At 45.9% G+C, this 70,785-nt stretch overlaps 2 protein-coding genes across 12 annotated transcripts in view; one reads left to right on the top strand and one right to left on the bottom strand.

Annotated features, from left to right (window-relative positions):
• Positions 1-17,528: 17,528 nt before the first annotated feature.
• On the top strand, positions 17,529-38,417 carry LOC127382987 (uncharacterized). The gene is made up of 14 exons (XM_051615223.1): positions 17,529-18,131; positions 21,061-21,180; positions 22,113-22,232; positions 22,870-22,989; positions 25,614-25,736; positions 26,749-26,831; positions 27,889-28,014; positions 29,571-29,616; positions 30,539-30,672; positions 33,835-33,963; positions 35,088-35,202; positions 36,050-36,184; positions 37,239-37,364; positions 38,200-38,417. The coding sequence occupies exons 1-14, from the start codon at positions 17,906-17,908 to the stop codon at positions 38,319-38,321; spliced, it is 1,725 nt and encodes a 574-aa protein (XP_051471183.1). The 5' UTR covers positions 17,529-17,905; the 3' UTR covers positions 38,322-38,417.
• A 3,329-nt stretch (positions 38,418-41,746) lies between these two features.
• The window catches only part of MAP7 (microtubule associated protein 7), a 106,878-nt gene continuing 77,839 nt past the window's right edge, over positions 41,747-70,785 (bottom strand). For 5 of the 11 annotated variants that reach the window (XM_051614350.1, XM_051614360.1, XM_051614356.1 and 2 more), the window contains 11 exons: positions 66,840-66,953; positions 61,920-62,065; positions 58,229-58,344; positions 57,541-57,821; positions 55,747-55,924; positions 53,719-53,911; positions 52,161-52,262; positions 51,336-51,386; positions 51,188-51,245; positions 48,637-48,775; positions 41,747-43,194 (listed from right to left, as the gene is read on the bottom strand). In XM_051614350.1, the coding sequence (XP_051470310.1) occupies positions 42,945-43,194; positions 48,637-48,775; positions 51,188-51,245; positions 51,336-51,386; positions 52,161-52,262; positions 53,719-53,911; positions 55,747-55,924; positions 57,541-57,821; positions 58,229-58,344; positions 61,920-62,065; positions 66,840-66,953 (1,628 nt within the window). In that variant the 3' untranslated portion in view covers positions 41,747-42,944. The remainder of the gene's footprint in view (positions 43,195-48,636; positions 48,776-51,187; positions 51,246-51,335; positions 51,387-52,160; positions 52,263-53,718; positions 53,912-55,746; positions 55,925-57,540; positions 57,822-58,228; positions 58,345-61,919; positions 62,066-66,839; positions 66,954-70,785) is intronic. The other 6 variants (XM_051614361.1, XM_051614357.1, XM_051614354.1 and 3 more) reach the window with 4 other exon arrangements.

Below are 70,785 nucleotides of genomic sequence, written 5' to 3' on the forward strand. Positions count from 1 at the left end.
AGCAGGAAAGGCAGAGCCTTCCTCCCAGTGTCACAGCTCCCAGGTTTCAGGTGTTATCAGTGCCATGGTTTGGGAACCTCTGGTCTCCAGACGTGCATGTCTGTCTGCACCTCCGTATGCGTTAAGTCCCGGAGACACTCAGCTCACTGGGACTGCTGGGCCCTCTGGGGCTGGTGCAGGAGTCCATCCCCACCACCACCGTGTTCTTGCAGTCCCCAGGCATGAGGTGGCAAGTTTATGGAGAAGAAAACAGGAGCAGCCTGTGTAGAGGTAGTGCTTGCAGCCTGTAGTGCTGGGGACGTGAGGTCTAGCAGAGGCTGGGGTTGTGCTGCCCATTGTCTGGGGCAGCCCCTTGCCTGTAGCTGTTGGCACAGATCAGCTCTGGGCTTCAGGCAGCTTCTGCAGAGGTACCTGCTGTGCCTGGCTTGGTGCCTGACCCCAGGGCTGCCCCTGCCAGCACCTGCCTGCCCGGTGACAGGCAGGGGTGCAGCTCAGCCACAGCCCCCCTGCACCCCCTGCCACACCACAGGCACCAGCCCCAGCGCTGCCCTGCAGCACTTTGCATCGTTACAAAGATTATGTTTTATATCATTCCATGTGCTTCCCAGTACTCAATCATGTTTCTTGGCAATGGCTGACGTTTATATTCTGGCGCATACGTGTACATTTGTGTATACCAGGCCTTGCCATGCTGCTGGGGAGTCTCTTCTCCATCTCTGCAGATCCTCTGCCCCCCCAGCTGTGGTTCCTGGTGAAGGCAGATGGCAGTGTGACAGACTGCTTGTGCTCCTGCTGCTGGGAGGGGTTCTTCTGGCCTTGGAATCCATTCCCAACAGGCCCCAGGCCCTCAGGGAGGGCAGTGTTGCTCAGGCTGGAGGTGGCACCCAGCAGCATCAGACACATCTGGAGTGACTCTGCCTCATACCAAGGTAGACTGTGCTCACCTCATTTGGAGATGGGCTGACATGCTGTGGCCTCTGCAGTAGTTGGTGATGACATTTGGTGGCTTGAGGAAATCCCTCCACTTGTGTATTCCCATGTTAATGTAGAATCTGACTAATCCATAATTATTTACTAGCTTAGGAAGTCCTCTGCCCAACCCTCATAAGAAGGACATCAGAAACCTTGCTGGTTAAGGGCATCTTCATAGCAATTCAATCAAGCACCTCCAACACCATTTCTGAGCAATACACTGTTTTTTTGGGCAGACTTAACAGATCTGAGAAGAGAGAAGAAAACCCTACCATTTTACTGCTGTCTCTGCCCTCTGCCTGCTGAAATACCTCATGTGCAAGAGGTCATTCCCCAGCACTGTATATTTAGTCCTTCCTGGAATGACCCTCATCCAAACAGGATTTAAATAAGCCCTCTGTCTTTGTAGCAAGGTCACATTGGTGGGGCTTTGCCATCTCTGACAAATTCAGCAGCTGCTGGAAGAGCCCTGGTTGGAAAGCCCTGCAAACCTTGGGCAGCGGGGCAGCCTCTGCTCTGCAGAAGAGAGAGGCATGAGAGACAGCATTTGCTGCAGTTTTGACCTACAGTTTTCACTCAGTCTCATGGAGACTCAGATGTTCAGGCTCAGCTTCATCCTCCCTGGTTGCAGATGCTAAGCCCGGGTACCTCAGTGAGGAGCACAGACACCTCTGGTGCCTCCGTGGTCAGTGGAAGGAGGTGGGTGCCTGGGGACAGCGCAGGTCTCAGTGACTTGAGTCTGCTGGTGCTGCTGGCCCCTCTGCCCATGGTGAGGAAGTCCCTGCAGGGACAGCTAGCCCAGCAAGGGGACAGGAGCGTGTGGTGAGGAGCACTGAGTGCTGATAACCCTACTTGTCTGCTCCTGCCAGAGGTCGTGTCAACATCCTGCTGGCACAGCTTGTGGAATAACCCTGAGTTCCTCATGGAGAAGGGTATTATGATAAGGAGCATTACAGAGCTCGTGTGACAGGTGTGTGTGGAGAGGCAAGGTGAGTCAGGCTGGGTTTGCAGACCGTGAAAGAGGGGCTGAACTCCTGCTGTGCCGTCAATCTTGTTGATTCTCCCTTGCTGAGTCCCTCCTGGAGGCCATGCAAACCCCAGTGGAAGCTCTCGGGGAGGACAGAAAATGGGCAAGTGCCAGACAATAAATATTTTAAGCTCCTGTTTCTGACCCAGTGCCAGGACAATATCCCCATGTGAACGTGGCCACCACTGGAGCTGGGGGCTGGGTATCAGTGCAGCTGCCACAGTCCATCCCAGTGGAGAGTCATGAAGTGGAAACATGGAAAGTGTTAAAAGCCACAAATCAGGCTGTTGTTGTTGCCATGATGATTCAAAAGCATCACAGTAAAAATCAGGACCTTTCCCATCTGGGAAGAGAATCTTTATTTTTGTGAATATATTAAGTTCTGGGTACTGGTTATTGGATGTGGAAGGGAAACATCTCCAAGGAATAACCATGGGGAGCAGTTCTTCAGGAGGAGAGTGGCTGACAACCCCCACCAATATTGTTTTCTCCCTTTTAAGACAAGCACTTGGTCAAAAAATTATGACCATTAGGAGGAGAAACAGCTGATGGAGCCTAGTGCTTCTTTTCATCTCAGGAGCTCACGTGTGATCTCCTTTTCTGCAGGCGCAGCGGGACCACGTGGCCACTGCCCGCTCCTCCTGATGGCCCTTCAGGCCCCTCAGGGCTGGCTCTGGAAAACACACCAGGATTTTTCTCAGCAGCTTTCTCCCCAGCAGCCCCTGTTTAGGCCTGGAGCAGCTTTGCTGTCTCCTCTGGTCTGTCCTGCCTGTCCCACCCCAGCACGTGTCCATCCCAAATCCAGCCCCATGCCTGCTCAGCCGGAGCTGCTGGAGTTCAACTGTTCTTGCAGGCTCTGGGAGAGAGGAGCGTGGGCACAGCACTTGCAGTCAGCCAGAAACAGCACACAGCACGTCAGCAGAGGGCCAGGAGGAGCTGTGCACAGCAAATGAACTGCAAAGCTTGGGCAGGGGAAGGAGGAGATCCCTCTGAGACTCCATTCACTTCTCTCTCCTCCAGGCTGTGGTACACGAACAAGTGCTGCCACTGACCCCTGAGGCTCAGGACTCAGAGGTGTGCCAGCAGCACGGGGCTTCACTGTTACAAGAGCAGGGTCAGACTCACTGTGCGGGTCCATTAGGAACAGGAGAAGGATTATATAAACCTTGGTTTGCTCTAGCAATGAATCCTGTGTTTCTATCATACTCTACATTTTTCTCTTACTCCCGTGGAATTGGTGTTGACAAGCACACAAGCCAGAATGTCACCCTGTGCTTCCCACCTCTCACACAGCTGTTTTTTAGCCAGCTAAGGCAGTGATCTCAGGAAATTTCAGTGTTCATTGAAAAACATCGAATCTACAGATAAGAAGGGATTTTTCTCAGAGAGTAAACAAGTCTGCTGCATTTATAACTGGGTTTTTTTAGCAGATAACTTGGAAAAATGTTTCCAGCCAGTGTGAGGATCAGTCACTTTCATCAGCCTGACCTTGCTGCATGCCAGAATGAAGGGTTAGGAGACCCACTGTTTTGGGGTACCCCAAACAGCATCAGGGTGTTCCAGCTACTGCTGAGAAACAGCCCTGGAAGGGGGTGCCCCAACAGCAGAGACAACCTTTTCCCACAGGGATTTATGTCACTTCTTTGCACATCACACAGATAGAGGTGTCATTAACCATCCAGGGATGCCTGGTAAAAATAGTAAATGTGAAAGTGCACCTTTTAGAAGGTGAATTGAAATCTCGGCATAAAGCACTTTAAAAGTGCCATTGTTGGTTGGGTTTCTTCTAAATTCCAGCATACCTGCTGGTTTTCAAAAACAGCTTTCCTGTGTTTATTGGTTAATAACTGTCATTCTTTATAGCTTTTATTGGACTGGCAGCATTGAGCTGAAACCCCTGCTATAAGTCACAGAACCACTTCCCTGACTTTATCCATCAGGATGCTTGTTGACAGCATAAATCTGGGGGACAATGCCTCAGATTCTAAACATTTTCCACTACATTTTGTGGGGATGCTATAACACCCTGGAAACATTTCATACAAATTTATTGGAACAAAAAAAAGCAGCAGTGGTTTGGAAAGTGTGTTTGCACTGTTTAGGGAGGCTTCAAATAAAGCCAATTTCACTGGTTGTAGCCTTTGCATAGGTTCTGTCCCCCCTTTTTGTGATCCTTGCTCCTGTCATGAGGATCTTCCAGTATCTCCTGGAGGCCACATGCTGAGGTCATGAAGCCTTGGAGCATCTCAGGTAGCTGGTGCCTACTCTGACTGCACCAGCTCGGTGTCTTGCTACAAAACAGAGCTGGAAGACCTCTTGACAGCATCAAATCTACGTGACAGGAGGAAGAGCTACCCCCAAATCCCTGCTGACAGACACTAGTCCTATGTTTCTTAAGCTCCAGTGAGGGGACACCACAGTCCCCCTGGCCAAACCCCCAGGAAGTTTTTCCTAGTGTTTAGCCTGTGTCTCCCTTTAAGAAGAATTTACAAGCAAATGGAAATAATCTCATACTTTATCCTCTAGAGGAGATAGCAATAAATTATTGGAAGCATGTTCAGGGTTTCCTGTTGTATATACATGATCCCAGCCCCTGAGAGAATTAGGTTTTAAGAGGCAGTGGGACAGGGAGCCCAAAAGGGCAACTAGTAGGCAGTGTGCCCCCAAGAGCATTCCTGCTGCTGTGAGTTACACCCAGAGTGTCCCAAGCTTTAGTAATTTCCCTTTTCACTTCCATGTATAAAACTAAAGTAAAGCCACAGCCATGGGCAGCCCTTGTTCCTCCTTTCTGGCCAATCCTACAGAACACAGGCACCATCTCTGATCCCCAGCAGAAGCAGTGGCCAAGACTGTAACCAGCAGAGGTGGAAAAGCCATCATCACTTTTTGCAATATAAGTTAAGCAACTCTAGAAATCCTGTTCATAATTAGGGCAAGGACTAAGACTGCTGCCAAGCAGGAACAAGCCTCAGTCCCTCTGTTTAGGAGGCACGTCTGGGGTCAGGCTTTTGTTTGCAGGCAGCCTGGCTTGGTTTCCTCACTTGAATCACTCAGGTGCTGAGTGTTTTCTCCAAGGTTTAGGACACCTTAAAGGTACTAGATGTAAAGCAGCTCTAAAAAGATATATGGGAGGGGTTTTTTTCCATGGGCAGAAGTGGCTGAATGTCAGATGTAGTGGGATGTACTGCTTTTCCCTGATCTTTTCTGTTTTGAAAAACAAGATTAACTTGGAGGTTCTTTGTCAACTTGCAGGACTCTAAGTAGCCAAAGGTGCTTCCTACAGGCTAAGTTGAATGTGCTTCTCTTTCTCCAGTATTTCACAGACCTGGAGTTCATTTTACATCTGAATCTAGAGCTTTAAGTACAGTCCTGAGGTGTGATTCTGGGTGCAGCTGGGGTCATGGTTCATCCTCCTGCTGAGCTGCTACCACATGGAAATTTGGCAGATGAGCAGGGCCATTTTCCAGGCAGACAAGGGGGATGAGGTCTCAGGGCAAACAAGGCCTCCTCAGAATTGCACTGAGCCTGACGTGCAGGTCATGGCATTTCTAGCAGACCAACATCAGCCCAGCACAACTATCCAACATCTGTCTGTCCTCATCATGGAGAAAAAGTGCTCCATCAGTTCAGAACTCAGACATCCAGTAAGTCCAAACCAGCAAGAAGAAGAAATTAGTTTGGCTGTTGTTTATGATGTAGCAAAAGCTCCTCAAACTGTCTCATCTGCCTGTCCAGATTGTAAAAAATTGCATTAATTTTAGCTCTACCACTACATGGCATTTATTGAGGATCCGAGACTTGTGGAATACTTTTTGTCCTGTTTATTCCCATTTTCTCATTAAAAATTGAAGCCAGGCTGTACACTAGAATTAAGTATGCTGCTCTGAAAGGCCAAAACCTTCTCTCTTTTCTGGCAGTGACAAAATTCCCATCAGTTTTATTGGCACAGTACTGAGCCCTAAAGCTAAAAGTAGCTCCATGAGTGACAGAACCATTGCATTCAAAATGAAATGCTCCTCCTGATGCAGAGCTGGGTTTCTTTCTTCGCTGTGATTTGTGAAAAATACTGATGATCTCTGCAGATGCCATCCCTGCAGGTCTCTGCTTTTCCCTCAAACCCTTCTGCCACTTGCCTTGCTTGGCCACCACGACAGAAGTGCTGAGAAGGTGCCAGAGGCAGAGTCAAGCCACGGGCAGTCGCAGTTCCGTGGGGAAGGAGGTGGGCACAAGGTCAGGGCCAAGTCTGGGTGTGCAGGGAGAAGACACAGAAAGGACTCCTCTCATGAGCAGTCCTAGGATATGGAGGATCCTTCTTTCAAATTGCAAGACAGGAAGATTTACAGTGCATTGTCTGGTTATTTCATGCTATTTTTCTTTAAAAATCATCTTCACCTTCCTAGCTAAATCTTGAGGAAAGAAACATGCTGTTTTCCTTTCAGATTAACTGTTTGATCCGTTTGGGAAGAAAAGTAATCTCTCCGTGACAACTCTTTTGAGTCTATGTACCTTGTGATTTAGTGTCTCTCAGAGGGACAAAGACTGCATAGGAGGGTCAGCTTGCACTTTGAAAGAAAATTGTGGGGAAAAAAACCTTTTAAAATACAAATAACATTTGAGCTTAAAGGTGGAAACCTAAAAGCTAATGAAACAAATAGCAGCAGACTATGTGAAAAGGATCTCATGCTTTTTAAAATAAAAACTCTTTGATTTTGGAGCCGCAGCTGTGATTTTTGATGCTTGTAACTCGTGGTCATGCAAACACAACCCTCATGGCATCTCCTTGTCAGCAGCACCAGCTTGTTAAACGTTCACAGCTTCACGTGGTTCCCTCCTGGCCAAGGCGCAGCTGGGACAACCGGGGCTGACAGGGATCCAAGGGCTGGTGTTATGGGCTGCATTTAGCTGTGGCAGGACAGATGACTGGACAGTCCTGGACAACAAAGTCTGCTGCCTTTGAAGCTGACACCTTAGCACAGCTATTTTCATCTCTTTCCTGCTGAGTCTTTTGGTGGCTGCAGCTCTTGGACCAGACGAGGGAGTGCACAGTCACCCCCTCTCCAGCACAAACCACCGTACCATGGTGCTCCTCCACAGAGCCCTCATGCAAAGCTATGCCTGGAGAAAACAAATCTCCCCCTCTTCCCTCTCCCAGGGCATTGCTTGGACTCCAGATTAACCTGCAGACCAAGACCAGGCAGGCAAAACCTGCCCCCAGCCTCTTCCCCCTCTTTGCAGATGCGTTTACACCACAGCGCCATGGAAAGAACTGCTTGAAACCTACTGATAAAGTCTAGCCCCAGAGCAGGCTTTTAAATACCTGTTTATCTCATTTAAACCTGCTTCTAAAATACTTTATTCCTAAATTAAAAAGTTGTTCAATAACAGCTTTCAGCTTCATTAGCTGGTTTATATACCTGGAATGAAGAAAAAGCACAAAGCCCTTGATTCCCTGCAGCGCAGCTTTGTCTGACCCAGTGTGGGGCTCCCACTGGTGCTGGAGGATTTCTGAGACACTGGATTCTTAAACTGCAACATAGGGCTTACATGAAGTCAGTGTCCAGTTTGTGAAAATACAGAAAACAGATCCCGTGTTGGGTTCCTCCTCTGGCTCATTTCTAAAGAAATTCACAGAGCAGCAGTTTGGCTGAAGAGTCCAGTGATGCCTTGAGCTAAAAAAAACCCGCCACCTTTATAACCTATGCAAAACCTGCAGCTTGGCAGTGTTTCACACGTATCTCCCCAAGGTCAGAATTTAACCTAATACCTTATTTTGTTAACAAACAGCTGTTCTTCTGATGTGGAAATCATTAGATGAGTTTGCATAGTGTTTTAGAACACAGCAGCAAAAGTGATTGACACAGGGGTGACTTCTGAAGCTTCTGTGACTGCCCACAGCCTCTGTGTTTGGAGATGTGCAGAGCAATTTGGATTCGTTCTCAGGTGGTCTGCTTCATGGGCAGGAATCTGAACTTTTCATATTGCAAAGACTCACTCCAGTCACTGTGTGTTTGGGATGCTGAGGAATGGAAAATGGGCAGATAATATGCTGCCAGTTGCCATTTACTGCAATTGACCGATCCATTTAAAAACAGGGGTGACTTTGAAGGACACCCAGCACAGTATTAATGTGGAGATTTTAAGACATTTTCTTTGACAAAAAAATGAAGATAAAAGTAGCAAGATGTCAAAATGCATGAATTGTGAATTGCTGTTTAATATTCCAGTGAGGTGAGATATGAATAAAGACAAGGGCGCCTCACTACTAAAAATAACCTCTTGTTTTTAATGTTGATCTACAGTTGTGTTAATGAGGCATTTTTCAAGTCTGTCAATTTTGAAATCTAGCAGGTTGTGTCAGTCTGAGAGAGGGAAAAAATCTCACCCTGACTTTAAGACAAAATGTGTTTTTTTCTAACCTCCCTCTGGTTTTGGAAGCAAAGCAGATCCCGAAGCCAAGGCAGACAGAGGGAAGCCATCACCTTAGTGTTCAGTGCTGAGGGCAGCCCCTGGGTTCAGAAGCATTTAGTGTCAGGGCCACTTCAAGCAGTGCAGGATCCTCATCCTGCTGTGCTGTACAACTGGGCTCACGTGGAAAGCGGCCACCATCAATGAATATCCCTAAGCTTACCTCTGATCCTTTCCCCTTCGGTCAGTGAAGGACTAACTGCCCTGAAGCCAAAGGAGTGACAGGGCTGAGCCCAGAATCAGGCTCCCTAGGTGCTTTGGGTGCATTTTAGCTTTTGGAGGGTGTTTGACCCTGCCCTGCCGAAGCTCCCCCTTCTTCCACAGAAGCCAAGGGGACTTAAAGTGAATTTATCAATGGGAAAAGGTGCATGGGCTCTGCAGGAGAAAGAGCCTGGTCACTCAGCAGCAAATAATATAGTGAAAGTCACCTTTCTAACAGGACATGGCTGTTTCCTGAGTTTTTGGCACAAGTTGGAATAGTGTCCACATGCCTTTGTCACTGATAAGCAGCCTGTTTCAGAAGGTTTAACAAGAAAGAAGGGTGCTAGGCAATAAAAGAACGAGAGAGGAATACAACTCCAAACAAAGGAAAAGTGAAAAGAAGGGACCTGTGAGACCTTCTTTGAATGACAGGTAAACTTTCTGTGTCTTCACTGCAAGAGAATAAAAGGGGTTTGTGACTAAGAGGCATTTTGAAGGACCTGTCACAGCACAAAATCCTGGCAGAGACAAGGCACAGGTCTCTGGTATCACTAGTCAAGGCAAGATTTATCTCAGGAGTTACAGTGAGATAAGAACCACAGGGCCTTGTTCCTGCACAGGCCACATGTTGACACAAGTGTCTTGATGTCAAAGAAATCTCAGTTCCCATAAGAACAGATATGAGGTCAAACCCTTCTAAGCATTCAAGTAGAATATCCAGCTACATTCTTTTTATGTGCTCAGGATTTACCAAGCAGATACTTCAGGAGTTAAACTTGGCCTGCAGGGTGGGGACGAAGGGAGAGTTTTGTGGAGAGTTTGTCTTTACACAGTTCTTGTCCCATCTTATCCAGCATGCAACAACTTTCTTCAGTTCTATGCAAATTGCTATTATTGACAACTCCACATCTGAGTGACTTACATTTCTAGCCTTGATATGCAAATAAAAAGCTACTGTTGAGGGTTTTTAAAGGAAACAATCAAATTTAGCTTAGTTTCAGCTCTTTCACCTCTGCTTTTGGATCAAATGAGGAGCTTCAGAAAATTGAATTGCAATGGCATGTCTTCTAGGTGAAAGTTTGGAGTGGACAGGGCTGTAGCTTAGGTAGTGATTAACTTAGGTTATCCCCTGGCATGAGCTGCTAATTACTGAGGGTGGACTTGCCTGCAGCATCCATATGCTCTGCAGTCCTCCTACTAATCCCAGTCAGGATCCTGAGCAGCGTTCCCTGGGCCAGGCATTTCAATGGAAAATGCTCCTGCACCCAGTTTTTGATTGGATTTAAACCCACCCCTCTCACAGCAGGATCAGCCTTGGTGGACCCAGCATTATGGCCCGTGATGGCACCTGGCAAGACACTGCCCCTGCCGTGCTGGGATGTGCTCTGCAGGCTGGGAGGCTTTGCAGGGGGACTCTACACCTGCTGAAATGGGGGCAGTTGCTGAGCAGAAGTGGAAGATTTGTGGATGTTTCTGGAGAAATGGGGGTGCAGAGCTCTCAGCTGTGGTTGCAGGAGGGCTGGGAAGGTGAGCACCACAGCACTGCAGGATGGGGGGGCTGGGACAATGTGGTGCCCCAGAAATTCCCCCTGCTGCTCAGCACAAGGCACTGGGGCCAGCAGCCAGCTTGCCCACCCAGTGCCTGACACTGTCACCCAAACCATGGCAGAGAAGGTCCCACACACCCATCCTGTACCAGCCCTCTCTGTCTGAGGGCAGCTGGGGCTCAGCACCAGCTCTGGCTGCTGTGCAGGGGCAGGACAGGAGCCCTCGGGGGGTGATGCTCCACTCCTCATCCCACCCTCAGAAATTTCACCCACTTAAACATTTGAGCAAAGTTTGGCCTCACTAATAACCTGGTGCCTTCAGTGTTTACTTCTTGCCACTGCCCAATGGTTTTAAAACGATTTTTCTGGTTTAAGTGACCTAAGGAGCTTATTTAGCCCTAATAAATTAACCACATATTTCCCACACACAGAAAAGTTAGAAGTCGGTAGTTTCAGGCCAGCTATAGAAATACAAAATCTGCATTTCTATTATTGAAATTATTTATTTTATCTGAATGTCACTTTCATGCATGTTAATTTTTATCTGGTTGGGAAAGTGAGCAGCTATTGAGGCTATTAAGCAAACATTCTCTGAATCAGAACAATAGGCTAATTACTTCCATAAGCATATTGCTTGTATTATGCATGAGTTAGTCACTAATTCACCCACCCTGCATTTTAATATTCAGCTACCAAGCTCAGATTTGTTTTACAGAAACTTTTGTGTTTTTCCAAATTGAGACCTTTGCTACTTACGATAGAGTTCTAAACGGTTTATAAATATTTCATGAGATCTTGGAAGAAGCATCCTATTTTACACTTTAAAAGAAACCTGTTTATTGAGCAGCAGAATAAAATTGGGAACTGAACCATATTCTCCTCAAACCCAGCCTGGAACCTGGGGAAAAAAGTGTTGCTTTAACACACAGTGTAATCTGCTGGTGTCAGAAGTTGAAGGGCTGCAAGAGCCTCCAGCCACATAATCCTCATTGGAATCATGGAATGGTTTGGGTTGGAAAGATCTTAAAGATCATCCAGTTCTCCCCCCCTGCACAGGCAGGGACACCTCCCACCAGCCCAGGCTGCTCCAAGCCCCATCCAACCTGCCCTTCAACACTGCCAGGGATGGGGCAGCCACAGCTTCCCTGGGCAACCTGGGCCAGGGTCTCACCACCCTCACAGCAAAGAATTTCTTCCTAACACCTAATCTAAATCTCCTCTCTTTCAGTCTGAAACCGTTTCCCCCCCTTGTCCTCTCACACAAGCCCTTGTCCCAAGCCCCTCCCCAGCTTTCCTGGAGCCCCTCCAGGCACTGGAAGCTGCTCTAAGGTCTCCCTGGAGCCTTCTCTTCTCCAGGCTGAACACCCCAACTCTCCCAGCCTGTCTCCAGAGCAGAGCTTCTCCAGCCCTCCCATCATCTCCAGGGCCTCCTCTGGCCTCTCTCCAACAGCTCCATGTCCTTCCAGTGCTGGGGACCCCAGAGCTGGACCCAGCCCTGCAGGGGGGGGGGTCTTGTGAGAGAGGAGAAGACAGGCAGAATCACCTCCCTCGACCTGCTGGACGTGCTTCTTTTGATGCAGGAGACTCCAGGACACTGTTGGCTTTCACATGGCCAGCCTATGTTGAGCTTCTCATCAACCAACACTCCCAAGTCCTTTTCCTCAAGGCTGTTCTCAATCCATTCTCCACCCAACCTGCAATTTCCCCTTTGGAGGGCATGGAACCCTGGGTGACTCGAAGGCTCATGTGAAAGAAATGAGCCATGTCTGTAACCAGGAGGAAGAGCAGGAGGAAGGGGCAGTAGGACAAGGGAAGAGCTGTCTCTCCATGTCTGTGGGAGGAAGCTGGAGCTACAGGGCTGTGAAAATCCGAAGCAGCAGCTGGGTCTGGTGAAGCAGATGAGTGGATGGCTAGGGGTAACAATCCCTGTTTGCTGTTTTGTGAAAATATTGTGTTTGGTGTTAGAGAGAGGCAGCCTTACATTTTCTTACCATTGTCACATAAAAGGATGATTACAGTGGTAAAGGGCAAGTTGTTCCACATCAGAACAAGGGACAGTTTTTCAAAATTTCCCAAGAAAAGGAGGTTGCATTTGGGATTGGTGGAAAAAACTATACCCCTTCAAATGTAATGTTGCAGGGAAAATGCTACGGACTAAATAGGGAATATGAGTATAGCTGTGAGAATGAACGTGTCAGTCTAGTAGTCTAGCTGGTCGTCTAGTATCCTTATGCATTAATAAAGTTGCAATGAAGAGTTTTGGCTTATAAAACATTACTGAAATTTATCTGTTCACATGTAGCACGTTTTCATTGGTTTTAAGCAGTGTTTTTCTTTGCTAGCTGGTTCTTCAGGAATGTTCAGGCAGCTCTAAGACAAAAAGGATGGAGGAATTACAGCTGCTGCTGGTCTGAATTTGTCACAGATTTCCTGTACCCCTCTGCATTTGCAGATAAATCCTTCTTCCCAATATGAGAGAAAAAAATTCAGATTAATAAAAAGTTATTTTAATGTCAGAACTGTTAGAACATAGATTGATGTGTTGTCAGAGTGAAACAGAGACCCAGAGAGTGAAAGCTAGGGCTGAAAATGTCAGACTTAAAATAAATCTAGCCAGGCAAGTTGAATTTCAAATTGTTCCATAATGCTACAGTGACACTCTGAGCAATAGTTAAGTTCTCTATTGTTTGCATTCAGTGAAGATTCTTTTAATATCCTGTAATTTATCATTCTAAAACTGAACAGAAATGTAATTCTCTTTGTTCTAAATAGAGCTGTAATTGTTAAAGAAATAGTAAAATATATTAGTAATTCACTCCGAACTGCTGGCCTCGCTATTCTTGGGACATGGTTTGCTAATTTGTTAATGAGATAGTGAGATTGCTTCATTAGGTGCAATTAAAGTTCCCTTTCATGGTCACATTGATGTTCACCTGAGCAGTCTCAGGCCTTTTGCATGTAAATAGAGAACAAGCTCCAGGAACTGGGAGCCTTTGCAGTTAAGAATTAGCTGAGACCAGCAAGACAGAAAGAAGGAGAAAGAAGCTACAGTCAAGTTGCTAGAGGGTTCTTTCTGCAACTAGATGTTGTGGTAACAGTTAGAATAAATCCATTAAATCCACAGATAACGAGCAGATAACAAAAGTGATCAGCACTCAGCAGAGCAGTGCCTACTGGTTTCCTAATGAAGGTCATCTTGAATCAAACCAGACTTTACTGGAAACCTCAGGAATATTACAAATGTCACTTCGTGCTACATCGATTATGTTACCGTAAAATCAGGCTGAAGAAAACTGTCTGAGACTGGTGCTGGAGCTCCAGAGAGCAGGCATCCGTGACGGCAGCGCAGGATGCAGGAGGAACAGCCCCCACAGCTGTGCATAATCCTGCCAGTGCTCAGCTTCTACAGACCCGCTTGTGGTTCTCAGGAAAACGTAAAAAGATGTTAGAATTTATTACAATGTTTGTACTTTTACCTCGCTGTGCAGTAGGTGGCTGAAATTCGTCCCGCAGAAACTGGATGGTCTCTGGTTCCCCTTTGTGGCTGTTGGAAGAACGTTTTTCTAGCGACCTTCAGTTGACCCTGCACCCTCTGCTCCCGACATGGGCAGGTGGTGCCGCTGGGCGTCACGGGCTTTGCCAGAATCTCTGTCCCACGAGCTGGGCAGACTGGGACAGGGTAAATATCAACACCTGCTGGAAACTTTGGTGCCTCTTCTCACAATGAATCTGGGGTCAGTGGCTCTCCTAGAAACAAGTTCTCCCCAAACACAGGAACAAGATACCACACAAGAGCAGAATCTCACAAAACAGAGCTTCGACCTGGTAATGTTCTATAAACAAGACAGATTCACCCCAGCCCTAGTGAGTTTCCATAAGGCCTAATTCTACTGTAGTATTTCTATTAAACTTAACAGAACAGTTCTATAGGTATCAAATCCTCCCTTTCACTTGCAAGATGCTTTCCTTCCAGCACAGACCTTTCTTTTATTATACCTTCTAATACGTCACACAGTTACAACAGCTGCAACACTGAACCGTGCTGCAAGCAGGAACGCACACTTGAGCAGCGACCATGAGGATAACACACAACATCTGAAGCCACATCCACCTCGCAGCCACATCCCACTCACCAACCTACCGACACGGGTAAGCCTGGGCCGTAAATCTTCAGATCCCCACCTTGTGGCATCTTCTGTCACCTGCCAAAATAAGGAGGCTCCTGTGCACGCTCGGCAGAAGACAGAATGGTGTGAGAAGCTGGACACAGAAAAAGGAACCCGTAGGAAATCTGTCACAGTAGTAAGTGCTGCTGAAGGCTGTCCTGAGGTCTGAAAGTTTTACAACTTCACAATGAAAGATGTATTTACTATCAAAGTCGGCTAGTAAAGAGGGACCTGCTGCCGAGCCCTGCCGGCTGGAAAAGAAGCCGCATCCCAGGAGCCACACGCCACGGAAGGGTAAATGCACACAGACACACCTCGGCCCCTCAGCTTCTGTTAACCCTTAACAAACCGGTTGATTTGTAAACTAAACATCGGTCTCAGGAACAATGTGTGAGCGCGGTGAGGAGGGGTGTTCTGCAATATTCCCACATACGGTTCCTCTGTGAGAGGGAAGGGCACGTCTGAGCCCCCGGCCCATCCCCAGTCCCTCCCCCCGGGCAGTGGCAGCAGCATCCTGACAGCCGGGAGCCCCGGCATCGCTCACTGCCCACATGGTGAAACAAAACATGCAATATTCAAAATATTCAGCCTGTATTGTTCGATACACAATGTACTTAACTAGTAACTACTGCAGGCAATAACTATTATTATCTAAACAAATCAACAAAAGGGTACAGTTCACAAACTCAATCCTGGGAGCTTAATCCCGGGTCAGAGTCAATTCTTCTTCACAGTTATTTACAGTCCGGACAGATCAGCAGAAAGGCAAATGACAAACCCTCCCCTGTGAGGTCCGTGGCTGACAAAGGACCTCGCGGGGCACAAACCCCTCTACGGAGAAACAGAAACCGTAATCCAGTTAACGAAGCCCAAGAAACCGAGTTACCAAACCAAACGGACAGGGCTTCAACCCCCAAACCGAACCGAGAGGAGCCTCGAGCCCCTCGGGTACCCTGACACATCCCAGCCCCGAAGAGGGGGATCCAGCCCCGCTGATACGAGGATGCCTTGGGATTCGGCAGGGATCCAGCTCCGAGCTCTCCCGTCCGGGGGTCGGAGGATCTCCCCGGGAATGCCCTCGGTGCCGGCCGCAGGTCCTGCCGTCCCGGGACCCGCCGAGGGGCACGAGCGGTGCCCCCTCCGGGTCTCTAAAATGTTACCCTAAAATCCGGCCGAAGAAAACTCTCCAAGCCCGGTGCCGGAGTTCCAGAAAGCAGGCATGCTGTGCGGCAGGGCAGGGTGCGCGAGGAACCGCCTGCAGAGTCGTGCATAAACCGCGTTATACAACGCCAGGCTCGTCACAGCTCATCCTTCTCACCACAGTCCTCAGAAGAAAAGCAAAGCATTTTAAAATTGATGGTGATAGTTGTACTTTCTCCACGCGTGCGCAATAGGTGTTAGAACGTCTCTAGGAAGGATGTGGTGGTCTCTGGTGCCCCTTTGTGGTTCTCAGAGGAGAGGTTTTCCGGTGACCTGCAGCTGGAGCTGCGCACTTCACCCCCAAACACGGGCCTTGCTCAGCGAAGGGCGCACACCTTGCAGCTGGGCTTCAGCAGGTTCTCTGTCCCATGAGCTGGGCAGACTGGGGGAGACTAAATATCGGTACCTGCCGGTGCTCTTGGTGCCTCTTCTCATAACAAGTCGCTTTCCCAGGAGCACATGAACAGGATTTCACAGAACGTAACTGCAAAGCCAGAAATCTTTCATGAACACTGGTCTGTTCTCATGAGAGAGACTCACTCCAGGAAATTTCCAAAAGGCCTAATTCTACCTTAACACTTCTATTAAATCTAACACAAAGAGTTCCATCGGTATCGATGCCACACACACTACAAACTGGATAAATACCTGTTGCTGCAGGTATGGAGATCAAAGCCACAGCATCTCCACAGATTTGGCAGAAACTCGGGAACAAACAGTCTTACCTGGGATTACAAGGGACCACACATCCTGGGGCAGGGCAGACACATGGCATAAACCTGCCTCATGGCTACCCAACTGAGCTTGGTTGGAAAATCTGTTCGTTATAATATGTGCTTGCCTCTTAGCTTGTGTCATGATTCCGTGTTGTAAATGCGGCAGTCAAGTGCCCCTAAAAACAAGATAGGGGTGTTGGGACCTTGGATGTTTGAGTCCGAAGTCTTAAGAGAAGGGGGGAGTTGATACCTTAAATAATAGGCTGATAGCTTAAACAATAGGCCTCATTAGTGTTGATTGGCACCCACCTGAGCAGCCTCCGCGGGTTTGCGTGTCAATGGAGAATAAGCTGAAGCAACTGGGGGCCTGGAGTTAAGAATTAGCTGAGACCAGCGAAACAGAAGATGAGAACCAGCCGGGTCTCGGGGAAGGGTTCAACCAGGGGACGCTGCCGAGCGACTCCCGAAGACCTCCCCAAAGACCCTAAGAGGCTTAAAGCGCACGTGTGCTGAGAATGCAACTATTAGAACGAGTTGTAGGAAATCTGGTGCCTCCGGCTCCGGCGGGAGGGTGCGAGCCTGGCCCGGTGGCAGCGGCACCTCAGCGCCTGGTGAGGCTCATCTGGACCCAGCCAGTGCCACGGAAAACCTCGGGAATGCTACAAACGGCCCTTCACGCTGCGTTAATTACACCAAGGGCATTTGTAAAACTGCGCAGCCAGGGGTGGGCACAGGCACTAGACCGGAGAATTAAGCAAAAAGGAGAATTGCCCTTTTTCCTTTTGCTACCTTCTTCTGCATGAAAAGCTGCAGATAATTTTTGCATTCTCCCATTGCTAACTTATCCTGCCCTATCTGCAGGAGCTGTTCGACAGGAGGAAAAGATAGTTCTACGGGTTTGTTTGTGTTGTTTGTTGTTGGGTGCTTTGGTTTTTTGTTTGTTTGTTTGTTTGGGTTTTTGTTTTGGTTTGTTGGGGTGTTTTTTTCTTCAGGTTCCTTTCCGATTTGCAGTCTCAGTTGACTATGTCATCGGCCGTTTGCCCAGCAGGGCCTTTGTTCTGGTCTGTGCTTCTGCAAAAACTGGAAAAACCTGTTCGGGTGCTCCCGCTTTCCAGTTTGGGGTTTTTTTTCCCCAGCCTTCCTCTCCTATTGGCAGCTGCGGTTGGCACACCCGCAGACCAGGTGGTGCCTCCCTTCCGAGTGGAGAGCTGCCTTACAAAAGCTGAGGCTGCTTTTCCGGTGTCCCCGAGCTTCTCTGGCTTTCTGAAGGCTTTGATGGATGCTCCAGGAGTTAAACTCTGCTCTTCACGAAATGTGTTTAGGTCACCGTTTTATTTTTCTTCAAGCAAAAGGAAGGTGTTAGAACGTGGCTCCAGCCCTTTGAACAGTGTTTTGTAGGCTCTGGGAGATCTGCATAAACCAGCCTTGTTGTGCAAGGTAGATTTTCGGACACAGAAACTTGTCTGCTTTACAGCGCCTGCACGTGGTGTAGCGAGAACATCTGCAAGACAGGACAAGCACCGAGGTTAGTGCGAAACGCGGACGAGTTGAGAAGGAACTTTTCTTTCTGTCTTCCTTCTGCTCCTGCTTTGCGCTCCTGCTGGAAGGAGGATGGGGCAGCTGTGCGGCCGGTGCATGCAGCTGCTGCGGGACTTCGTGGCCGCTGTGCAGAGGATGTGCTCCGAGCTGGTGCGCAGCATCAAGGAATGCCTGACTCTGATCAGCAACTGCTCCTGCTTGAAGCAGGGCAGCTCGAAGGCCAGGCAGCTGTACCAGCCCATCCTGCAGCCGCACGAGAGGGTGACAGCGCAGGAGTTTCTGCAGCACATCGAAGCAGGTAAGACGGCTTGGGTTTTTTCTAAAGGGTTATGAAAGAGCGAGGGGACTTGTTTTGTGGGTTGAGAACAGCTTGCTGGGAGAGCCGCTCGGGCATGGCGTGCAGCAGCCCGGGGCTGTAGGAGAGGCTGGAGCTACAGAGCTTTTCCTCGGCAGCCGTGATGCCAAGTGCTCGAGCAGCCAGCGGTGGGATCCAGGCAGAAGTGGTCGGTCCCTTTCTTGCTCTGCCGCTGTTAATACATAACCCACGTCAGTGTGTTTCATAAAAATGAGTCCTTCTTCCAACTGCAGTTAATGTTTGGAAGTGGGCCGCTGGGAGGAGGCGGCGGGCAGGGAGGTTTCCCGGTGCTGAGCAGTGTCCGTGTTGGGGGGCTGGGGATGTCTGTGCCGTGGTGGGGGTGCTCAGAGTCACCCTGGGACAGGAACCGCTGGGCTCCCAGGCCTTCCTCGGAGTCCAAGCAGCTGATCCGCCTAAATGCTTTTGTGCAAGCTTTTTAGACATAAAGCTTGAACACAATAATGGGATTCTGCTTGAATCAAAGTAGATCCACAACTCTTCCTGTATCTCCTCTGCTTTACAGTCTACCTCCCTAATTCCCCTGTTTACCTACATGTGATGTCCTCTTCATCCAAAAATACCAACAGGAAAACTTGTTTTATTTTACCTGTCTATCACAGAATATGTTCTTGGATGAGTGTGTTTTGTCAGTTGTCCAATTTAAAAACATTTCTTGTCTCAAGTTTGGGCTGAGCCCATTGTTTGCTTGCCTTTGCTTTGTCTCACAGCTAATTGGACGTATCCCTTCAAGTTAAACAACTTTGGGCTAAAGCTACTGCAAAATCCTGCATCGCCTTCTGCTTTCACTGGTGTGCAGGGTGTGGAGCACAGACTAGTGTTCCTTTATTTGCCTTGTTAGGGACATAAAACCATCTTGTGAGGGGGAGCAGGAGAGGCATTTTTCTATGGTGTGACACAGTTCATGCTGTTTGGAATGGTCTGTCATGGAACAGCCTTTGGAATAATGGCTGTGACGTGGGCTGTTGGGAACATGCGTGAATTGGCCTCAGCGGGTGTTGTTATCCCATCGATGTGGGGGGTCCCAGGCTGCTGATTAGCAGCTGAAGCAGTTCACTAGTTGTTGCACTTGAAGCACTGGCTAAATCCTGGAGTCCATATTCAGAATAGGATCAGGTCTTTCGGCCTGATGCAGAGTGGGGATCTTCCTGACTGGAGAAGAGTGTTGGTTAATGGATCAGGTGCCATGAAGGGGTGGTCAGGAAAAAATGGTGAGGCCAGAGTGGCCCTTTACAGCACCCACTAGTGCTTCCTGAAAAGAATGTGTATGATTTCTTGAGAAATCCTCTCCTCTCTGAGCGGGGTCTCCCAAAGGCTGATCTGAACCCCAGTACAGCAGCAGGGAGCCTAGAGCTGCTGTGGCAGCTCAGGGTGACCCCAGGGCCCATCACAGGAGGCACAGCACCCAGGAAGAACCAAGGGGAATTCTCCGAGTGGCCAAATCCTGCTTGCAAGACAGATGGAGGCAGGGAAGTCTCATGAAGAGAACCAAGAGAAACCCCTCCCACCTCAGGGCTTTCCTGCATATTTTATTCTGAGATGGAACAAGTCCATCCTCAGTTCTGGACACAATAAGCAGGGAGCCAACATTTGAACAGTTTGAGTGCAAAGGAGAGACTTCACAGCTCATCATCATACTCAGCTGTTAGCTAGGACAGCAAATGCTGGTTATTATGAGCAGAAAAAGGTTCTGAGAGGCTGCTGCTTTATCATTCTCCCAGACAGAACCACACAGCTATGTGGGAGGTTCAGGTAGTCAGTGTGTAAGGAACAGAATTAAACCACAGGAAGAGATTCTGATTTTTCTGTATAACTGTCACACATTGGCTAATGTGTATTGTTAATTATTAAACAAAACCTTTACATGAAGCAGTTCTGTGAAGCCCACTTACCTAACCTTGAAGGCTGGAGTTTGCTACTCTTGACATGTCAGCAGCTTCTAATGCCTTGAGCTGCTGCCTGAGTTTTGCACTGAGGCATGAAAGCTCACATTCTCATCTCTTTCTCCCGTGGGAGGCAAAGTAAATCTTGTGCATAGATGTATTTCAATCATTAATGCACTGCTTCAATCTATTGTCTGAAAATACATCTTCTAATTGAGTGTTCCATCAGTCAATTGGGTGTACATGAGCTTTTCAGCATTTTATAGTATTGAGCAGTTGTTCAATGGCCTTTTTTTAACTCTGCTGCTCCATTCTACACATCATAAGAACACTTCAGTCACTTCAGAAGTCATGCATGACTGCTATTACTTGATAGTTCTTGCTGAACATCTAGTTTATTCCTAGGGGAACTATCATACTGGAGAACAGGTAGACACTCATGCTAGGAATTTGAGCCTAAGGCAAGCCCACTTCCAATTTGTGCTGCTGTTCCCTGAAATCCTGTGTTGTAATACCCAGGACAAGAAACACAATGAACTTAAACTTTAGTAAATTAAAAACGAATACTCCTTCTCTAGCTCATAGCTAAGAACACCATATGCAGTGGATATATCTTAACAAAAATCTTCTGTAATTCAGGAAATAAATACAGATTTTTATGGAGAACAACAACACCTGCATTTATATTGGATAGCATAAAAGTGACTAAAGGTTATAATTTATCTTGCTTCCAATCACTAGGTTTGTGAGCTTCACCAGAGGCATTGCCAAGGACAGGTTATTCCAGATTCATTTGTTGCAGAATGAATTCTGCAGCTCATGAAAACATGAATAAGGATAGATGGGCTCTATGGAGTCGTTGCAGTACAAAAAATCCTTATGTGTTTGTTTGGCTGTAAGTTTTCATTTCTTTTTGTAAACTGACCCTTTTCAGGTATGATTGAGTGTGTGCTGTCATTGTACATCTTCAGGTTTTGAAATGTCGCCGCTTGGGAAGGACCCTCTGGAAGCCTTGAGGACTTTGGCCTTTTCAGAAAACCCAGGTTTGCAGCAGTCTGCTGCCCTCTACTACTTGCACGTGAGTCAGCACAGTAAGTTACCTCAGTGCTTTAGAAATTTTTCACATAATTATAAATAAAAAGGGGGTGTTTTTTTCCAACTATGAAAATCCCTTTGACCCCTTTGAATCAAAGTTCTATTTCTTCCATGCTGTGTTGTTTGCTAAGGAAGGTGGAAATGCTGTCATTGCCATGTGGGCAGTTCTTTTGGGTTTTGCCATGAGGAGGTATCTCTCATTTATGTAACTGTCATACTTCTGGAAAAGCTCAGCAGAACCCAAAGGAGTTAGAGTCAATGTACCTTGAATCTCCTAAAAGCAACACAGTCAAAACTATGGAGGAAGGAAATGGACATAGTGATAGATTAAGGTTTTATCTTATATAATTTTTGGAAGAGGACAACACTCTAGAGGCCAGATTGTAGTGGAAATTTATGAAGGAAATGTTCTTCTTTGTCCCAACTATTCCATGCAGGCACTTGGCTCCTGGGGTAGCCTGTAAATGCTAAGAAACCAGCCTAGATTTGCCAAAGAAGAATCCACCAAGAGTTGGGGTTCTGCAAAAAGGCAGAAATACCTTCAACAAACAGGCTTTGATTTGTTTTTTTTGTTTGTTTGTTCTACATTTACTTCAAGGAGAACATTCTGGCACTTGGCTAGATAGCTCTATCCCATATATTTTTTGCTGGATAAAAAGTGCAGATGGCCACGTGAGGCCCTGCTCTGAGGCAGAATGACTGGTTTGGTAGCCAGGCATATTGCTTCCCTTCACATGATGGTTTTGAACCACTTGATTATTCAAAACCTTTTGAGAAAACTTGCCCTGTTTGCTAGTGGCAATGGAATTTAAATGAAGGGAAATACCACTCAGTGTGTATGGTAGCATCTGAGGATTAAGACCAACAAGAGACAAATGTGAGTGCAGTGAACGATGAGACTCCTGAATGTTTCCTCTCGACCCTGCAGTCAATGTTCCCCTGCCTGTGGAGCACCTGGAACCCTTCTACGCTTTGCTACGGTCTGCTGACCTGGAGGTGCAGCAGATGTCTTCCTTGTCCCTTGTCAACTTCTTGCTGGAAGGAAACAGTGAGTAATTAACAACACATTCACATAAAAGAGTATCTCTTCAGCCAAACTCAGAAGTGGGGCATGTCTGCACACCCAGGGCTACACAAATCCAAATCCCATTTCTTGTGCTCCTGATAGGACGGGTGTGGCTCTGTTTCTCTCTGCAAGCCACACAGACTCTGCTGGCACTAGGATATATCAGATCCCTCTATCTAGATCATGTGGCAAGAGATCTTGGATCTGTGTGCAAAGGCTGATACGTGATTCCCAGAGTGGTGGTGTGGGAAGAGTTTCACTGCTCTCATTCTTGGATCAAGAGCCCACCACTTACCCTTTCAAGCAACAGATACATCTTTTAGAAATAAACTTGTTGCACTTTCTAACATTAAGATTAAGTTTGGAAACAGAATTGCTAGCAGAAGTATTTGACAACTTCTGAATTAGAAGGTCTGAACATCTTTTACTTTCATGAGCCTGAAGAGGAACCAAGCAAACCCAGGCAGGGGCTGAGAGTGCCTTTCGGGTGTTTCCATCCTAGCTCTATTTGGTATAATCATAATACAGACACCCAAAGCAGAGGAAGATACTTTATTTTCACAAAGGCACCAACTGTTTACTTTTCTGTTTGTCCATTTTTAATTGAATTTATGAATAGTTGACAAAGAATTGGTTGTCGAGATGGGTTTACTTGAGCCAATTCTGGACCTACTGGAGTCAGAGGATCCCACTGTCCAGTGTAACTCCTGTGCCTGCATCATGACTTTGGCTGTTTCAGGTGAGTCTGCTGTTCTTTCCCTGTATCCTTTCTAGCTAATTCGTTCAACTCTTATGTCATATTTAAAGGTGGAAGAACAATTTGCAGTGGGTTTGGGTGTTAAGATGCAGCAGCAAATTCTGGTCTTCCCACCTCGTACCTTCTGCCTCTGGAGATTTCAGTGAAGATCTTTTTCTCTGTGTTTCTGCCCTTCATTCCCTTATGATTACAAACCTTTTTCCAATTTCAAACCTAAATATATTTGACTCAGTAGGTGTCTACACTGGGTTTTACCTCAGTAGTTCTCCCTCTCTGAGGTCTGTGCAGATGAGGCTCCTTATTTTACTGGACTGAAGAAGCCAAGCTCGTTTCAGCCTCCTGTTGTGAGCCAGTCCCTCCATCCATCTTCACAGCCCTTCTCAGGCTGAGGGATGAGATCCAGGAATGAGACACAGCAATTGCATCTGCTGTTTTGCAGGCACTGTTACAGTCCCAAGATGTACATAAATGCTGCAGGAGTTCCACTTTGAATTAATTTCTCCTGAAAGAGAGGTCACCAGCAATGTACAATATTCCAGCTGGGGTCTCACCTGTGTCTTCTGTGGGGGCATCTGTGGAAATGCCTTTTGTGGTACATTTTGCTTTCTTTGTAATTGCATCATGGTGCAATTGGAACCTGCAGCTGACTTAAACACTTCATCTTTATCCTCCTCTTTTGCTATTTCCAGTAGGCACCAATTAAGGGCCTGCAACAAAAGTTTCCAGGTGCACATCCATGTATTTTGCCTTTCCCATCAAGCCAGTTGTTCTCCTTTAAGGAAGAAAAAACTTCTGAAGCACCCAATGGCTCGTATGCCATCATATTTTCCCCAGGTTTTGTCTGAATCCTTTTGCCCAAATTTGAGGCTCTATTCTACATTCATAAACATTCATGGAGTGTACTGTGAAAGAGAATGAAGAAAGCAGCAATATCTGAATTCTCAATCTTTTTACTGCTCTCCTTTGCTCAACTAATGAGTTTCCATCACACCAAACTGGTTTCCATTATTTGGAGCAGCACAAAATAATTTCTGCTTCTGCAGAGGGAAATAAAAGAACAATATGCAGGCAGATGACATTGGAGAAAGGCTTGTCTTCAAAATTGGCCTAAAAATTTCACCACAATGAAGCTTCCCACGTGGAAAAGCTATTTTTAAATACATGACTATTCCCAGAGCAGTTATTTTGCTCAAAACTTAGTGCATTTCTTTTTCCCCAGAATAAAAGGCATTTTCTTGAATATAAAATATTCGTATGGAGGCAGAAAGGGACTTGTCCTGGAATACTGAACTGGTACTGGGTGAACTACACTTGAGCAGATATGCTGGACTGTCTGTGTGTGTCAGTTCCCCAGTGTAGATAGGTTCCAGGTACAGAAATAGCACCTTTGTTCTCTTAACTATAACTAACTAAGTTATTTGGCACCTGAAGAGTTGATCTCATCCAAATACCTTCACATTTCTTGCTTTCTATTCCTTCATTTTTCTCTCAGCAAAATCCCAGAGACTGGCCATGGTTTGAACTGTCTAGAAAAGTATGTAAATTAAACAATACTCAACTACAAGTCTTCTGGTCTTCAGTGACAGTTTAGGTTATATAAACAATGAAAGATGTAGACTGTGGACTTCGTTTTCTCATAGAGTGGTTTGGGTTGGAAAGGACCTTAAAGACCATCTAGATGCAACCCCCTGCATGGGCAGGGACACCTCCCACCAGCCCAGGCTGCTCCAAGCCCCATCCAACCTGCCCTTCAACACTGCCAGGGATGGGGCAGCCACAGCTGCTCCAGCCCTCTGAGCATCTTTATGGCCTCCTCTGGACTAGTTCCAACAGCTCCATGTCCTTCTTATATTGGGGGTTCCAGAGCTGGACACAGCACTGCAGGTGGGGTCTCACCAGAGCAGAGCAGAGGGGCAGGATCCCTTCCTGGCCCTGCTGGCCACACTTCTTGTGATGCAGCCCAGGATGGGGTTGGTTTCTGGACTGTAAGTGCACATTGGCAGCTGCTGTTGAGCTTTTCATCAACCAGCACCCCTAGGTCCTTTTCCTCTGGGCTGTTTTCCATTCATTCTCCCCTCAGCCTGTATTTGTACTTGGGATTGCCCTGACCCAGGACCTTGCACTTGGCCTGGTTGAACTCCATGAAGTTGCATGGGCCCACCTCTCTTTTTCTTTCATGAACTAATGACACAGGCCCTGAATATACCCTGCTAAATCAATTCAGTCTCACCTGCAGTTATTACACAGGGTTTTGTTGATGCTCTGTGAATAGCTTGATCAGCCGTACCAGGGGTACAAGGCAAGTATGACAGCTTGCTAACCTGGCTATGGGGTGTTCTGCTCCCTTTATTTGAATCATCCTAGTCACAAAACAAAAGCACTGACCCAGCTGTGACCTGTGGGTCAGAAGTCATGAAGCAGTTTTCCCTTTGAGCCACTGGAGTTTTAACAGGTTCCTTCAAACATGCAGGGAAATTTTGGTATATACCGAAGAACCAGAGAAGCAAACACCTAAGAAATCTAGTCCTGCTGGTGTCCTGCTCCCTGCTCACAGCGAGATGACAATGTCCTCTTCCTTTCTTGCTTTCCCTGATCCTTTTTTCCAGAGTCCAACCGGGAAGCCATTGGTGCTGCTCGAGGAGTGACACCCCTGCTGTCTCTTGCCAATTCCTACGATCCCAGGGTCCAGCAAAATGCAGTTGGGGCTATCCTCAACCTCACAAGATCAGGTACTTTCTTGACTAATGGCTTATCTAAAATTGCGGAAATTTCTCACTGATAAAAAAAATAATTCCAAAGGGCTGGGGCAAGAATAAAAGTGTGTCTGAGTAACAAGTTCTTCCTTTTGTAGGTGGCATTTCTGTAGATGCCATCGGCCAGTGACATAAATGTGGCCTCTCTTTAGCTAATACACACCCTTTGTTGCATACTACTGAAACAGGAAGGCTTAATTCTCAACCCCGAGGTGCTACTGTACAAGCCCTTAAATAATCAGAAAAAGAAATAGAAAAAAAAAATAGTTGTTAAGGAAATAACTAGGTCTAAAAAGCTGGCACCACATTCAGTGGTACTTTGAAGCCATCTCAGAAGCTCATCCAACAAGGTCAAGCTCTAGCAAGGTTTGACATGTATCCCCAGCTTGAAGTTGGAAGAGGCAAAATGTAACTATTATGGGCCAGATGTTAAAGGGTCCTGGGGTATCTGGCAGCAGCTGTAGCAAAAGCACTATTTGCACCTCAGCAGCAGCATGTGCACTGCCCTGCATCAACTCTGAAACAAACCAGCACCGAGTCTCACCTCTAGGTAATACCATTGCCCCACGCAGCTGCTGATGCACTGGTGAATAATGTGCTACTTCTGTATGGTGTAGGGGGGTGGTTGGCAAGAACTTTTACAGTTGGCTATTATACACCAAGAATTTTAAACATAATTTGTTGGTTTTTAACACAGAACTCAGGGTGAATGTTGTACCTGAGGGTTTCCAGCTTCTCAGACTCTTAGAACAGCCTTTTTCTTAAAAGCAGCAAAGGCTTAATGGATCAGACAGCCTGCTTTTCACTTTGCTGCTCTAATGCACCCGCTCAAAATGATGTGCTCTCCGGTCAGGCTGATTGGCACGTATTTGGGCAACTTCACCACTCTCCAGAATCCAATGATTGTGCATATCCCCTGCAGAAAAGAGGGAAGGAAGGGGAAAGACGCCCTAACAGCACCTTTCTTTTTTTTCTTTTTTAATGGCAGAGAAAATCCAACAGGTCCTATGCAAGGAAGGAGCCCTGCCAGTTCTTGCATTGCTGCTGGAATCTCCTGACTCAGAAGTGCAGGTATGGCTCAAACAGGTCAGGTTTTTGCAGAGAGCAGTCTGACTGTAAGGAGAGCACAAACCACAGCATGTGGAATGAAAAGGTGCAGAGGAGGGAAGGTTTCTTTAGGGAGGACAGGAAACACAGGAGAGCATCTTGGTGCAACTCAGCTCAGGCAGATGATGTCTGTTCAAAACACAGTTTTTCTAGCTCCACAGGAGGAAGTTTATGATACAGAAGTGCATCTGCCAGCACACACTAACCCATGGACACACAGTGGTACCTTCCTGTGTCTTTCGGCTCAGACACGTTGCAGATAAGCCTCTTCCTCTGTTTTGTTGGAGGATTTTTTTGCATCCTGACTTTGATCTTGCACTCTAAGCAATTGTACTAACTGCTCTGAGAAAGAATAACTTACAAAGACTTTTTCTTCTTATTGTAAATGTCTGGGAAATCTTCCTGTTTTATGCCTAGCACGGACACCTCTGAGATTCTGCACACGTAACAGAAAGCTGGTCTTGGACCAAAAGTGTGCTGATGAAAACCTGAGTCAGGAGTTGTGAACCCTAAAATCCACTAGTTTCTCCATTCAGTCCCCTGAGTAGAACAGGGCTGTTTCCACTGGTGTTCGTTGTCTCTATTCAGTTCTCTCTTTAAAAGTCTGAAGTGATGGAGTCTCTGGAATTGCTTTCTGCAAACCATCTGAGATTCATCTTGAAATTTCCTCCACTGCAGTTCAACCTGTTTCTTCTAATTATACTTCCCTGGTAATACATACTCTTATATACATAATCCTCCCTAGCTTTATTGTTTAAATCTTTTGGAAATGATCCCTTGGCATGAGGGCAATGACCACATCCTGCTTGAGTAAATCAAGGTGTGTGTTTAGGGGTTGTTTGTTTGTTTGGGGGGGTTTTGTTTGGGTTTTTTGTTGCTTTGTTTGGTGTTGGTTTTTTTATGATGCTTGGACTGGGTCATCTCGGAGGTTCTTCCCAACCATGACTATTCTGTGATTCTGTGACTCCCTTCACCATGCTCCAGTGTGACCTCCTCTCTCTCTGCTCTTGGCTTTCTGCAGTATTACAGCTGTGCTGCCCTGAGCAATGTGGCAGCCAATGCTCAGCATCATGAAGCCATGCTGAGCCCTGCCAACAGGTTCCTGCTGCGGACGCTCATCTCTCTCCTGTCCTCTGCTGTGGACAAGGTAAAGACATGGCTTTCTCTTTGTCTAAAGGCTTAGCAGCAGAGCAGAGCTTTCAGGCTCAGTCTTGCACAACTCTGCAAGGCACCTTTCCCATGAGAAAAGACATATGAGTTGGCCTTCCAGTACTTGAAGGGTCTCCAGGAGAGCTGGGGAGGGGCTTTTCATCAGAGAAGACAGTGATAGGTCAAGGGGTGATGGTTTTAAACTGAGAGAGGGGAGATTCAGGTGAAATATGAGGAGGAAATTCTTCATTAAAAGGGTGGTGAGGAACTGGGATGGGTTGCCCAGGGAAGTTGTTGATGCCCCATCCCTGGACATATTTAAGGCCAGGTTGGATGAGGTTTTGTGCAGCCTGGTCTAGTGGTTCCCTGCTCATGGCAGGGGGGTTGGAACTGGATGATCTTTAAGGTCCCCTCCAACCTTAATGATTCTATGATTCTATGTTACATACCTAGGCTCTACAAGGTCAATGTATGGAGAAAGAAAAAGGAAATCATTAAAGTTGTTCCATAGCCCCAGACACTTTCTGTAGACTGGGATGGCCTGTATTCTTTAAACTTGAAATGATGTGTGTGAAGTGCTCTGTCCAGGCTCTCAACTGTCTTTGATCATTGTGTCTGGGACAGGAGGTATCTGGAAAATCTGTTGTGCTGCTTGTTGTTGTTGTTTTTTTTCTTTTTGGTATCCATAACTCTGACTATATGGCTTCAAAGAGTAACACCTTGAAAATTTTACTTAGTTGAGCCACCCCAAAGAAACTTCAATAAGCCACAATTCAGGACTTAAAGGTTGGAACCTTAAATTCTGTGTAGAAGGGAGGTGAAAAAAGGTGTAAAGCAAATGACACCAATTAACTCCATTTTCCTATAAGTTATCTGACATTCCTAAAATAAACCAACATCTGAACTCCATTGTCTTTTCCTAATCAACAACAGGATGACTGATACTAGAGGAGGTTGAAAATTATCCAAGGGCTGGAGCAGCTCTGCTATGAGGACAGGCTGAGGGACTTGAGGCTCTTCAGGCTGGAGAAAAGAAGACTCCAGAAGGACCTTGTAGCAGCTTCCAATACCTGGAAGGGGCCTAAAAGAAGGCTGGGGAAGAGCTGTTCACAAGGGCATGTAAAGACAGGACAAGGGGTGATGGTTTTAAGCTAGAAAAGGGTAGATTTAGGTTGGACATTAGGAAAAAGTTCTTTAATATGAGGGTGGTGGATCATTGGAACAGGTTGCCCAGAGAGGTGGAGGAGGCCACATGCCTGGAGACACTCAGGGTCAGGCTTGATGGGGCTCTGAGCAACCTGGTCTAGTGTGAAATGTCCCTGCTTATTGTAGGGGGGTGGGACTGGATGAGCTTTAGAGGTCCCTTCCAGCCCAAGGCATTCTATGATTCTTTGAAAAAAAAATAATAGAAACTTTGAAAAAAAAAGTTGTGTCCCAAATGTTGTTCTCCAGAGATAATGTCATATCTTGCTAGTGTTGTCACGTTTATCTTGTGTACAATAGGCAAGAACATGCATTACTGAAACCACTCTTTTTCCCCTTTGGCACAAGCAGGTTTCCAGCCAGGCATGTGTTTGCCTCAGAAATTTGGCTGCCAGTGGTAAGCAATTTATTGGAGATAAACAAAACACACTATTTCTTTTTCTTTCTCTCTCTGCCTTTTGGAGTGAGCTCAGTGGGCTGGGAACCTTTCATATTAAAAGTAAGGAGATACCCTCTTTTCTGTGTTTTAATTGGATGTTAAGGGAAAAGGGAAGTACAGGTTTACTAACTAAACCAGCCTCAGAACTCCCAGATAGCAAGGGGAAGTATCTGGATGAAATGAGAGAGACAGCAGAGGTCTTCTCATGCACAGAGCCTTTGCAGCTGTATTAAATATTTCTCCCTTCCAGGGGTCCAGGACAGGGTTGTTCATCTAGAACACGTGGAGGTGCCTCATTTCCAATCAATCCCAGTGACAGTGGAGCTGGAAATGAAGGATCTGCTGCCCTGCTTCTTGGCGTGGCTGAACGCCCCTGGTCTGCTTGGCCTTTGGGGCTGGCACTCCATCTGCTGGCTGCTCTGCCTTTGCCTTTAGTGCCCAGAAGCAGCTGATGAGGCTCAGGGATGAGTGGGGCACAAGGATTCAGGCAGGATGGGTGACCTCTCCCCTGGCTAACCACAGCTCCAAGAGATAAGTGGTGCCTGGGGGAGATCTTTGTGCAGCAGGAGCTGCCACCTTCTCACCTGGTCCTGGGCCAGTGAAGCACTCAGAAAGTTCCTCCCATTTATTCTCACTGAGGCTCAGACAGAAACTGAAGGGTGTCCAAAGCCACAGGCAGCTCTCAAGCTTGGGCAAAAGGAGCCAGAACAAAGGAGGATTTATTTTCATAACCAAACATCCAGCCCTGTCCCATCCCTTCGAGGTGGATAGGTGCCCTCTAATTTCATCACTGAAGCAGTCAAATGCTTGTGAGTCAGGGCCTGACCATCTCCTTGCGGTGCTCTGAAGCTCCCTGACCTTGCTTGTTTTCCCAAACCAGCAGATATCCAGGCAGAGATGGTTGCTGAGGACGTGCTGCCCCAGCTGTGCTCCCTCCTGGCGTCGCGCGGCCAGGACGTGCGTCGCGCCTCCGTCGCGCTGCTCTGGAGACTGTCCCAGCACCCGCACAACCAGGTGGGAGGGCATTTCTCCAGGGCAGAGGGCAGTTCTGGCCCCGCTGGGGCTGGCACGCAGCTGTGGCACAGCTGAGGGTGAGATGCACCTCGAGAAGGAGCGAGGGCTGCCCAGCCCCTCTCCCTCCCACACAAGGGCGGGAGGGTCTCCCCGCGCTGCCACGTCTGCTGCAGGACCCAAAACCTCCTGTAGCTAATCAGGTTGCCTGCAGTGGGACCCAGGAGAGGGCAGAGTGGGAGGTGGTGGGTGTCTGATTCCTTAAATGCACGGACACCACCCTGCACTCCCTGCAGCTCCCTGTGGTCCCTCAGTCCCCAGCCCCAGGTCTCCAGGTGGGTGCACCAAGGGGCTGGGCACCTGTAGCACCACGAGAAGCTGCAGCCAAAGAGGCAGCTGAGGAAGATGTCCCTTGGCTGCAGAGCTTCCCCACACATTGGAAAAGCTACTCAGTGTGCACCTCAAGTGCATCAGTGGCAAGTAAAGGGCTAAACCACTTCACTTCCCTATATGGACAGGGATTCAAGAGTGCATTTACACAAATTCAACACCTTTTGAATTAGAATCTAGACAGCAAGGGGGGCTAATCACATTTGAAACCCCATCCATCTTTAGCTAATTCCCAGGACTTCCCTGTGTCTCCTCAGGTCCTTAGTTCCAGCGTGGTTGTTTTGCTCAGGGCAAACACCACCCTTAGCAGTGCATCCCTGGGCAAGTACATGAAGAAGTCTGGCTAGAAACTACAGCAGGAGGCTGTACAGCAAAGCCTCACCCTCGGGGGTTTATTCTCCAGTGAGAAGTATCTGCAGCTCAGCATTTGTTTTAGAGAGGAAACAGGGCTGTCCCTGCCTGCTGCGTGCAGAGCCCTGGGCTCTAAGAAGACCCTGACCTCTCCTGGCTCATCTCCTGCCTCCCCAGCTCCATGCCTCTCCTGGCCTGTTTTTCAAATTGTTTCAAGGCTTCTTTCCCTAACCCAGGCTGAGTTCTCAGTGAATGCAAGAGGGACTTCTCCATGGGAACAGCTGTTGGGAAACAAGCCTCTGAACAAAGCTAACCCTTACAACCCAGTCAAGTGATGCTTGAATTATTACTAATACTACCCAGGACACAATAGGGCAGACTTCATCTGCCCTTTTGTTACCATAAGCAAAGCCCTGGGATTGCTTCACAGGAGCTGCTCTCCCTGCTTAAACCCCTCCTGCAATCCCCTAGCCAGGTTGTTGACAGCAATTCCCAGCAAGTGCTGGAAAACTTCCCTTGTGCAGGGGGAATTTTATTCAGTTCTCCCAAGGACATCACGACCCTGAAACACTAAAGAAAGAGTCAGGCTTTGTGAGAAAACAGCCTTTTAAATCACATGCTTTTGAGCAAGGACCTGGAAGTCAGGGTGGCAGGGGTCTGGCTGCTCCAGATGCTGCTGCTGACTTTCCACTCCAGATACAAAACAATTTTGCCTTCCCACCCTGCCTGGGAACGGGATAAACCTGATCTTGTCAAGAAACCCCTGAATAAGGGGTGGGAGTGCAGCATTGACATTGCAAGCACAGTTGCTGCTGGAATGCTTTGCCTTTGTTTGTTTGTCTGTTTTTTTTTAATCCTGTGAGAAGTTAGATCAGTGTCCATCTGAACCACCCAGGCCATTCTTACGCAGAAATTTCTCGTGATTCTCTCATGCTGTGCAGGATTGAGCCAGGAAACAAAATCTGGATCCCAGCCACATGCCAGCCAAAAAAAAGAGGCTCAGCAGAATTAGAGGACTGTCACTTGCTACTGGAGGTCCTAAATAAACAGAAGAGCTTGGCAGGGAAGTCGTTATGTATGAGAAAGTTTATTTACAGTCTGTGGACAATTTCCTCCTCTCAGGCTGCAGCAAATCAAATTTGGGTTCTGTAGCTGATGTGATTACATAGACAAGAGGATGGTCAGGACAAAAGCACAGACAACAGTCATTAATTACAATATAATAGGATTATCTAAAATTACATTACTTCAGTCTTTGAAGAGGAGAAAAACTAAAATTAGAAAATTTACAGCCGTACCTGCATGTAAGATTCTGTAAATGCTCCAAGTTCAGCCATAGCACTGCCCTGTCCATCTATTATCTTGTTTTATTTTAGGATTGCTGGTTGTCACAGTGCTTAAAAATGAACTTAAGTGAAGAATGCCAGCTAAGATAAAAAGAAAACAAAATATACTTTTGTAATTTAAGTGAGAGGAAGATGCAAGTTAAACTAATTTTTAAAGACATCTGCCTTTCATGCTGCTTCAGTGATCCTGACCTTGCAGGGTTCAGAACTATAGGATTTTTTTCAACTGTGTATAGGGCTGATTTTTGGTTTAGGTTGAACACTAACTAATGTGTCTCAGTTTCTAAGTAACACAAATAATATAGTTCATTACTTACAAACATAAGAACTGCGTTAGGAACTTGAATTCCTAAGGGAAAGAGACTGAAGTAAAAAGTTTCCCAAGAGGAAACTCTATGTTGCTTTTAATTGTAGACCTAACCCAAAGTGTGCTGAGATCAGGTTTCTCTTACAAACAGCTGTGTCCCCTTAATCCCTCCTGGTATTGAGGATACCTGGGCACTTAACCAAATGCAAGTAAGAGCCAATTAATATCAACAGTAGTTGGAGAAACCAGACATTACAGGCAGGGAGAGAGGGACTTGCTGAAGTCCCTCTAAAATACCCCTCAGATGGCAGGGAAATGTATGTATAAACTGAGAGGATGCTGTTCAGAAGGTGCTACTGATGAGATGCCTGTTCACAAACTGATCTACCCACACATTACTGCAGGTGAGGTGAATTGCTGAGGTACTCGAGGACCAGCTGCTGCAGCTTCACCACTTACTTCTGCCTTTCCCACCCGTCCTGGCCACTTCTCCTTCCAGCCACGTCCTTCCCCTGAGGATCAACCTCTGGGAAGCATTTGATGCAAACAGAAACAAGCTATGAGCCCTTAAGGCCTCCAGCTTTCCATAGCAAGTGCTCTAGATCAGTAGAGCAGATACAGAGAGAAGGAGCAGGTGGAGGCAGCCACTTCAGCACTGGTTCCGTGAGCTGAGCAATGCTTTGCTCCCAGAGCTCAGATCCCTGCCCTTGGCTGCACAGCTGCCCCGTGCTGTCCCTGCTGGATGTAACTGGTGCTGGTTGCTCTTCCCAGGAGGCTCTGGCGTGTGTGGAGCTCCTGCAGAGCCTGGGGAGGCTGCTGGCAGAACACAGAGGAGACCCTGTGATTGTTGGCCACGCTGCTTGTATCATCACAAACCTGAGCCTGGCCACACACACACAGGTAGGTACCCACTGGTTTTCACTGAACTGTACCCTGGGAGGTTGATGTTATGTTGATACCAAATTCCCTACAGAAAGGTGTTTAAATGAAACGTACACCAAGGACACTGTGAACAAAACTGAATGAATCAAAGCACCTGAACTGCCACAATGAAAGGGGGCTTTGTTCATATTTTTCAAAAAATGCTAATGAAGAAATGTCTAATTTTCCCTATGAGTGATGTGGTTACCTAACTTGAATGACTGACTGCATCATAGGTATAAAATGTACTTCTAACAAAGACATTTCATACTAATTAATGGAACCAGTCAGGAAAATCTAAGGTTAGTTAAAAGCTGAATCCTTATTCCCTAAGTCTTACTCTTTGGCTGCCCTTACTCATCCCCCTACGGTGTTCAGCACTGACCTAATTTCACTCCCAGTTGTTAAATAGGGCCCCAGCTATTGATACACAATGTATGTTGCCTGTTTGGCAAGATACTAGTTGTGCCACGATGCTATAAAGATCCCTGTTGCTGACTTTGCTTCTAATGAAACTTGGTTTCTAAGATGTGTCCCGATACAGAGACCTGCTGTTCAACACCACTCCTGGCATAGCAGATTCAACCTAAAAGACAAGGGATACACAGAAATGTTTCTCCAGAAACAGAACTCACCTTTGCTAGTGAGAGGCCATCTCATATCTCTGCAGATCAGAGCACTTTAACAGCAGAAAGTTTTCAAAGCCCTGGAGGCCAGTAAGAGAAACTGGGAAACTTCCACGTTTCCCAGGGGTTTGCCCTGGAGCACTCAGCTTAATCACCTCTGCAGCAGGACTGGAGCAGTGACAGCTGAACACGAACATACAGCCTGATGCACAGCAGCAGGTCAGGATACTGTGAGCTCAGTGATCTGTGATCAGGAGAACATCTCACAGACAGAGCAGGCCCTGGGAAAATGCCTAAAAATCAGGTGATCTCTGAACAATCCAAGGTGTTTGCTTTGTGGTGGATGTGGGAGGAGACGTTTCCACTATTTGGGTGTTAGCCCTTGTTATTGTCAAGAGTTACTCAGTACTTCCAAAGTCCTCCGACACCACTAAAACACAACGGAAGTGCTAAATAGGACCCTTTTTCTTGTTGCAGGGTATCATTGAGAGCCCATGTGTTGAAGGTCTCCTCCAGACCATGCTTTCTACTGACCTTCAAGAAGACTCTCTTCATTATGTGATATCTTGCCTTGCTGAGCTGGCCAAGCAAGGTAGGGAATCAACCCCACCACAACCCTGTCATCTGACAGGTGTGGGTATCCCTTGCTACTCCTAATGGGGATGGAGCACAGCTGGGCACACAGCCCAGGGCTTCCCTTTAAATTCATTGGCAGTTTTGCCATAAGCATCAGGAAATCAAGATCCATCATTTGCACTTTTTTTCAGTTGAAAAGTTTAAAATTTTTTAACTCAAAATTCTTTGCACTGAACTTCACTGCTGTACATGGTCTGTCTTTATTTGTAGTGTCACCCCATTTCTCCAGCTGAGTTCATTCTGCAATAGTAGAAACTAATATAACTAATATGTACTAAATTACCAAGTGCCTCTTTAAATTTTTAGCACATAGACTTCATGAGAGCTCCCAAATTACCACCAGTGGAAGGTCCAGCACTACGAATGGCAGAGAGAATCAGTGTGAGTTTTCCCAGCCTGCCCAGCACTGGGTGTTGCCCATCACACATTTAATCTCTTGTATCTGGATAACTGCCATGGCAACTTGTCACATTTACCTTTTGCAGGAGGTGCCCAGCAGCTGCTGGACAGACTGAGCCCACTGGGCAGGAGTGGATCTTGTACAAAATATGATTCATTCTTTCAGAAAACAAAACCAGCAAAATAAAAGTCCACAAGCCTTTCTACGAATCCAGTCCATGGCAGCATAGCCTCAGAAGATGACCCTTCTTTATAACCTAACCTTATACCACAAGTTCAGCACTGACCTTTGCTTCTCCAGCTGTGTAAAGGATTTCCTGTTCAGGCAGTCTGGTTTCTGGCAGACTTCTCACCACTTCTTCAGCGCTGGACTTGCTGTTTACAGACTCTTCTCTGTCTTCCAGAAGGAGCCACGTTATGTATGGTCCAGTGGATGGATGAACCCTTGACAAAGTGCTTGGTGAGCCTGGCTGGCCAACTGGAACATGCTGAGCCATCCTTTCAAGCTGCCTCCATCATCCACCACATGATAGGTCACGGTAAGTGTCACACAGCATTAACTGCTTCCAAAGGTAGCTACAGCTGGCTGGAGTTAAAGGAGCCTTTTCCCAAAGTAGTTAACTGCCAGGCACCAAACAACCCTTAACATTCCTGTAGCATCCCCCATCTGGTCTCCACAGACTTATTAGCATAAACATGCCTACAGTCACCCTTAAATTATACATGAAAAGTGCTTGAGTGTGTGAGAAAGCCAAGGGATGAAAATCATGTGACAGACTGATTCCAACTCCCCTGTCACAGGCCTTGAATGCTTCCAGGAAGGGGGCATTCATGACTTCTCTGAGCATCCTGTTCCAATGTCTCAGTACCCTCTTAGAGAAGAATTTCTTCCTAATGTCTAACCTAAATCTCCCCTCTTCCAGTTTAAAGCCATCCACCCCTCATCCCATCCCTCCCTGCCCTTGTCCCACGCACCTCCCCAGCTTTCCTGGAGCCCCTTCAGGCACTGGAAGGTGCTCTAAGGTCTCCCTGGAGCCTCCTCTTCTCCAGGCTGAACACCCCAGCTCTCCCAGCCTGTCTTCATAGGAGTTCTGATTCAGGTAGTTGTTGTCTTCTTCAAGCACTACTATTCTGCAGGGCTAGACAGTCCTAAGGTTCTTAAATACAACTTAAGTAGAAAGGTGGGATACCAAAATACTCACTGCCCAGGGGAAGAGGAGAGCACTTTCCAGGCAAGAAATATTGCTGCATCTTTGTTTGATCCTCCCTATCATTGTGTCCTGGTTTGAAAGGACCAGGAGAAAAATTGCCTCTGGTTTCTACTGACCTGCTGTTATGGGCTAAACCTGTGACACAGAGTGGAGGTGATGGCATTTCCCAGAGGCAGGACAGGCCTTGGTGAGACAGTTACAACGGGGTGGTTGTGTTGCAAAAGTTTAGACCAACTCTGCTCCCTGAGCAGCAACAGGAAAGCCTCTGATTGAGCCACACACGAATGTCATTCTAGACTAGAGTAAAACCAAAACCAAACACCAGTATTCATAGAGTTTTCAAGGCTCCTACTCATCTCCAGTGGTTCTCCCATTTCTGCAGAAAAGATGCTGCTGCTGTTGAGGGGTCACAGGGCAGAGATTCAGGCCTATCTCAAGAACTTCCTTACCCACCAAGAGATCCGCTTCCAGCAGCTCGGCATCTCCACCCTCTGCAGGCTGCGGGCAGGTGGGTCCCTCCTCTGGGAGGGGCTGGGTTTGCTGGTTGGGAGGTTGGGGGCTGTAAAACTAAAGGCTTTTTGTTCAGCAGGGAAACAGGACTTGGGCTACAGATCTTTTTATCTAATATAAGAAAGTCTGACACTAGATGCAACCTGAATTTATTTTGATCAAGCAAACGAGCAAATTGCATGATCAGCTGGTATTACAGCTGGGAAGGCTCACAGTTTGTTCATACTTCAAATTCTGCTCCTTTATGCTTTTTTTTTTCCCCATTTTTCATCAGTTTTTGTTGTTTGGGGTAGAAGTTGAGTACAGATGACAGAATGTGTATCTTGACACCTGTACAGCCAGAGCCATGACCCTGCTGCCTCTTGCCAGGCACCTGCTGCATTTGGCAACTGACCTGTAGACACTGGATCAGAAGTCAGCAGCAAACTATCCTGACTGGTCACAGGGATGAAAACCGTTTGTATCTACTATGTGTGGTAGAAGAACATTGTTCATAGAATCACAGAGTGTGTTGGGTTGGAAGGGATGCTTAAAAGTCATCTAGTTCACCCCCCCTGCAAGGCACAGGGACCTTTTTAACTAGACCAGGTTGCTCAGAGCCTGGTCAAGCCTGACCTGGAATGTCTGCAGGGATGGGGCCTCCACCACCTCCCTGGGCAACCTGTTCCAGTGCTTCACCCCCCTCACGTAGAGACCTTGTTCTGCCTTCTCTACGCATTACACAGTAGCAAGAACTATCAACTGTATCTAACCTGAAATACAAGCTTTTAAGTATCAGCACTAAAATAGAGGTGAAAACAGCAGTTGGCCTAACACTTGTTTTTACCCTTCAGACCCAGAATTTTCATTAGCATTCAGAAAAAGCCAAATGGCCACACTCCTTGAGCAAGTCAGACAACAAACAGAAGAAACTCAAGAGCTTCTCAGGGCAGCGATTTGCCAGGATGAGAGTTAATGTTGAAGCTGGACAGCTTATGAAAACTTGCAAGATCCAAGAGCCTGAACTTCCAGGGAAGACAATTCCTCTAATTGGTTCCTGCAGTTAAAATTTTCCTGCTGCTTGCAGTTTCAGATGTTCTGATAACAAGAAGCAGAGCAGGTCAAGAGACACTCCCTTGAACCCTTTGGCTGCTTCAGGGGGCTTGAGGGCTAGAGCTGCACTCCTGCCAACAGTTTGGAAAACACCTTTTATGCTTGGGTAATCATCCCTGGTTTGTTTTTGGCTTCCTCATCACCCCCCCAAAAAAACCAAAACAACAACAAAGTGTTGTGTTTGTGTAACAGGCTGATTCTCCTGAAGAGGCACCTCTCAAGTTTGCAGGTTTCTCTGCATTCACTTGCATTTTGTCTCCCTTCTGTGTTCCTGATTTCAGAGCATGTTCCAGGGGCTTGCCTTAAGAACCAGGAATTGAATTAACACATAGTATAAAGGAAGCAAACTACTAACAGGACACTACAGGAAGAAACTGCTGAGGGACAACTCAGAGAAGCTGCAAGAAATTAGTAAGAAACAAGAATAGGGCTGACACTGCAGGCTCTGCTCTGCAGCAGAAGAGCAAAGGCACATGGAGGCAGGTAAATGCTGCACAGACCATGCTCAGAACAGAGCAGCTGCCATGGCAGAGCTGGGGGAGATGTGTTTGAATACAGAAATCTCTGCTCTGCAAATGGTCATTTTAAAGGTACTTGCAACAGGGAAACATCAACGAATCTGGCAAAATTAGGACTTGATCTTCTATATTGATATTTCATTTTCAAAGGAGTTTAAGACCAAAAAACAGTCATAGTATGTTTAAATTCAACTGATTTTCTTATGTGTATACAGGTTACTGAACAAGCTCCCCCTCCTTCTTCTCCAGAGGAAAAGAGTCTGTCTCACAGATCTTTTAGCCAATCAAAACAGTATTTTTCGGGGGGGGGTGGCAGCACAAAGCCTTGAAATTACAAGACAGTAGGTTTTTTTATGTAGGTTTCTATTTCTAAGAGAATAGTAATCTGATAATAATCATCTATTAGTTGTCTAATTCCACCTTTGATACATGCTCTTGTCTTTAAATACAAGAATCCTGCTGAAACTTCCTGTTGAACTGGCTGGCATAATGAAATTTGGAACCAGGCTCCTGGCAAACACCTGCTCCCAGACAGCAGTTTCTTAGGAAAACATTTCAGAAGAGTTTCCTGCCTTTTGAGGTACTTCTGCACATGCAGATAGAACTGTAGAGCTGCTACTGGCTACAAACATGTAATAAAAGTGAGATTAAAAACATAGTTATAATAAAACCATTATTCTGCCACTAAGAGCTCAGCATTGCCTTTTACAGTGGCCCACATCTCTAAGCTTAGTTTTTGTGCTTGGAGGAGGCATTTCTGGTAATGATTCCTTTTCATAACTGCAAGTTCTCTCCACTAGGAATATTAAAAGAACACCCAAGCAAACCCACACTCAAAAGCCCCTGCAGCCCAGCAGACAGGGCAGGGCAAAGAGCACCTTTAGCTAAAGCAGCACAGCATCTTCAGTGTCTATGATGGACAGGGATTTGCTTGTGAAAGCCCCATGTGCTCAGCTGTGAGCAGCTGGACTTGCTAGAACAGGGTCTCCACAGAGCTGAATGACATGGCTGGGAACAAAGCCAGGACACTTCAAACTTCAGGGCACCTCCCTGGGTGACTTCAGATCATTTTACAAAAAGAAAATCGGAGTAATGTTAAGTAATGACATTAGAATGTGTTTTTCTTAGGCTTTTAATTGCAAACATTACTTCAAGGTCTCAGCAAGAAGGAAACTAATGGAGCATTCCTCATCAGGCATGAGGAGGTAAGAGACAGGTGAGAGGAGCAAAGCCAAGGGTGCCGAGCCCAGCAGTTGTGATGCACTGAACTCGCTCAGTGTCACCCCCAGAGCATTTCTGTTCTGTTGGGAGGAGCTGAGCACACGGTCTGGCTGCTGTGAAGGTTTCAGCTCTGCCTTCTGCAGCTGCTGGTTCTACCTCCCTGAGTCAGTTGTTGCTTCTGACACTACAAATGCCCAAGCCAGTTGCAAGGGCAGGCAAAGGAGCTGGCCTCTGTTTGATACCATATTTTATTAGCAAGAGCAACACTCAACAGAAGAGAAACAATTTTCCCTGCATTTAAAGAAAGGGGCTTAAACCAAGACTTAAAATTTCAACCCCTTCCCATTTTTTCATTTAAATTAAACCTGAACCTAGATCAGTCCTCAAGCTTAAAATGGAAGCTAAATCTTACTGGCTATTTCTTTGCTCTGTTTCTAGCTGTAAGTGGCCCTGAACTCATTTTCTAGTAAAGAGATGAGAGGAAACCTGAAGAAAAGTTTTAAGCAGAGCAGGAGTAGCAAGGAGAGTTTTCCATCACAGACTGAGTCCTGCTTCAACTGTACAAGAAAATGAAAATATAAGTAGAAGTAAATATTTCAAACACATTTTATTTGGTACTTACATGCTATATATAGTTTTAAAGAAAAACTACATATTTTGGACACTTCAAAATATTGTGGCTATGTACATAGAAAACTAAAGAAAGCAAGAAAGGAACCCAATTCACTTCACTGTGTCACAAGGTACTGTTGAAAGCATTCTGACTGAATAGCTGTTTTTTCCCTTCCACATATATATTCTGGCAGATGAAGTCTCTTTTTCAGTGCATTTCCATTGCTTTTATCCCATCTCCTGTATAAGATGAACACTTGGCAGCACCAGAAAATCATTTCTTCAAAAATTCTTCAGCTTTTGTCTCTTTTGGAATTTCTGCCCAGCTTCCTACAGACCAGTGCAGGACTCCTGACGGTACCTTCTCTGGTGGCATGAACTGAAACGCCACAAACCCCCTAACCCAGCCAGGCATCTCCTGACTGAGCTCAGTGAGCAATGCACCAAGCCCTGGCTGGGGCTCCAAACTCCAAGGCTCTCCCTGTAACCTGGTTAATCACAGTGCAAAAGGGGTGAGACTTGCAGTTCTGCCCAACAGCAACCACAAGAGAGGGATGGAACCACGGCAGGAGAAATCAGCGCCAGGCTAAAGAGAAAGCAACCTGCATTGCTCCTCCTACCACTCTGCTGTCCTGCTTTATAAAAACCACACGCTACATAAAAAGCACAAACAAGGACCATTTTCCAGTTGCTCTGAAACGAGCAAAACCAAAAATCCCCAAACAAACCTGCTTTGTCATCCAAAAGTCAAATATTTCAGGTTTCACGCAGTCTTCAGTAGTCTGATAAGGCAAAGGAAAAGTCTTCCATCCTTGGGAACAGCAGCAGTTTACAGGATTCAGAAGAAGGTATTTCCTGTGTGTGCACATGTGCATACACATCTTTTATAGTTTTACGAACATGGATGTAACAAAAACAAATAATCACATTTTCAGTATCATTTTACCACATTTTTCTAATTTATTCAATTAAATGATTTATTTCTGTACTGAACAAAATTCATAAATACACAATCTAGGAGAACAATAGGTTTTCCTCTTGTCCATGAAAAAATAATGCTTTCAAATTTTCACATTTTAAAACCTGCCTTTTTTGTGTGTTTTTAGAGAAAATGCGAGAAGATCATAGTGCCATCTTAATTTACAGAATGTCCCTGTAGGAATTACATTTACAAGAACCTGATACAGAAGCCTATACTTTGCCCCCATAATTAGAGTTCTCTGCAATAGTATTTAAACCAACAGGTTTAAATAATACACCCCATTAACTCTACTTGTAGAGCAATGAGGTATTTATTTTTCAAGTATTAGAACCACAAAGTGTAAAAGATTCTTTGCCAGTTTTACAATTATGCCTTTTAAACCAACACCCACCTTTTTTTAAAAAAAAGAATCAGTCCCACCACCCAAATCAGCCCATTGCTTTCAGATTCCAGTGTCTTCTGTCTTAAGAAATGCAGAAATATCCATTTACTAACAGAAAAAGCTTGTTGGAAAAAGCCATATTAAGTAATGCACGTGAAGCATGATTTTTCTAGTGATGAAAGCTATTAGAAAGGTGATCCAAGTCTATTCCCATCATTTCTTCTGCTGGTTTTACTAAAGTCCTTCCAAAAAAAGATATTAAAGAAATTTTTAAAAAACTGCAGAGAAAAAATAAAACACGCCTTCATAGCATGGAAGAAACTCCACTGACTGCAGAGATGCTCATATCACCTTTGGTTCTTCAGAAGAAACAATCAGATCACTTCTACAACAGAAGGTACCAAAAATGACAGGTCAGCAAAGAGGGACAAAGCTCACTTCAAAAATGCTATGATTTTATGCAATTATTTACTGTCAGATGATTCTCCTTACATTCTCTACACACAGAAAAAGAAATTGAGAGTCCAATTCAACTGGCTAAATTATTATTTGTTTACCTAACATCCTTGAAAAGTTATTGGGAGAAACCCAGCATGCTGCAAACCATCCCTCAGCATTTGTGTCAGCAAGAACTTGGTGAGCAAAGTGCTCCCAGAATGTCCCACAGAAGGCAGGCACCCTCTTCCTGAGGGGGCATTTCAAAATGCTTCCATTTCCATCACCTTATATCAATTAAGAGCTCTAGGTCCTCTGTCAATCACAACACAAGTGTTAATGAACCAAGTCAAACCTACCTGCTGTTTGATGTGTTTGAACACTATCTACCTGAGGCAAGAGAGTCCCCTTATCTTCAAAGGCTATGATTGGATTCAGAGGAATTTCAGGACTATCGCTTCCATCATTGTTCATGGCGTCCAGCCGGGGTGGTTTAGAACCAAGAGGCAGGTTTATAATCTCTTCAAAGTTATCATTCTGCATGGACATTCCATTCTCATTTGCGTTTTTCTCTGGATTGAGATTGCTGAAAGAGAAAAGCAGGCATTTCCTCATACACTTCATCTAGAACAGAAATTTAGTCTCCCTCAAAGCAAGATCACCAATGGAAGGAGTTTTCATTAATCCAGAGGGTTCTTTGAGCTAATAAAAGCAAAACTATGTTTCTTTCATAGCAGCAACTCTTTTTGCAGCCAGGTACTAGATTTGCCTTCCCTCAAACACACAGGATAGTCCCTACATTTGGCCACACAATACCCAGAACCACAGAGAGCTTCATGAACACTGTGGTTCTGAGCAAGGACTGCGAAGGGCAGCAGCAGGAACACCCCAGCAGCACCCCCACTGACACCCTGAGCCACCCCCTAATGCACCTTGCAGCCTCTAACACCTTTTTTCAGGTTTCATAACCTTTGCCATGCCCTTCCTCTTATTGCAAATCCATATAATTGCTCTTAGATAAGATCACTGTCATCGTTATTCCCTGGATCAGCTCCTGCTTCCAGTGTTGGAGCAGCCTCTTCTGGCTGCCACTCAGCCAGATAAAAAGCTCCCTTCCCACACAGCTTCTCCTTTCAGGCCCTTCTGCCCTCCAAGTTCCTAGGGCTTACTGCCAAGGCACTGCACAGCTCTGCACTCCTCCCACTCCCCACACCCAAGCCGAGAAACCCCTTCCAGCATCCTTTGTGCCAACCTGCACCTTCCCATCTGCATTGGGCAGAGATGCCTCATGAGGAAGCTCTTGGACATCCCCCAGTCGGGAGCTGCTCCAGCCCACACACACTCTGCAATTACACTGCTCTCCTGCCTGATAGTCCTGCCTCTGCCCTCCCAATCCTGTCATTAGGTTCTGTACTGTCAAATCCTGTTGTCTCTGCAGACACAGGGACTCTCTTGCCAGAGGGGAGAGGCTCAGGTGCTACCTCAGTGAACAGGATGACAGTAATGGGACCACAAGCAGGTACTCAACTGACACAAATCCTGGGTGCTTCTGAAGGCCCTCAGGTTAGATCCCAACAATCTTGGGACCGCATCATGACTATTCAGATTGTTTGGAAATGCTACAGCCACAAAGGCAATTTTCCTAGATTTAAACCAAGCTATCAGTTTCCTTGGGCTGTTTCTGAGCAGGTGGTTTGGTTTCACAGGCTAATTTTCTCTAACCTTAAAAAACAAACAAGCAAACAAACAAAACCTGCTTGCAAGTGACATATGTTTTACCACAATTTCCTGGCTTCTTTGGGTGCCCAGCTCTTCATAAACAATTACAGAATCCTTTTGCAGTACTTTCCAGGAGACAGAAAGTAATTACTGCTCTTTGAAAGTTTCCCAAGCCCCGTTTTCCTGTGAGAATGACATGCTGGGTTTCATCTCAAGCCTTTCCACCCATCACTAGTTCTTTTTCAGAAAGGCACTCCCCTTTTTTCATCTGTGGCTCTACCAACTGCATTTCAGAGTGGGAAGTTTGTTTCTCAGCATTGAGCTTGGGAGCAGCCACAGAAACCCAGGCAGGTCACAAGCCACCAGGTCCCTTTTCTGCAGAGATCTGCACTTCCAAGGTGAGGAGGAGAGGCTGAAATGCTTTAGAACTAATAAAGCCTGCTCATTTATGTCTAGTTAATAGGCTATTGCTCACTATAAGGTATCCTAATACTTATTTTGTTCCTGTCTACTACAAGTCACCTTACCAGAGTGAGGATAACAGGGTAAGTTTGATGGGTGGGGTAAGAACATGGAGGGAAGAGCAGCTGCTGATCCATGTGAACTGAACAGCACAGGACTTGGGTGCAATGAAAACAACCCTTGCTTCTGCAAACAGAGATGAATGTTTCTACCCGACTGATCAGCTGACTTCACAGATTAATAGTTCTTCATTTTCGTTTACTTGTCATTGCCCTGCCAGCATTACAGACTGAGTTACACCAGGATTCACAGATGTCTTTTGTGCACTCACAAAGGGGGGACAGAAGGTGAAACCATTACTGTGAATCTTCTATATTCAATGCTATAAAGTCTTTTATATTTTATGCTGTTTGCTCCACCAGATTACTAGGAAATCAAGTCTAGAAGAAACAAAGGGAAAAACAGAACTGTGGCATTAATTCCACTTGACATGGCAGAGGCCATAAACTCCAAAGGAGATTAGACAAATTCCTAGGAGATCTGTTTGCCCTCCAGCTTCTGGTAATTAGCAGCTTAGGGACTACTTGAGCCTATGCTTGCATTTGGGCCACAATGCTCAGTAACCCTTTTCTGACCAGAGGATCTCCTGGTTCCTACTTCTTTTTTCCTTTTCACTCTCTCCCTATGTGACTGCTACAGGCCATTAAGGAAAAAAAAAATAAATAGAAAAGTAATGGATTATTGACCTGCTACAGCTGTTCTCACTGTCTTATGTCCCATTCTTAAGAGATGTCTCAGTCCAGCACAACACTGGAGATACCCTCTTCAGGCATGTAATACTGCAGCTGTGCTTCTAAGAGCTGGGTAATTTTGGCATTGTCCATAAGTGTGGCAGCAGCAAGACACACAGTGGAAGCTCAGTGCTTTCCAACAGAAAAGCCTTGCAAGCATCTGAGGACAGCTTCACAGCAGCTAAAAAGAATTAAGTGCCTGTGCAGCTTTGCTTTTGGAACTGGACACATCAATATTAACAAGATAGACCAGAGGGAGTTGAGAGAAGAGCAGCTAATTTAAGTAAAGGAACTGGAACACTGAAAAAGGTAAAAACTACTGAAAATTACATCTGACACAGATTATTTTAGACAAAGCTCTGTGTAGACATCATCTATATGTAAAGAATTTGAAGAGGGTAAAGAAGAATAAAAAAGATCAACTTTCAGAATTTGATGTGCGTTTCTTTCTGATAACCCATCTGAAACCAGAACAGACCCCAGACTTACGGATTATTTAAATCAAGGTTGGAAAAGACCTTCAAGATCATCCAGTCCAGCCACCTGCCCTACAACCCCTGACCACTAAACCATCTCCCTCAGCTCCGTATTTACCCTTTTTTTGAGCACTTCCAGGGGTGGTGCTCTTTCCTCTCTCTTGAGGAAAGAATTAGAAAGCAGAGAATGAGCAGTGATCTGTAAGTAGAAGATGGGCTAGGCAGCTGTACCCGTTATGTTCTTCTTACAGGATTCTACTGTTCAGTAAAGCAAGTAAAAAAAAAAAAAACTGGAAAAAATCTTGTTGGAATCTTTTATAATTTACAAAAAAAGTCTGAAAATACTTTAACATTGTAAATTATTTTCAAACAACTGTTTCACATTCATTTTTCTGTTTTTTGGACCCCAAAACCCCAGAATCTAGCCAGAAGTAGACATGTCACAGCATCACAGAATGTTAGGGGTTGGAAGGGACCTGGAAAGACCATCCAGTCCAACCCCCCTGCCAGGCAGGGTCACCCAGAGCACATCACACAGGAACGTGTCCAGGCGGGTTTGAATGTCTCCAGCCAAGGAGACTCCACAGCCTCCCTGGGCAGCCTGTCCCAGGGCTCTGTCACTCTCACAGGAAAGAAGTTTTTTCTGATGTTTATGTGGAACCTCCTGTGTTCCAGTTTGCACCCATTGCCCCTTGCCTATCACTGGACATCACTGAACAAAACCTGGCTCTGTCCTCCTGACACTGCCCTTAACATATTCGTAAATATTGAGGTTGCCCCTCAGTCTCCTCCAAGCTCAAGAGACCCAGCTCCCTCAGCCTTTCCTCATCAGGGAGATGTTCCACTCCCTTCATCCTCCCATGACCCCAACTATGGGCATTCTGACCCCAAACACAGGTGTTCTGGGTTTGGCCGCTGAACAGCCACCAGTCCTGGTCAAATGCTAGGCTAGAGCATCCAGGCTAGACCCCAGTGGTGTACAAAACAGACCCACCAGCACTTCCACTTCCCCCACCCCCTGAGCTGTAGGGAGAGCAGGAACTGACTGTTGCTCCAGGCCTTAAGATGACTCCTCCTGCCCGCACAAGCACATGCCACAGGTACCACAGCCAAAGCTTTTTAAAGTTCTGGTCAGAAAGCTGAGCTATCTTGCCCTTAAAACATACTCGAGTTTTTTCCAGACAAAAGCCAAATCTTTCTTGGGACTGGAGTGAGGACCTTGCACAGGAGCCCATCTCCTGCTGCTGGTGTGCACAGAGGTGCAGAGCCCTGTGCTGGCCCCTGGGGCTTGGACCATGTGATAACATCTGTGCTGCCAAGTATTCATTCCTTGCAAAAGGTTGTCAGGCTACCTGGGATAAGCTCACTCTGGGATGCTACCAAGTGCTCCGGCCTTTGCCTTCCCAGTCAGGGTGGCTGTACCTCTGGAGCCCCCACACACCCCTCCCCTTGTTGCTGTTCTTCCATCTCATTTATTCACTCCTTGCTTGGGCCATTCCGAGGTTCCTTCCACAGGGGTCAGAGTGCCACATGACAGCATTAATTAGCGTGGCACATTTTACATGGCAACCCTCAAGGCGCTGATAAGGCTGGGAGTGATTAATATTTAATGGCTGCCTGAGACAATGAGGAGGTGGCTCCTGCAGCTCCTCCAGGGCAGTGCAGAGCCCAGTGACACTGACAGCCCTTCCCTCAGCAGGAGCCTCCCTGGGGCATGACAGCAGGCTAGGATCCCCCAGGCAGACAGAGGGACAAGAGAGGGCAAATTCCTCCTTCAATTAGTGCCAATCACACCCTGCAGCACACTGCCCGTTACAGACTAGTGATGCCTTCTCATATTCAATGTCTTCTGTGCATATTCTGGCACTGCCTGCACAAAACATGACAGGACCAAGGGGCTGTTTGGCTTTCTGCATTGCTAAAGCTGAAATGACTGACAGCTCTTCCTCATGTAGCAGCTTCTACTCCACTCAACACCGAGGTTTCATTTCAACAGTTTCTCTGAGTTTGACTGACTTGCTTCATTGGCTAGAGAAAGCTCCCCATGTGAAACATCTGCCTCCCCAAATTCTCCTTACGGAGGACAAAGGGGTTTTTTTTAAATGTGAAGCCAAACACCAGTGGTTCTGTATCTCACATGAGGGACTTTGCTAAGTAAGCAGAACTAGCTAATACTTCAAGCAGTTCAGAAATGGAAACGTCTGGCCTGAAAGGGCAATGTTCAGTATGCACAGCAAGAAAACCAGCACTCCAAATCCAGAAGGGTTTTGGTGATGCTTAATTCATGGAAAAGAACAGAAAAAACCTGCCCTTCTCATTAAGTTTAACTTACGTAATAATTGCTGGCAAACAAGACATTGTCTCAAACACTGCAAAGATCCTGCTGCATTTTTACAAGATTCTTCCCTATCAGTCGGCAAAAACAGGTTACTGCCAAGTGAGAGAAAGGTCTTTTCTGGACACAGGAAAATAGGCAGAGTAATCAGCTGTCTCTTCTTTAGTTAATGAATACATGGATCTGATTTATTGCTCTAGCAACCCTTATCCTCTTCACCATTCAAGGCTTGGCAGTGTTCTTACCTGTCCATGTTTTCAGGGGGATGTTGATGTGCCACGACCACCCGTGTGCAGGTGAGGGATGTCCCGTTGTGTGGAGGTGCTGTGGCCTGGAGCTGAGGTCCTCCTGCAGGTTCCACAGGAGATGCAGGACTGGTTATGGCTGCAGAGAGAAAACAAGCTTTCATAAAACCAATTGGCACCATCTCACTGCAGACTAGGATAAAACATTGCCTACACAAGAGCCCACTGAAGGCAAGCAACAGTTTTAAAAGACAAGAGTTTTCACACCCCTCCCTCCCCCACACCACCTCCTTTGTCAAGTTTTTGGGCACACAAGCCCTGTTTCTGGTCTGAAGTAATTGGCACAGATTTCAAAGCTACAGCTTTATGGACAAGAATAAACATCTTACAATTACATACACAATTCCAACACATAAGCCAGTAGTCAAAATAGACAGAAAATCTGGCAGAACATGATGCTGGCAATTTTCAACTAGCAATAGCAAATTAACTAGAAGAACACAGGAACATCATCAATTCCATACACTGGTATTTCTTGGTTCCCATGTTGATCACTGCCTGTAATGCAAAATGAAATCAAGAGGAAAAAATCTCCATGGGAAAGATTCTTCTTTCAACAAGTACAAAATCACTACTACAAAATGCTGTAGGGAACAAGATAAAATTAGAATGTTCCTGTGCCTCATCCAAAGACCGTATCACAGATGTTACTGTCCTGCCCCAGGAGGTTCGTTTAAAGCACAACCACAGGCTCCTGCATCATACCTCCAGTCACACTGACTCACACACAGCTTAGCAAAAGGCAGGAGTTGCCCCCCACCCACAGTGGCATCTGTTCCAAGAATCACAAGGACAATGCAGTGTTCACGGGCTTGGACATGTGCATCTGGGTTACCCCAGACCTCAACTGAGGAGATTCCCTTAGTTGGTCTTGCTTTGCTATGCTCTAAATGCTTGAACTGAAGTCTTTCACACCAAATGTCTTGGTCTGATCTTTGACAATTTTTTATGCAAGACATTAGCAATACAGTTGTTGGTGTTTCAACAAATGGAACAAGAGGAAAATACATTGGCTTTAACATTTAAAAGAGAAAAGCAGAAGAAAGTTGTTCTGCTCTGGAAAGGCAGTGATCTTTGTTTTTGAAGCAAAGGCCAAACAAATGACAAAAAGGTGGTGCATTTTGTTTCATTGTGTGATTTGGCCGTTCCCACAAAGGTGTCCTCACATTTTCACAAACAGTAAGACTGAAAAAAAGAAAAATCACCATTTGTGTACAGTCAGCATTCTGTCTGTTAGAGGACAATAACTTAAAGTTGGCTGAAACATGTCCACTCACTCCTACCTTTAACTGAAGGGCATATCTAGATAAAGCAAAGCCAAGAAGGAGCAGACCTGAAGGTGAGGGCAGTTTTATCTTTATCCAGTCACTCCTGGACTCCAGCCTTCCCTTGGGCCTGGGGAAAGGGAGGTCCAAATTCTCATATGCCTTAGAAAACTGCTTACTCATCTTCTGCCTCAGGCAGGACAGTGCTAGCCACAGGTCAGAGCCATTTAAAGTTTCAAGAATTATTTAAGTGGTTTATAGCACCTTCAACAGTGCCTGCAGCAAAAGAGGCATCTCAGATGCATTCTGCTTTAGCAGTTCCCAAACAGTTTTCCACCTAAGATGTAAACAGCTTCCAAAGACACACAAAGAAATCTGTGTCAAAGGGTTTCCTGGCAGTGCTAATTAGAGCATTCACTTTAAATAGGGCAAAAAACCCCAAAACTACCCAGTGCTGTTATTTGTCTTCCATGTTACTCAGCTCACATATAGAAGAAAAATAAAATAATTGTCATTTAATGTGCTATGCTAAGATAAGCCATTTGATGGCAGTGCCTTTAAATACTGCTAATTCAGACTCAGTGATTGTTGAATATGAGATACATTTTATTTTGCTTCCTTCATTGCAAGTATTAAAATCTCACCTAAGATTTTAATGACCTGGGGAAGAAAGGATAGAGGGAACAGAACAGAATGGAAGACTGAAAGTATAGGTATGACAGGGAGACTCTAAGCTTTTGTAGGAGCTGAATTTTGAAAGAAATAGAACTTAAGACCAAGTGAATAAGGCAGCAGGGAGGTGCTGAGATAATGAAGTTTGTTTTGATGACTGAGATGAAATAATCCTTTAAGAAAATGGAAAAAGAAAATGGAAAACAACCACATCTGTAATGCTTTGCAAAAGAGACTGCAGAATCAGTTTCTTTTGTGATCAGAATCAGAAAATAATTCCTTTTCCCTTTTTAAACAACTAAACTTGGCAAGAAACTCTCTCTTGTTAAACACCCACGTGACAAAGTTGCTAAAAGAGCTGACTCATTCAGTAGTGGCCAACCACCTAGTCAGAAAGGCTAAATAAAGAATATTTGCTAAAGCTTCAGTCACACTTCCCTCCTGGTTTTCTTTACTGCAATTAGTGTGCCAGGTTTCAGAGCCCTATCTCAAGTCACTGTGTTCAGGAGGCATTAATTCAGCAGTGGTGCTCAGGGCACAGTTCAACACAATACCTGCTTCTCCAGGACTATTGGCCTTTGATATGTGTCCATTTTGCTGGTCATTGGCTTTCTACAAAGGAAGCACAGTTTTGTAAATTAAAACTGGCACTAAAGAAGTGAAGCATGCCCAATATTTGCACATGGTAATATCAGTACTGACCTTATCTGCAGCTTCTACACGCCTAGTTCTCTTCATGATCTCTTCAAGCCTCTACAATGAAATGTAAAGGAGTAAAATAATGTTTGTTGGCATTAATTTAATAATATCTCTCCCAAACCACAACTGCTTGCCATGTATCAATTGAATCTCTTTATTGCAAAAAGATTGATTATTTATTACTGTTGGGCATTTTCCCTTCACTTTCACGTTAGGTGGGTGAGGACTGCAGCTTCTCCAAGAGCACAGTTATATCATGGATAACTTCACAGAATCACAGAATATTAGGGGTTGGAAGGGACCTCCGAAGGTCATTGAGTCCAACCCCCCTGCCAGAGCAGGTCCAAAACTAGGGCAGGTCACTCAGAAAGGCATCCAGACAGGTCTGGAAAGTCTCCAGAGAAGGAGACTCCACAAACTCTCTGTGCAGCCTGTCCCAGGGCTCTGTCACCCTCACAATAAATAAGTTCTTCCTCATGTTGAGGTGGAACTTCCTATGCTTGAGTTTGAATCCATTGCCACTCGTCCTATCACAGGGCATAAGTGACAAGAGCTTGTCCCTGCCTTCTTGAACACTCATGTATTGATAGACATTCACTAGATCCCCCCTCAGTCTTCTCCTCTCTAGACCAAACAGCCCCAGGTCTCTCAGCCTTTCCTCATCAGGCAGGTGTTCCAGTCCCTTCATCATCCTTGTAGCCTCCGCTGGACTCTCTCCAGTAGATCCCTGTCCCTTTCAAACTGGGGAGCCCAGAACTTCCTACAGCTGAGATATAAGCAAACTGCTGAGGCAACTGAATTACAGTTTCTCTGCATGTACTGAGTTACCTTCTTCCTTTCCAAACGCTCTTGCTCTTCTCTTTGGAAATGCTTTTCCCGCTCCAAGCGAATCCGCTCGGCCTCCTCCCGCAGGCGAGCTTCCTCTTCTTTCTGGGTTGGTGGCAAAGGAAGGGAAGTGAGGAACAATTTACTGCTTAAGGACAGATTGACACTGTTACCTGCTTAACTATGCATATCTGCAACACCCTGAAAAGACACTTCTGGGGTTTACCAGTCACCAGCGATCTTCTCAGACTGAACTGCACATTCCTTGATTCATCTCCATGTTTTGCATGGGATTAAGGGATCATCTCTGAACAATGGGCACCATCTTTGGTTATGTGCCTCTTCTGGGGCACATGCCTGAATGCACACCAGATAAGAAATAAATTTCCTAACCTTCACCATGAAAACAGAAGTCAGGAAAGTATCCAAGACATTCCTGTTTTGAGTGGTGGATGGTTTTGAGAGTTAAAAGCAGCAGAATGTTCTGTGTGGGCAACAGAGTCATCACTTAATGCGACCAAGGACAAACAGCCACAGGAATGCTTGCACAACCTTTGCACTGCTGCTTTTTTGATTAAATGTGAAACTTATCTGAAATACACTGTAGAGAGGCCTTGCTCCTTGACAGTGACGACATTGCATGAGGGAGCTACTACAACAGTTCATTTGCTAAGGCTGCAACTTCCAAAAATCACCTGGCCAAGTGGTACATCTGGGGACGTTCCTCAGTTTAGCATTTCAAAGACAGCAGCATAAATCTGCAGTTTCTAAGCTATATTCACTAACACAATCCTTTAAACATTTATTTCCTGAAGCACACATTTATTTATTCACCAGAAGAAAACAATAAGGTCTATGAAGCAGATGGAAGTGCTGAATTCTGGGGGTGAGAAAGTGTACACACAAAGCAAGAGCACATGCAAGAGATGAATCCTGTCCAAACTCCTTACCACAGCCTCCTCTGAAGCTGGTAAAACAATATTATGCCCATCAAAAATGAAAGCACTTTAAAAATTGTATATTGATTTATTTACTCTTATGTCTTTCAAGTAGCTGCTCTGATTTCAGGAAGACTGCACCAGGTAAAGGCTCTCCTTGACTAGATTGAAGAGATCAGAACCTACTGCCCCTCCCCATTATCCCCAGACAAAAGCAATACTGGGCACAGGTTCAGACCTCAGCAGTGCCATGTCTCCAGCACTTTGAACAGTTAGTCATCTTGGCATCTAGACTTCCTGTGACTGTGGGGACCAGGAGCTCTCTGGTGTAACACCATTCATTAAACCCCCCCAATAAAACTCAATTGATTTTTGCATCACAATTTATGAGGAACAGGAAAGGATTTGTTCTTAATAAATAAATTCTACAGGGAAAACAAAACCAAACAAATCTCAACTCCCTACCACATGTTTCTGACAGGAAAAAATCCCTTTGCCAGTCTGTGGAACGAACTCTGCCACAGCCCTATTCACTATTTATATCTAGGTGCTGCACACAAGGTCTTGCTTCATCGACTTTGCTGCCAATCAGACTGGCACAGAATTCCAGGAGGGAAGCATACTTGTTTCTGAGCACGCTCCATCTCTTCCTTCTCCCTCTGCTCCCTCTCCTCCGCCTGCCGGCGCAGCCGCTCTTCCTTCTCCCGCTCCTCTTCATCCTTCCGTTTCCTTTCCGCTTCCTGCCTGCGAGCTTCTTCCTCTTCCCGGCGAGCTCTTTCTTCAGCTATCCTCTGTGACAGCTCCTCCTTCTTCAGCCTGCAGTCACGAAACAGGGATAAGAGGGAAAAGCCCCAACACCAACCCAAGAGCACCGCACTGCAGCACAGCCGGTGAAGGTGCTCGGTTGTCAGGCTTGTGGAGCATCCCAACACCTCAACTGGGTAGGGCCAAGCTGTCTGTCCTGCTTCCAGCAGGGGCTGGAGGTGAAGCCCTGTGGAACACAGAAATACTTCCCAGCATATGCCTGCCTGGCTGCCACTGCTCCGAGGCACCTGCTGGCTCAGAAACAGCACCACTGCCTTCAGTGCCTCCTGCAAAGCAGTTCTTCCTCTAGTGCTGCTGGTCACCTTCTGAAGTGGCTTACCTTCTTGGTGCTTACCTGGTCTTGCAGCAGTGACTCCTGAAGTTAAAAGAAGTATCTACTTCTGCTGATTTTTGAATGTAACCTCCTAACCTCACTAATGCCCCCTCATCCTTGTGTTATGGGAGGGAGTAACTTTTTCCCATCACCTTTGATGTTACTCAAATTATTGAGGACTCTGTAGCTTATCATCTCCCTGCTCAGAAACAGAGGGCAGATGGTCTTCCCACCTGAAGAATCCTCACCTGTTTAGTGCATTTTCTTATGGGAGCTGTTCTATACTTGTGATGACCCTGATGTCTGTTTGCACTCATTTTCCTAGTTTTACCAAAGTTACTATCTAAAAAAATAAGAAACTCAACATTTGAAAAATGGATTCACCTTGGATAGTTCAGAACAACATCTCCATTTTGTTCTCTAGTAACTCATATCAGTTCATTTATTTTGTTGTCCATCGCTCACCTGATACTTCTATATATTCAACTCCAAACAAGACCTCTTCCATCAGCAATAATTAGAGACCACCAGCACAGAAACTAAGTTAGGATTATTTCCTCATGAGCATTCCTTCATGCTTAGCAGTATTGGGGTTCGGCTTCCATTCTGTATCCCAGCAATATAAGATACATCTGAAACACTTCACAACTGCTCTATCTCACTGAAGACCAGCATTTTCTCACTGGCAACAACTCCTTTCAAGTCCACTTATGAAAGTATTGAACAAAGACTGAAAACTCCTTTCACTGAGAAAGTTGATTATTCTTTAACTTTTGGGCTGGATCTTTCAGTTTGATTATTTATTCACCATAGCACTTCTATGCTACAGTAACTTACGGCCTTTAAAATCCTTTTTGAGAGGAACCATGATGCAAGCCTTTTGGTAAGCCAGGTTCTTTTAACTGGCTCTGCCTTGCTCCTACATTCAGCAAGGCTGTCAAAGTACTCCAACAAATTCCAGGCACAGCCTCCCTCTAAAAAGACATTCAAACTTGTGTTATAACCACAATCCTAAGCACCCAGATGGGCTACTCAAGTTCCAGTAGAAAATGAGATGCCGCATCAATTACCCTCCAAAACTGTTAGAGGGCTTGATTTTAAGTGAGAACATAATGAGCTTTAAGACACAGCTGTTGGACACCTAAACACCAGCCATGGTAGAGATCTTACAATTCAAAGAGACACTGTCCCACACACTCCTAGCTGGAATAAATAAGTATAGCTTTGTTAATCTCTGAGGAAACAATGACTCACTACAGCAAGGATCTGCTGTCTCCTCCTGCCCTATTTTAAAGCACTATTTCAGATAAATTTTAACCTTACAGATCTGCTTAGATGTACACTGTGCCTACGAAAAAGCCCAACAGGACAATTCATTTTCAGGGAGGAACTTGTGCCTCCTGTACTTCATTACTGTGCTTCACAGATCACAATATAACAACAGAATATACAGCAGAAGCTGCGAGGAGGCTGGTAAAAGCCTCTCTTCTGCACTGCAGAGGTCTAGAATCACCTTTCCAGCTCTTCTCTCTCCCTCCTTTCTTGCTCCTCCCGTTCCCGCTGCTCACGGGCCAGGCGCCTCTTCTCAGCCAGCAGCCTCGTGGCTTCTTCAGGGTCAGTTGTGCCTGCAGAGGTCTTCGTGGGGGCTGGAGAAAGAGCTGGTGGAGCAGGAGGTAGGGATGGGCTGGCTGCTGAAACAGATGGGAAGGAAAACTAGCTTGTACAAACACAATAACCAAGATGACACTCTCTTGAAAGGAAAAGTTTCATATTTTCTGTAAAAAATTCTTAAGCTAACCCCACATGTAAAACTGTTAGCCTGAGGTCTCAGATCTTGGTCCCAGCCATTGCTTCCTCTGGCTTTGGCAAAAGACACCCCATTTAAAGTGCTGCTCACCACTTTGTCTACAGTATCCTCCTCTTTTGCCCCTCTCTACTACTCATTTTCTTTGCCATGAATACAAACCACTTCACTTCTCAGTATCTTTATCACTCATAACCTGTTTCCATACTAAGTGACCTTGGCACAAACTCAAATATTGACTGACTCTGAAAAGAAGTCAAACATCCCTTCCTCCTGAGCTACGCTGTCAAAGAAGCAATATGATGCTTCTTTGGTCTTCACCCCTACTTGGGAAGTACAACTTGGAAACCTCTGCAAGGTCATCCTGGAGATGTCCCTGAGATCCTTTTAAAAAGAAGCTTTCTCCTTAAAAGGAGCAGTCAAAAGGTTATCAGAAGAGCAGTGAAAACTCAAGCTAACGTGGCAATTATCTCATATCTTCTCTATGTGCCTACAGCCAACAGATGCATCCATTGATTATTGTAAAACACTAGCTTCTTGTGGTAGTATCTGGGTATCAGTCTGGAACTACAGTAACAGAACTTGTTAGAACAAAAGAAATCAATTACCATCAAATCTCACAGGAGAACAGCCCCCAACTACACATCTTGCAGTTAAATGCAGGATTATTAATACATAAAACTGTTTCCTGGAGGACAGTCACAAAGAATCTATGAATTTTACAGTCAGAATGCTAAGTAACCCATCCTGGGAATCTCAGTGGCCATAACGGCCATTTTGTCCCATCTGCCAGACAGTTTATGCCATATTTACAATGCACTAAAATGTCTCCTAGCAAAAACCTCCATACATTTTGCATTTTCAGATTTACCTTTAGACCTTCCTATGCTTTACGATCATTATTTTATTTTGTGTGCACATCCTTTTCTGCCTTGCTGCTTTTCAGGGTTGGCATGGTTTGGTGTGGGATTTGTTTGTTTGTTGTAGGTTTTTTTAAATAACTGATTTTCCCTGAAAAATTCTGCCTGTTCCTCTTCACTCTCCTCCTTGGTTCTCCTCTGCATTCCATGTTATCCTGCTAATGTCTCTCACGAGGTGGCACTCTGGCAATTTTACAGGTGAGCTGGCAGTGTTACCAGCTCAACTGCACCAAGTGTCTCTCAGAGCTGGACATTCTCATTGCTCACACTACCTTACAGAATGGCTTCCTCTACCATTACTCCTCAGATCATTATAATTCTACTCCAGCAGTTTGAAAAGAAGCTGTGTTGGGCTGTGATGGACAAATCCCAGCCCAAAAGGGCTGTGAAGCCACACCATGTGAGGCAGGTCTGCGTGTTTACACTTTCCTCATAATGACCATACATCTGCAGGAATGTTCTGAATAATTTAGATTAACAGGTGACAGAAAACTACTGAAAGCTACATTGCTTCAGAGAAAGGGAGGGAAGAACACCAGAGACTTTCAGACATTCCTTAACCTAAGGGAGCATCTCTCCTTACCTTCAGTGAACTCTGCTGGGACAGGGAGCTCTTCCTGACTTGTCGTTTCTCCAGCATCTGCTGAAGTTTCTTTACTCTCTTCTGTTCTGTCATCACCAGCCTTTTCAGCCTCCTTTTCTGGTCTTTTCTTCTCACTCTCTGGTTTGACTTCTTTTTTGACTGGCCGGATGTTGCCAGGAGAAGGAGGACGTGCCTGACCAGAGGAAACTTTGGAGGAGCCAGGTGGGGAAGTTATTTGCTTGGGTGTGCCAGGCAAAAAAGGCAAAGACTTGGACGCATGCCTGTGTAATCACAAAAAGAGACAGTCAATAACAGACATGGTCTGCTGGACACCACCTCCATATAGCTTCTGCAACTAAAATAGCAAAAAATAAAACAAGTCACTACTTCTCTGCTGTTAAGCAGGACTGCTGGAGAAACCCATGAGCTTTCATGCAAAACGCTGCTCTTTGCAACTCTCCAGATGTGTGAGCACTGAGCCCAGCCAAGAGTGAAGAAACCAGGTAACTTCCTCCTCCTTCCCCTTCCTCCAAACAATAGTAATACTTTCCTAAAAGCAAGATTGTCTTTCCTTTGCTGCAGAGAGGAAACATCTACATCACCAAGCAAGTCTGCACTGTTTCACAATTAACAGAACACCCAGAGCTGCCTACAGCTCAACTTCCCGCTAAGCGTGTACTTGGCTTACCAAACTGGAGAGGGAGCTGGTGATCTAGCTTTGGGGTTGGAAGAAAAATGACCTCCTTTAAAGCTGGCTGAGAAGCTGGATGACAAATGGTCTCTCTCCTTTTCTTTTTTGTCAGTCTATAGTTCAGCAAACAAAAAGACAAAGTCAAGCCCAGAGTTCACATGGCTAAGGAAAGTAAAGCAAGCTCAGTTAAGGACCAGGGGTTGAGGGGCTGAGACGAAGCAGTGCTGAGCCAGTAGTTTCTACAGCATGGTTAACAAGTCCAATAATAGAGCTCCAGTAATCTGCCACCAACTTTGTCAGTAAATATGCATTTGACAACAAGAATCCTTCTTAATCATGCTCTCCAGTGCCTTAAGATGTAATGGGCTAATTTGCAGAGGCCAGTTTTTACACAGGCAAAAAAATTACCTTTTAAGGGTTGATCTTTGCTGCCTGCCACAGAGCACCCTGCACTGGTCACTCCCCTTCAAGCCTGGATATCACTTGAAGAAAGAGCAGAATATTCTCTCCACCCCACGCTCCCCTAGGCTCGCACTTGGTCACAGTCCCTTTTTGCTTTCATGGTAACACCACAGATGCCCTCAAAGTCCTCAGATGTGGTGCAAGAGTTACCCTGTTCTTTTTTTCTTGAATGATTGATTCCACAGTACATAGTTAATTCCTGTTGATTCTCATACATGGCAGTGATTTCCTCTTATCCTTCTTCATTTGCCATCTCAGGACTTCATTTTTTAATATATTTCTGTTATGGCTCTGGTTTGTATTAATAAAACTATTGGTTTAAAGGAATATTTCACAATTTAAGCACTTATATAATTCTTCCATTTAACTCTAGATTAAAAACTTCAAGTTTTTGGAATAATGAGCTCAGACCCCAGGAGTCTGAAGAACAGTGATGAGTAGCAGTCCCTCTCAACCATGTTGGCTGAGTGGCACCTTGGTGTGTGTACTCTCCTAGGAGCTCTTCAGACTCCTAGGGTCTGAGCTCATTTTTCCAAAAAACATGAATCTAGAGTTCAATGGAAGAACTCTTAGGAGAGCACACCAGGGTGCCAGTCAGCCCACATGATGCTGTGGCTGGGCATGTGAACCTCGCTGCTCAAGAGCCTCAGCAGCTGAGACCTCTGCAATGCTTGTCTCCTGAACCAAAAGCCAAGTTAACAACCAAGTTAACTTAATCAGTACTTAAGCCCTTTGTTTAAATTCATCAATCTAATAGGATTATTTTTTTGTCATTATGGTTAGTGATTTTAAATTGCCAAAAACATAATTTTATATTAGCAATAGATGGTCTCAATCCTGAAGTCATTACTCAAGAGTAATTAGCCAGCTCTTTGGCAGTGTAATTTAGCAGATATCTACTGATTATTATGCTGATAATCACCTAAGTCTTCAAAGCCAGAATAGACACACTGCAATGTAGAATAATTTTGGCTTGCTAGCAATAACTCTCTATACTGGACCTACTTGATTAGTCTTGAAAATAAGACCATCAGAATATTTTGCTTAATATCAGAAAAGTAAAAAATCTGCATTTCTATAAAAGTTTACAGAAGAGTAAAAGATTCCCCAAACCACACAGGCTGCTGGAAACAGCTCTTAACTCAGTCATTTTGTACTAATAACATTTTTATATTGTCTCCACCAAAATGTATCAACCTTTCTAAGTTAAATAACCAAGCAAACAAAACCAAACCAAACCCAAAACACACACAGTGAGAAAGACCAAGAGGTGCTAAACTGATGGCCCAGGCTGGGGCTTGTGATGCACTACGTACACCCTGGGACCTCTCTGCAGGGACACCCCAGTGCTGTGCCTCACCTTGATCCTGACTTCACCACCAGCTGCCTGAGGCTGAGTGCTGGCAGGGATTCCTGAGGCTCCATTAATGCTGCTCCCAGCAAGGATGTCAACATTTTGCCCATCAGGCCAAATGAAAATGCAAGCACCTCTTACGTGTTCATTGGCAGAAATTACTTCCCTCTTCTCACACTAAGCAAACTCAGGCTGTGGAGTTCAGGAAAAATCTAACTGCTCAGGTTCAGCACAGGATACTGGAATTGGAGCTGACTGCATCCCACTGGCTTGGGGCACAGCACAAACTCAGTCTGCCTGTACCCCATTTCTGATTTCCCCTGAAAGCTCAGGTCATAGCACTGCGACCAAACCATTCAGAACCAACAGGTGACCTGTGGGAAGCCCTGCTTACAAACCAGACCTCTAAACCAATCCCTTCCTTCTCAAGGAAGAACAGTTTACTGGCCTGGTCTCCTGAGTAAAGCTGGAGGGACAGAGCTCTGTGTGCTTATGTATATGGACACGTGTGAGCCCAGGCCTCCTCTCTGAGCCCAGAGGCTCAGCTGAGATTTACTAGAGGCCTCAGGAGAGGAATCTACAGGCTTTGTGAAAACAGGCTGCGGATAAACACAGATTCCCCACTGCAGGAAAAGCTGCAACGCCAGCTTGGGCCTCACAAGGCAGCAAAGAACCCACCTGAGAAGAGGACACACACCCCCGTGCCCCCTCAACAGCTGAGGCAACCCCTCTGGGGGTTCCTCCACGGGGATTCTTGGGTGCACAATCAGCCAGGTCACCACACAACAACATTTCAGTTAAAATCCAGCCAACCACGGAACCAGTGGGAGGGGGTGCGGGCGGCACGGAGGGGAGAGTCAGAGCTGGCCAAGTGTCCCCACAGCTCCCCTGTCCCCAGAGGGGGGCTGGGCAGGAGGCAGAGCTGCCCCCGGCTCACCCACACCCCTGGCTCACTCACTTACCCCCCCTGGTCACTTACTTACCCCACTGGTCACTTATTAACTCCTCCAACTCAATTACTCACCCCCTGGTCACTCACTCACCCCCCGGTCATTCACTCACTTACCCCCCTGGTCAGTCACTTACCCCCGGTCACTCACTCACTTACCCCTGGTCACTCACTTACCCCCCCGGTCAGTCACTCACTTACCCCCCCGGTCACTCACTTACCCCTGGTCACTCACTTACCCCCCCGGTCACTCACTTACCCCCCCGGTCACTCACTCACTTACCCCCCTGGTCACTCACTTACCCCCCGGTCACTCACTCACTTACCCCGGTCACTCACTTACCCCCCCGGTCACTCACTCACTCACCCCCCCGGTCACTCACTCACTCACCCCCCCGGTCACTCACTCACTTACCCCGGTCAGTCACTCACTTACCCCGGTCAGTCACTCACTTACCCCGGTCAGTCACTCACCCCGGTCACTCACTCACTTACCCCCCCGGTCAGTCACTTACCCCCCGGTCACTCACTCACTTACCCCGGTCACTCACTCACTTACCCCCCTGGTCACTCACTCACTTACCCCGGTCACTCACTCACTTACCCCCCTGGTCACTCACTCACTTACCCCGGTCACTCACTCACTTACCCCCCTGGTCACTCACTCACTTACCCCCCTGGTCACTCACTTACCCCGGTCACTCACTCACTTACCCCCCTGGTCACTCACTCACTTACCCCCCCGGTCACTCACTTACCCCCGGTCACTCACTCACTTACCCCCCCGGTCACTCACTCACTCACTTACCCCGGTCACTCACTCACTTACCCCGGTCACTCACTCACTTACCCCCCCGGTCACTCACTCACTCACTTACCCCCCCGGTCACTCACTCACTTACCCCGGTCACTCACTCACTTACCCCCGCCCGCCGCGCTCCCCGGGGTCCCGCTGCGTCGGCGCAGACGCAGAGCTTGGCTCGGTCCGTGGGCTGCCTGCAGCTGGTGGCCTTGTAGGACAGAGGGCTGATGGGGCTGCAAGATGCTGAACGGGGACAAACGGGGATAACTAGGGTGGTGGTTGGGTTTGTCATTTGTTAGTTTTATTTACAGAGCAGCATTGGAGAATTGACAGAGGAAAGCCAGCAGGAACGGAAACGACCGAGAAAGACAGAAAAGAAAGAAGGTATTAATACACTGAAGGACCAATTCTCAGGTCAGAACCATCACTTGATACGTTAGTTTGGCCACACATATAGAAATGATAATTTCAAATTGTAAACTGAAGATTTATTTTAAATACATTAAGAAGCATGCCACATAACTGGGGAGCAGAAAGTAACGACGTTTTTTTCTGTTACGTGTACATACAAGTGGCGGTTCTGAAAGAGCAGTGGACACAAGGCCTGGTCTGACTGACTAGCTTAGTGTGTGCACTGACATGAATTTCAGTTACATTCAGAACACAAAACAAACTGCCATAAGAATGTCTACTAATTGGTCTTCGAAGTGGAGAAAAATAAAAGGAAACATGCACACAAAGATCAAAACACATGAACAATACAGAACAGTTTCATCTAGGAACTCAATGAAATTTCTGTGTACTTAGCAAGTGATGTGTCATTAAAAATCCCTCTTTTAAGAATATCTGAAGTCCATTCATCTAAGAACTTCTAGTATTTTTTTATAATACTAGAAAAACAGCTCAAATACATGCTCAGCAACAAACTATTTTATACATTACAAAAACCAGGCTAACAACTACAAACCAACCTGGAAATTAATATTTGTATGACTAACCAGGCAACTTTCCTTGGTTTGCAGAAGGATAAAACCACTACCAAAAGATTCCCCATGAGTGGCAGGTTATCAGGGACACTGTTCTGACTACACATTCAAAGAGTGACACTGCAAAACGTATCCAGGGGAAATTCTTGCAGCAAAGTGTGCTCAGACTTTCTTCTGATTTAACTGAAGAAAGTGGGAAAAACAATGTTTTCACTGCAGAGTTTTACCTGTCTGCTGTTTGTCTTTCCTGATAATTTCATAAAGTCTTAGCATAATGACTATTTGCCATGTTACCTGAAGGAAAAGCAGAACTTCTGTACAGTATCTTACCTATGCTTCTTTTTTTCTTTTTTTTCTTTTTTTTTTATTTTAAAGAAAGGGAATTACATCCTCATTTTCCTTGGTAAAAAAACCCAACATTTCTTTCCTATAGATCCTTCTCTGACCACACTTGAAGAAATGCAGCTCCACATACAATTAATTCCAGTTTCACTGCAGTACAGCTGCTGTCACAGGAAGAGCTCACAGACTTAACAGTCCTAAGGCTGCAAACTGTCCTCTGAGAGATTAACATTACGAATAAAGAGCCTCATGTAGGTGTTGCAGCAAGGGCACCCATGCAGGAGGCAGCAGCACAACGTGTGTTTCAAACAGCTTATAATTGATGTCATAGAATCACAGAATCATGCAGGTTGGAAGGGACCATAAAGATCATCAGGCTCCAACCCCCTGCTATGAGCAGGGACACCTCCCACCAGACCAGGCTGCACAAGCCTCATCCAACCTGCCCTTCAACACTTCCAGGGATGGGGCAGCCACAAACTCCCTGGGCAACCTGGGCCAGTGCCTTCCTGCCCTCATGGGGAAGAATTTCTTCCTGATGTCTGACCTAAATCTCCCCCTCCTTCAGTTTAAAACCATCACCCCTTGTCCCATCACTGCCCTCTCTGGTGAACAGCCCCTCCCCAGCTTTCCTGGATCCCCTTCAGGCACTGGAAGCTGCTCTAAGGTCTCCCTGGAGCCTTCTCTTCTCCAGGCTGAACACCCCAACTCTCCCAGCCTGTCTCCAGAGCAGAGCTGCTCCAGCCCTTGGATCACGTTCATGGCCCTTCTCTGGCCCCTCTCCAACAGCTTCATGTCTCTCCTGTGCTGAGGGCTCCAGAGCTGGACACAGCTCTCCAGGTGGGGTCTGACCAGAGCAGAGCAGAGGGGACAATCCCTTCCCTGGCCCTGCTGGCTGCACTTCTTTGGATGCAGCCCAGGACACAACTGGCCTCTGGGCTGTGAGTCCAGCTTCTCATCTTCTCATCTCCTCTCCAAGTCCTTCTGCTCAGGACTGCTCCCCAGCCATTCTCCCCTCAGCCTGGATTTGTGCCTGGGTTTGTGCTGACCCAGGAGCAGGACCCTGCACTTGGTCTGGTTGAACTTCATGAGGCTGGCACTGTCCCACCTCTCCAGCCTGTCAAGGTCCCTCTGGATGGCCTCCCTTCCCCCTAGGGTGTCAGCTACTCCACACAGCTTGGTGTCATCAGCAAACCTGCTGAGGAGACACTTCATCCCACTGTTCATGTCTCCAGCAAAGATGTTGACCATCACTGGTCCCAATACTGACCCCTGAGGAGCACCACTCGTCACTTGCCTCCACCGGGACCCTGAGCCATTGATCACAACTCCCTGGGTGTGGCCATCCAGCCAACTACTGATCCACTGAGTGGTCCATCTGTCAAATCCAAGTGGTCCCACCCTCTGTGAATCAACTCTCGTTCTGCAGGCTGATGATCGGAAGTTACCAACAAGGATGGCATCACCACTGTTAAAATACACTGTTCTGCCTTGTTGAGGCCATATCTGGAATATTGTGTCCAGTTCTGGGCCCCTCAGTTCAAGAAGGACAGGGAGCTGCTTGAGAGAGCCAGGGCAGAGACACAGAGATGATGAAGGGAGTGGAACATCTCCCTGATGAGGAAAGGCTGAGGGAGCTGGGTCTCTTGAGCCTGGAGAAGAGGAGACTGAGGGGCAACCTCAATGTTTACAAATATGTTAAGGGGGAGTGTCAGGAGGACAGAGCCAGGCTTTGTTCAGTGATGTCCAGTGACAGGACAAGGGGCAGTGGGTGCAAACTGGAACACAGGAGGTTCCATGTAAACACCAGAAAAAACTTCTTTCCTGTGAGGGTGACAGAGCCCTGGGACAGGCTGCCCAGAGAGGCTGGGGAGTCTCCTTGGCTGGAGACATTCAAACCCCCCTGGACACGTTCCTGTGTGATGTGCTCTGAGTGACCCTGCTCTGGCAGGGGGGCTGGGCTGGATGGTCTTTCCAGGTCCTTTCCAACCCCTAAGACTCTGTGATGCTGTGAAAAGATAAGCAGCTAATTTTCACTTGCCATGTTGTCAAATGATGCTTTAGGAAGCACTCCCACTGAATTCTGTGCCAACAGGGTTATATCCATTCAGAGCAGCTTTTGGAGACTTAATTTAAAAACATTTTGGTTTTGGTGGATTGTTTAAATAAGATTGAGATGTATTCTTATGCTGGATGTCCCAAATAGCTGACTTCAAATTTAAGGACATAAATCCATATTTATTTTAATTTTTTTTTTGCATTAAAATTTATCTTCACAGTCAAAGGACAGGGTAATTTTCTAGGGAATAATGACAGGCCGGGCTGAGCTGAGTGCTCAGAGCACAGCTGTGAGCCATTACCACCACCTGATCATTAATCTCCAGAAAGTGTCCTGCATGAAGGGGCTGCAGTTACTGCTCCTAGAGAATAATACCTGGAAAACAATGAGCAGATGGATCATTATTCTGGGTGATACAATTCCAGTTAGCATAGGGAAGGCATTTCAGGGGAACTACCTCAGACTAATGACTGACGACTGACAAATCAGTCATTCCTGCTGCCTGCAATCTTCCTCAGTATTCCACTCCAATTAAAGCTTATTGCACAGCAGAAACAAAAGCAGTCACCAACAAAATCTTCATCCTTGCTCCAGTAAAGTAACCACTCCCAAAATTAAGTCACTGCTTTCTCAAGTATTCCCCCTAATGAAGAGCTAAATTTCCAATGCCCTGCTTGGCAGATGGCATTAAGTATTCATTTTATAAGCTGTCGTTTGCGAAGAGTGAAAATGAATTCTGTACTTGTTAATTCCACTGTTTGCAGAATATCCACTTTTTTGCTCCTACAGCACTACACTCGTGGAAATGTACTGCAGCCTAATTAGTTCTAAGAGTTCTTAAGAGAAAGCTTCTTTAAAGGTAATCATAGCAGACCTCTATTCCTTCTTACCTTCTACATCCTTTAATTAGAATAACTATCCTGTCCATGTCAGACAGGAAAGACCTGCCCAGACTCAGACACTCAGTGTGTGCAACATCATATTGCGATGACAAAGTCCTCAGTGCAGGATCATAAACATCCCAGGACAAAAGCAGAGGCAGCTGCTACCTGCCTGAGGCACAGGCTAAGCAAGAATGGCCTGGGTGCCTAGAATAGTTTGCCTGGGCTTTAAATCACCACCTAGCAGTATTTTCACATTTCTGCACATTAATTTTCCCCTCAGTGGGACATGAGAGAGCTTCTCAATCGTTGTAACCTCACTAAACCTGCACATGTCACCTCAGGTGCTGCTCAGCCCAGGGCAGCCAGGGCCCATCCTGCTGTCAGTCCCACGTGTCCCATGTGAAGTGCCCTGGGACAGAGTGAAACTACTTTTTGCAGCCAGCAGCTCTCAGCCTCAGCACTGGGTGTGCTCCACCAGCTCCTGCAGCATTGTGGGCACTTCCTTAAGCAATGCATTGTTGTCCTGTGTGTGTTGGGGTCATTTATTGCATTGGTAGGGAAAAAAAAGAAATGAAGAAAGAGGTGATGGGAGAAAGAGCAAGAGGCACAGTGAACAAGTGTACACAAAAGCTTTTGTGCTGTCATGCCATGTCATTGTGGTCATTCAAGCTTATTCTGGGATACACGCATAATTAGATCAATCACATTGCAACAAAGAATCTGGGAAAATAAGTGGGTGAGACATGAAGCCCCTGTTCTTAGAGGTTTACCTGCATCTCCAGACAATGCAGCTGTGCTTTTACTTCGGGCCAGGAAGGAGTGGGTGGGCGTCAGCAGCCTGCTAACAATGCTGCTCTCCCAGGGACTGAGCTGGAGTCTGCGAGCTGAACGTGCACCACACAAGCAAGATGTTAGATCAAACACTGCACAAAACACCACGTTGCAGAAGCATTAGTGTTGTTTCCTCACTACTGCATACCATGACGGCCTTGACACTCCTTCAGAGACAGGAAGCATATAACCATTCATTCAGTGTTTTGCATTTTATTCTTACTCCATTTTAGCAGAGGAACACACGTATCTGAACATTCAATCTGTGTTACTGCTTGTGGCATTAAGGCAAATTGTCATCTATTAATTCTGGTATTTTGCACATATGCCACACTCCCTGTTGGGAATGACAGAATAACTTCTGTGCTAGGAGAGCAATTGCTGCTCCTAAATAGAGGCTTTGATTGAGATGTTTGTGTCCCAAGCACTTTCTATACATGACGTACATAGTTACAAAAAGACCCATCACTAAAACACCTTCATGAGTCTTCCAGCCTAGCAAGAAAAGAACAGAGAAGGCTGCTCACTGCTGTACAGAGAATTGTGCCAAAGAAAGAGGCTTTGTCAAAGCATCCCAAAAGGTTACAAACATGTCATCTGCAGGTACCAACCTCAGGAGCTACAGTTGTCTCAGTAACACAGAAGCCACAGAATACAGTAAGTACATTTGATCACTAATTCCCTGTCAAAAAACATGCTAATGATAAATTTCAATTTCGAACAGTAACAAGCACCGGCTTTTTGCACTGTTAGTCTGTTTTTAAAACACACTACACATTCACCTGCCTGCAATCACTCCCTTGCCATGTTTTTCCCAGTATTGCCTAATGCAAATTTACATTGTCAATATATTCCTTTCACCTTGTAAAATTTCTTTACTTTTTAAAAAAATACTAGTTAAACACTGATCATGGTGAATTGTAGCTGGAAGAGCCCTGAGCTATTGTTTATATTGAAGTAGATGTTTCTTTGATACTCTGCTGCAACAAATTGTATTATAATGAGCATCACAAACCAAAATAATAAACCAGGTCTCATAGTAGTCCATTATAATAAGCTTAAACCATAGTAAAAATGCTCATGTTGCAAGTGAAATCAGGTCTTCTCCGCATTCATACACCTTAGTTTGGTGTTCACAGCAACAGAACTGCAGCTTGAATTTATGAGGCTTAGTCTCTAAAACACTCATTGAAATGACTGGCTGTAATAAACCTGAGATTAATTTGCATTTTTAAAGGTAGAGATCCATCACTTCTAATGGCCATAAACTCTGAATCTGCCTTAATCTACTCCACGCTGAGTGCCATGAAAAGAGGGGCTGATCTCCACCTCATCCTATGAAAATGTAATTGCTTAATCCACTCTCAGTGCTGTTTTTCACTTCTCAAATTGCTCCCCTAAATTCTGCTAACTCAATAAGGGGCATTACTATAGAGATACAGGACTCTCAAACACAGCAGGCTCTCTGGGTAAGTGTCCTTGCACAATGTACTGCTGCCAGAGCTTTGTGATTAATGTTCCCATTCTGCACTGGTACAGACTACACAGACACAAAACAGCCTACAGAGACCCCCAGGACAGCATTAGGCTTGTAATTTCACAATGAAGAAAAATCACAGAACTACCATCACACTGCATGTAACATCTTTGCTCCCTTTCTTCACCATGCTCTGGGTGGTCACTGTTGGAAGCCGCTGTTGCAGGACAACAGACTCGTTTTTGTGATCTCAGTGACATGGGGGAACTTCCATCCACATCACCCAAGGGAAGCACTCCTGTGCCCACAGCATGCCCCTCGGAGCACTAAGGCAGAGCTTGGGAGCAAACCAGCTGGTATCTGCCAGCAGGGAGCTAAGAGACACCAACAACTCCCTTCTCCATACAAGCAATGGGCCTGATTCTGAGGTGCCAGGAGGTTTTAGCCAGGAGGCTGCAGTCGAGTCTCCCTAAATCTCTACAGGAGGTTTAGATCAGAGTTCGTTGAAAGGCACCTTGGCCTTGTGGGTCAAGGTCACCACACACTGAATTTTCCAAGCACACAGCTCCCTGAAAGCAGCCTGTGTGACACTCAAATACACGTTCCAACAGTCATTGGTATCACCTTTAACCTACAACAGCCAGACAAGCCTTTGTCCACCAAGTTCCAAGCACAACAATCCAAGCATCTACATGCTTTCAACAGCTTCACTTTGGTGTCCAACTCACACTGAAGCATATTGAATACAAAATAAAGAGCTTCCCAAAATGAGATAGGCTTTACAACAATGGGGTCAGTTTGTGGGGTATTTGTTTCCTCTTTTCCTTTTTGAAGCCTTAGAGTGGAGTCTTCAAGATTAGTCCTTCAAACCTTCTGACAGACAGGGGAAATGGCATTATTTTTTCTCATGCTGTGTTAATCTATGACTCTTATGGCTGTGTGCTCCTTGTTTCTATACAGGAAGCACATTTGTGCAAGGGCTGCTGGTGCAAGTTACCCCTGCCCCCAGCTACAAGCAGGTTGGATTAAACAGATCGAAGATCTTTATAGCCAACTTGGAATTGAAAAGCACATAAAGTCCCAGGGAGCTGGCAACAGTGAATTGATTACAATAATCTATTTGTCTTCAGGATACACAAACTGAACACAGAAAAGTTGTCTTAGCAGCAGCAGAATGAACTGCAAGTAAGCAAACAGGAGCATCTGATCAGTTCTGGGAACAGATGGGAGACAGGGATTTAACAGGCCTCCTGATGAGCACCATGGAGGAGACCTTCTGGTAACTGGTGTTTGCTCACACAGAGCAACAAACGTGTTGGGAGTAGATGGGGAAAAACTACTCCATGCTTAGATTCCCTTTCAACAGGAAACAATACCTGAGCCCTTGCATTTCTTCCATATAAGTGGCAGGCAAAGGTGATGCAGTGACTGCGACCATCACTTATTTGAAAGAAAAACTCTATTAACTGCCTGAAAGAAGGTTGTAGCAAGGCAGGGGTTGGTCTCCTCCCTGTTAACAAGCAACAGGACAAGAGGAAATGGCCTCAAGTTGTGCCAGGGGAGGTTTAGATTAGATATTAGAAGAAACTTCTTCACTGTAAGGGTAATTAAACACTGGCACAGGCTGCCCAGGGAGGCGGTTGAATCACCAACCCTGGAGGTGTTTTAATAGATAAGGTGCTGAGGGACATGGTTTAAGCACTGGACTTGGTAGAGTTGGGTTACGGTTGGACTCAATGACCTTAAAGGTCTTTTCCAACCAGAAAATTCTGTGAAAAAGCACTAAAGAGGAGGAACACAAATATGGTGCAAGTTTTGCTTTTAAAAACTAATAAAGTATGCAACTCATACCTCATCTAAAATATTATACTCTTGCTAAGCTTTCCTTAAAGAGGACAATCACCAAACTTTATGGGTCAACAGCTGCTCTCTCCACTTGAATATGTGTTAATGTTTTATTACAGTTTCAACTACACAGACCTGCTCCACTAACACAAAAGCATGAGAATCCTGTTCTGGCTGCCCAATTGGGTAACTGTGAAAAAGAGCTAAACAGCAATGCTGCACTTGAAAAGTAATTAACCAGTCTTTAGCCAATTAGTTAATGAAAGCTTTTGTCTTTTGCTGGGCCAAAATAAAATAACATTCTGTCCTTCAAATGCTGCTTAACAGAAGATATGCTCTTGATGACAGCTATAAGCCACTTAGGGTAAGCTCATCATCCTCATCTCCAGCTCGCTGTTCTGCAGGTAGGAAATGCACAACACAGTGTGACTGACATGACAAAGTGCCCTCTGGAAGGGGAAAGGGGGAGGAAACAGTTACAGCCTTCCTTGAAGCTGTGCCTTAAGATGTTGAGGCCCCTGGAAAGACCAGTGTCACTTCCCTGGAGAGATGCTCAAGTACAT

This window comes from Apus apus, chromosome 3 (genome assembly GCF_020740795.1).
Source record: "Apus apus isolate bApuApu2 chromosome 3, bApuApu2.pri.cur, whole genome shotgun sequence".
In the NCBI taxonomy this organism is placed as follows: Eukaryota; Metazoa; Chordata; class Aves; order Apodiformes; family Apodidae; genus Apus; species Apus apus.

Coding starts and splice junctions, on each gene's coding strand:
- LOC127382987 (XM_051615223.1), top strand. CDS start 17,906: ATGGGGCAGCTGTGCGGCCGGTGCATGCAGCTGCTGCGGGACTTCGTG. Junction 22,990..25,613: donor CATGACTTTGGCTGTTTCAG/GTGAGTCTGCTG, acceptor CCTTTTTTCCAG/AGTCCAACCGGGAAGCCATT. Junction 29,617..30,538: donor CAGAAATTTGGCTGCCAGTG/GTAAGCAATTTA, acceptor TTCCCAAACCAG/CAGATATCCAGGCAGAGATG.